At 43.9% G+C, this 72,089-nt stretch overlaps 1 protein-coding gene across 1 annotated transcript; it reads left to right on the forward strand.

Moving 5' to 3' along the window:
• Window positions 1-21,741: 21,741 nt before the first annotated feature.
• Window positions 21,742-52,883, forward strand: LOC120946036 (thioredoxin-like). Its single transcript, XM_040360729.1, has 5 exons — window positions 21,742-21,926; window positions 36,737-36,841; window positions 45,357-45,416; window positions 47,043-47,108; window positions 52,627-52,883. Exons 1-5 carry the CDS (start codon window positions 21,903-21,905, stop codon window positions 52,687-52,689), a joined length of 318 nt encoding a protein of 105 aa, XP_040216663.1. The 5' UTR covers window positions 21,742-21,902; the 3' UTR covers window positions 52,690-52,883.
• Window positions 52,884-72,089: the final 19,206 nt, after the last annotated feature.

Consider the following 72,089-nt stretch of genomic DNA (forward strand, 5'->3'; position numbering starts at 1 on the left):
CTGCTTTAACAAATGTTCTAGCTATCTATGGCCAGCTTGAGATTCCAGTACAAGCAGCTGTCTAGATTGAAGAAGTTCTCTTATTCTGCTGCTGAGAATGGGGCTTACTGCAAATACTTTGTGGCTTTTTCCAAATCAGGAGCTGGAATCAATTCTCAGCCCCTCACCTCTTACCTCTGTGAGAAAAAAAATGTAATTGGAAAATAGTAATTGAATATTGTGAAAAACATTCTGCGAAATTGTGAAAAACATTCTGCCAACCAATATCATCAAAATTGTATTCATGATGCAGATTGATTTTTTTCTGTCCAAAAAAAAAAAAAAAAACCCCATAGAAAAACAGCTATTGACAGAAAACCTGAGAAAAGCAGCAGAGAACAGAAAAAAAAATGAATACATATAATTGAAACCATTATTTTGTGTGGAAGACAAGAACTTAAAAGGAAATGGGGATCATGGTAAGATTGATTGCTCAGACCTGACAGACTTTAATTATTAAAGCGATTATTAGGACCAGGTTAATGTACATACTGAGTTGAAAATAGTTTTAGAAGATTCTGGTAAAAGGGATAAATGCACAAGCCACTATACAGAATAAAATTATTGAAGCATGTAACACAATATTTCTCAGCAAACTTGCAATAAAAGTTAACAAATTAGTGTTTCCCTATATTACTTGATGAGACTGGGGATATCAGTGGGATAAAGCAGGCCTCCTTTTTGTGTTTGGTATGTTGACTTTGATTCCAAAGTTAAAGCGGGGGTTCACCCTAAAAAAAAAAAAAAAAATGTTTGTCTACCATGCCATCCAGCATACTAGCGTGAGCTACAGTATGCCTTTATTTTTTTATGTTAAGCTGTACTCACAGTTTAATCCGTTAGTTAAGTTTCAGACTCCCCGTGGGGAGTAGGCGTTCCTATGAAGAGGGGAACATGATTGACGGCCGGCTATGGCGTATCACGCTTCCCCAAAATAGCCGAAATAGGACTTGGCTCTTCACGGCGCCTGCGCAGTCAGCTCCTAGTCTGTGCGCAGGCGCCGTATAGCGCCGTGAAGAGCCGAGTCCTACTCCGGCTATTTTCGGGAAGCGTGACGCGCCATAGCCGGCCGTCAATCATGTTCCCCTCTTCATAGGAACGCCTACTCCCCGCGGGGAGTCTGAAACAAAACTAATGGATTAAAATGTGAGTACAGCGCAAAAAATAAAAAATAAAGGCATACTGTAGCTCACGCTAGTATGCTGAATGGCATGGTAGAAAGTTGTATTTTAGGGTGAACCCCCGCTTTAAGAGAGGACTTTCTGCAATTTCTTCCAATTACTGATTTGACAGGGAAAGGGTTAACTTCCTAACCTAAAGTTTAACAACATCACACTCCTTTAACACACATACCACCATACACTTCACATTCTCTCCTACACATACCACCTACTGTCATTCACTACACGCACCTTTCCCAGCCCATACTACCTGTCATCAATTCCACACTCCTCTCCATGCACATACTACCTGTCATCAATTCCACACTCCTCTCCATGCACATACTACCTGTCATCAATTCCACACTCCTCTCCATGCACATACTACCTGTCATCAATTCCACACTCCTCTCCATGCACATACTACCTGTCATCAATTCCACACTCCTCTCCATGCACATACTACCTGTCATCAATTCCACACTCCTCTCCATGCACATACTACCTGTCATCAATTCCACACTACTCTCCATGCACATACTACCTGTCATCAATTCCACACTCCTCTCCATGCACATACTACCTGTCATCAATTCCACACTACTCTCCATGCACATACTACCTGTCATCAATTCCACACTCCTCTCCATGCACATACTACCTGTCATCAATTCCACACTCCTCTCCATGCACATACTACCTGTCATCAATTCCACACTACTCTCCATGCACATACTACCTGTCATCAATTCCACACTCCTCTCCATGCACATACTACCTGTCATCAATTCCACACTACTCTCCATGCACATACTACCTGTCATCAATTCCAATCACACACTCCACATTCCTTTCCTACACATACTATCACATATTCCAGATTCCCTTCCTACACATACCATTACACATCCACGTTTCCTTCATACACTCCACGCTCTCTTGCACATGCTACCCACCATCATATATTATTTTCATTTATTACAGGTACTTACCGTATTTATCGGCGTATATCGCGCACTTTTTTGCCCTGAATATACGCCGATACCCGATTTCCCGTGCCGAGTTTTGAATACTGCGCCAACATATACCGAGCGCAGTACACTCGGGTATAGTTGGCCAGTCTCAGCTTCTTCCACGGTCACGTCCTGGACGTACAGGACGTGAGCGCGACAGTTGCCGAGCCTGCCCGAGTGTACTGCGCTCGGTATATGCTGGCACAGTATTCAAAACTCGGCGCGGGAAATGAGCGGGGAGGACGCGAGGACGCCGCAGAAGGACGCCGGACCCGCCGAAGAGGACACCGGACCCGCCGAAGAGGACACCGGACCCGCCGCAGAAGGACACCTGAAGCCGCAGAAGGACACCCGAACCAGCAGAAGGATGCCGGACCTGCCGAAGAGGACACCCGAAGCCGCAGAAGGACGCCGGACCCGACGAGGCCGCCGATGGACCAATGGATGCCGCGCAAGACACCAAAACTGTAAGTACAAAAAGTACAGGATTGGGGGTCACTTTGGGGGTGCGCGGTATACGCGGGAGCGCGTTATACCGCCGATAAATACGGTATATAGCAAGGTCAAATTACACAGCTCTTTACATATGTATTATACATTCACATCAGTCCCTGCCCTCAAGGAACTAACAATGTAATGTCCCTTACTCACATTTATACTAGGGCCAATGTAGACAGGAGCCAACTAACCCACCAACATGTCTTTGGAGTGTGGGAGGAAACCTACTCAGGCACAAGGAGAACATGCAAACTCCAAGCAGGTAGTGCCATTGTAGGGGATTCAAACGAATGATCCCAGTCCTGCCAGGCGGAAGTGCTAACCACTTAGCCACTGTACACACCATATTTATTTTCTGGGGATACTACTTGCTGTCACACCCTCTGCATGTCACAATAGCACCGGCTTTATATGGTTTGAAAATTATAATTCATATTCATATATGTGATGTGATTCTGTTGGATGCTTGTTGATCAAGCACATAGGAGACTTGTTTTAACTTAATTCACCACCCCGCCTCTCCACCTTATACAATGCCTTGTGTTCTCTGAATGCTGCGCATGCTAAGCAGCCAACCTCTTGTTTTCACAATGCATCAAGCGAGTGGCTGAATATGGGAACCTGAAGCAAGTAGAGGTGACAGGAGTAGCGGTATCTACTTCACTGATTTGTAGGTCCCAGGGGCACTGGCCAGATATAGTGTAATATATATATATATATATATATATATATATATATATATATATATATATATATATATATATATATACATATACACACACACACAGGGGGTTATCCACAAAGCCGCGGCGCAACGTAACTTTTCGGATTTAAGTTACTCCGCCGCAAAATTCCCAAGTTAGGTGCCGATCCACAAAGCACTTACCTGGAATTTTGCGGCGCTGTAACTTAAATCCGTCCGGCGCAAGGCGTTCCTATTCAAATGGGCGAGTCCCATTTAAATTAGGCGCGCTCCCGCGCCGGACGTACTGCGCATGCTCCGTCGGGTAAATTACCCGACGTGCATTGCGCTAACTGATGTCGCTCCGACGTCATTTGCTTAGCGCCATTCACGGACGTCTTACGCAAACGACGTAGAATTTAAAATTCGACGCGGGAACGACGGCCATACTTAACATGGCTTAAGACTACTAGGGCTTAGCCCTAGTTTTACGCGGCGGAACTCAACGTAAACGACGTAGATTTAGAGCGACGGGCCCGTCGGAACGTTCGTGGATCGCCGTAACTGGTCATTTGCATATTCTACGCCGGCCGGAATGGCCTCGCCACCTAGCGGCCGGCCTAGAATTGCATCCTTAAGATCCGACAGTGTAATTCAATTACACATGTCGGATCTTCGTCCTAACTATGGGAAACTGAGTCTGTGGATCAGTTCCATAGTTAGGACCAGGGATACGACGGAGTAACAGCAGTTACTCCGCCGTATCTCTTTTGAGGATCTGGCCCACAGTGTGTAAAATAAGTATTGAACACGTCACCATTTTTCTGGGTAAATATTTCTATTAGTGCTATTGACATTAAATTTTCACTACATGTTGGTAAAAACCCATGCCATCCATACATACAAAAGATACCAAAACAAATAAGTTCTGAAATGAAGTTGTGTGTAATAAAATGGAATGACACAGGTAAAAAGTATTTAACACATGAAGAAAGGGGGGTGCAAAGATGCATTGAAAGCCAAGACACCAGCTGAATTCTATCAGTAATTAGAAAGCAATCCTGCCCCTTGTCAGTGCAAATTAATATCAGCTTGTTCAGTCTCAACTGATGGCCTATAAAAAAAAAGTGTCTCATTACCAAGGTGTCACACAAGAAACATCTCATGATGGGCAAAAGAGAAAAACTCTCTTAGGACCTTCTAAACCTTATTGTAGCAAAACATACTGATGACATTGGTTACAGAAGGATTTCTAAACTTCTGAATGATCCAGTGAGCACTATTGGGACCATAATTTCACTATAAACCGTCCACGACCAGGTGCTCCTCACAAGATTTTGACAGAGGAGTGAAAAGAATTATCAGAAGAGCTGTCCAAAAGCCAAGGGCCACTTGTGGAGAGCTGGAATTAGCAGGTACAATTCTTTCAAAGAAAACCGGTAAAGCACTCAACCTCCTTGGCTTGTATGCACGCTCACCACGCAAGACTCCATTGCTGGAGAAAAAACATGCCAAAGCTTGTTTAAAGTTTGCTACACAACATTTAAACAAGCCTCTGAAATACTTGGAGAATATACAGTGCCTTGAAAAATTATTCATACCCCTTGAATTTTTCCACATTTTGTCATGTTACAACCAAAAACATAAAAGTATTTTATTGGGATTTTATGTGATAGACCAATAAAGGCCAATGGCACATAACTGTGAAGTGGAAAGAAAATGATTAATGGTTTTCAACATTTTTTACAAATAAATATGTGAAAAGTGTGGCGTGCATTTGTATTCAGCCCCCCTAAGTCAATACTTTGTAGAACCTCCTTTTGCTGCAATTACAGCTTCAAGTCTTTTTGAGTATGTCTCTACCAGCTTTGCACATCTAGAGAGTGAAAGTTTTATCCATTCTTCTTTGCAAAATAGCTCAAGCTCTGTCAGATTGGATGGAGAGCATCTGTGAACAGCAATTTTCAAGTCTTGCCACAGATTCTCAATTGGATTTAGGTCTGGACATTGACTAGGCCATTCTACTACATGAATATGCTTTGATGTAAACCATTCTATTGTAGCTCTGGCTGTATGTTTAGGGTCCTTGTCCTGCTGGAAGGTGTATCTCTGCCCCAGTATCCAGTCTTTTGCAGACTAACAGGCCTTCTTCTAAGATTCTTCTAAGATTGCCCTGTATTTGGATCTATCCATCTTCCCATCAACTCTGACCAGCTTCCCTGTCCCTACTGAAGAAAAGTAACACCACAACACAATGCTGCCACAACCATGTTTCTAGGTGGAGATGGTGTGTTCAGGGTGATATGCAGTGTTAGTTTTCTGCCACACATAGCGTTTTGCTTTTATGCCACAAAGTTCAATTTTGGTCTCATCTGACCAGATCACCTTCTTCCACATGTTTTCTGTGTCCCCCACATGGCTTCTCACAAACTGCAAATGAGACTTCCAATGGCTTTCTTTCGACAACAGCTTTCTTCTTTTCCTTAAATGCCAAATTTGTGGAGTGCACGACTAATAGTTGTCCTGTGGACAGATTCTCCCACCTGAACTGTGGTTCTCTGCAGCTCCTCAATAAAAAAAAAAAATCCATAAAAATATCCCATAGTTTGTAGACGCGATAACTTTTGCGCTAACCAATCAATATATGCTTATTGGGATTTTTTACCAAAAACATGTAGCAAAATACATATTGGCCTAACTTGATGAAGAAATTAGATTTAACAAAATAAAAAATATCGGGTTGTTTTTTTTCAAAACTGTCTGCCTTTTTTGTTTATAGCACAAAAATTTAAGATTTTATTTGGGTACAATATCATTGCACAATCGCGCAATTGTCAGTTTGAAGTAATGCAGTGCTGTATCGCAAAAAATGGCCTGGTCTTGAAGGGGGGTAACCCTTCCAGAGCTGAAGTGGTTATGCCTGTTTGCAGGTTACATTGGTTTCTTACATGCTGTGTACATACAGTATAAAATACAAATTCTTGCATTACTGGAGAACAGAATGAGGGGAAGGAGATAAATATGTAAATTGGGTACATATATTTATTTCAAATATTGCAATTTTTCCAGATAGACAGAGAGCTCATGTCCCATATATGAAAGATTTTTTTTTGCTACCGAATACCGTAATCTAAATTTATGGTAAATGTTCTTGGCCAAACTTCAGATCAGAGATTGTCAATCATTAGCCTGATTTGAACTTGGCAGGATACAGACATAATGCATTTGTCTGCTCTAGCAGTTACAATCAATAAGAAAGTACAGGTAAGGACAATAATTCATAGAGCATTATATAATATCTGTGCTAACTGTTCCCAAACAAATAGCCAAAAGGTATTTTCCAGTCATGGGTCATGTTGTTCTTACTACACAATTAAACAAGTGTTTTAAACCACCGTTGCTGCACTGTTTAAATATATAAACATTTTAATAAACCCAAAATCAGCTTACCAGTTCTTTGATGTCATAGCTGTATTCGTTTTCTTTTTTTAGGCTTCCTTGTCCTTATTTTTACCTGGTGATCCAGCCAGTAAGTCTGCTATTTTTCAAAAGAATAAGCTATCTTGCAGATGTACAGAGTAGAAACAAACCGTTAACTTTTGTGAGATACTATGTATATATATACAGTACAGACCAAAAGTTTGAACACACCTTCTCATTCAAAGAGTTTTCTTTATTTTCATGACTATGAAAATTGTAGATTCACACTATGAATTAACATGTGTGGAATTATACATAACAAAAAAGTGTGAAACAACTGAAAATATATTTCATATTCTAGGTTCTTCAAAGTAGCCACCTTTTGCTTTGATTACTGCTTGGCACACTCTTGGCATTCTCTTGATGAGCTTCAAAAGGTAGTCACCTGGCGCAGCACCCCATCACTCTCATTCTTGGTCAAATAGCCCTTACACAGCCTGGAGGTGTGTTTGGGGTCATTGTCCTGGCCGGTGGTTGTGGGTGTCTGCGGGCGGGGGGCCTATCAGAATCTGGAAGAACTCTTTAACAAAGGGGACCCCCAGATCCTGGCCCCCCCTATGTGAATTGGTAATGAGGTACATTGTACCCCTACTATTTCACGAAGGAAGTGTAAATAGTTGTAAAAAAAATACACACACACACTGTGGAAAAAAGTCCTTTATTAAAAATAAAAAATAAATCCAGCGGTGGTAATCCACTCTCGGTCCCGCCTCCCCGCTCCAACGTTGTCGGTATCCAGTGGCGGGTGATCTCCTCTCTGGTTCAGCGATGAGAAGATTATCCGGGATCCAAAGCGCAGCATCGCCGGCCGCCTGTCTCCACTGCCGGAGACAGACCGGCGAATGACGCTGCTGAAGCTGTGACATTTCTTTTATAGGTGAGGCGGGGCCACCCGTCATGTGACCCCACCCCTTCTGATGCAAGGGGGAAGCCTGGGCTTCCCCAGTGATGTAGCAGAGGGTGCGTCAGAGGGGGCGGGGTCACGTGACGGGTGGCCCCGCCTCACCTATATAAGAAATGTCACAGCTTCAGCAGCGTCATTCGCCAGGCTGTCTCCGGTGGAGACAGGCGGCCGGCGATGCTGCGCTCTGGATCCCAGACGATCTTCTCATCGCTGGACCGGAGAGGAGATCACCCGCCACTGGATACCGACAACGTTGGAGCGGGGAGCCGGGACCGAGTGGATTACCACCGCTGGAATTTTTTTAATAAAGGACCTTTTTCCAAGGTGTGTGTGTGTGTGTTTTTTTACAACTATTTACACTTCCTTCGTGTAATGGTAGGGGTACAATGTACCCCATTACCAATTCACATGGGGGGGGGCAGGATATGGGGGTCCCCTGGTGGAGTTCCCCTTAAAATCCACACCAGACCTGAAGGGTCTGGAATGGATATTTGGGGGGAACCCCACGTCATTTGTTTTTCTAAATTGACGGCAGGGTTCCCCTTAATATCCATACTGGACCTGAAGGGCCTGGTAATTGAATTTGGGGGACCCCACGCTTTTTTTTTTTATGAATGAATTCTCTCTGAATTGTCGGGAGCCGACAATTCATTATAGCCGCGAGTCCGGTTTTAAATGACTTTTTTTCCTTCGGAAATTACACTTTGTGCAGAGACAGTTCTAAGTGGGAAACATGCGCTATTTCACATGCTTACTTTACACCCCCCCTAGGTATGAAATTTAAAGGAATATTTCACTTTTATTGTTTCACTTTAAGCATTATTAAATTCACTGCTCCCCGAAAAAACTGACGTTTTTGAAACTTTTTTTTGCATTGATACATGTCCCCTGGTGCAGGACCCAGGTCCCCAAACACTTTTTAGGACAATAACTTGCATATTAGCCTTTAAAATCAACACTTTAGATTTCTCCCATAGACTTTAACAGGGTGTTCCACGGCTTTTCGAATTTAACGCGCACACCCCAAATTGTTTGTTGTTCGCCGAACAGGCAATGTTTGAGTCGAACAGGAGTTGGACTCGAACACGAAGCTCATGCCTTCCCCTATCCCATTATAGCTAGCGTGCCTTGAAAAAGTATTAATACCCCTTGACATTTTCCACATTTTGTCATGTAACAACCAAAAATGTAAATGTATTTTATTGGGATTTTTTTTTTTTGTCTTTTATTCCATGCATGGTTAGTTTTTTTGATTGATGCCTGTCTGTCACCCGGCTGGACTCCATTCATCATACATCATCTCCCCTTTGGTGGGAACAAGCGTACCTGACCATTTGTTCACTCAATGGTCCACCTCATCCGGTAAGGGTGTTTATTTCTTATGGTGGAGGATATGTCACTCTGAACAACTGTATTCGCTACCACACGGGGTGTCTCTCTCCGTCTAAATAACTATTTTTAGTGTATGGACTCTTTAATTTGTTTCATATTTGCTATTGATTTTTTTTGTGTGATTGACCATTTTGTGTTCAGATTACATACTTATTCCATTTTAGTATTGTGTGCGTGCTGATTGTCCTTTATATCTTATATGTGATAGACGAGGGATCCTCAAACAACGGCCCTCCAGCTGTTGTGGAACTACACATCCCATGAGGCATTGTAAAACTCTGACATTCACAGACATGACTAGGCATGATGGGAATTGTAGTTCCTGAACAGCTGGAGGGCCGTAGTTTGAAGACCACTGTGATAGACCAACGCAAAGTGGCGGAAAATGATAAATGGTTTTTAATTTTTTTTTACAAATAAATATCTGAAAAGTTCTGGTGTGCATTTGTATTCAGCCCTCTTTAATCTGATACCCCCAACTAAAATCTAGTGGAACCAATTGCCTTCAGAAGTCTCAGAGGGGTGGCCACAGGTGGGGGCTATTTAGGAAGCCAGCATTGTTGAATAAACTACATTGTGTGATGTCATTGGTGCGTGGCTTCATTCTCTGTGTTTACAATGACTTTCAGTAATGTTAAAATAGTATAAAACTTTTTTTTTTAAAAGACATAAAAAATAAATAAAAAAATATATATTTCATTAAAAAAAAAGCCCCAGGCATGCAACTACGCCTAGGCTGAGATGATGTCATCAGTCTCCATCAGGCATCCCTCAGACTCCTACTCCATAATGATCAGACTGAAAATTTTCAGGAAGTCACAGGGTGAGAGGCAGCGAGGGGGGTGACATTTAAACAAAGATAAGAATTTCATAGGCAACAGGATTTATAATATTGGGTCTCTGAGCCAGCATCCCAGTACAAAAAAAGTAGTGCCTGGAAAATGCCTGAATGAAAATGGCGTCATGGACAAAGAAAAAGCAGAGGGCCTTGTCAGAGGGTGCACAGTGACATCCTAGAAAAGTAATTACCTATGAATTTTACACTTAACCAACCAGTCCACTGGGCAAAAGAAGAAAGGTCTGAGAATAAAGCATGAAAATACAGTATGACCCTTTTCCCTCTACAAAAAGACGCAGCGATGCCTCAAAATCAATGGTTAAATGCCCATTACACCTAAATTCAACTGGTACAGCTTTCAGAGCGATGCTCAATAAGGAGTATAGCATTATCTGGATGTACTTGGCTTGGGTGAGGGATCTTTCATTAAAACAATGACTATCTAGTCTGTGACACGTTATATGATGGTCTGTCTGTGCTGTGAGCACTTATTTTACAGATGTACTGTACAGTCTACCATTTTAAACATTAAGGGTTTATTAAAAGTGACCTTGGAGGCTTATCAAAGCTTCCAACATTATTACTCTCTGTATGAATGTAACCACTCTAAGCTACGGTAGTGGTTATATGATTAAAGTGTACCTCTTTTAGCTAGACACACAGTAGAATCAGGATGTACTAGTAGAATAATAAAAAAAAAGTTATGCTAATTTAAGACATAAGAGAGTGACTGAAAAGTACAATTACATTACAAAACACTGGCCTTTTTACACAATAATCAAACCCAATGCATAAACAAAACATTTTTTTTAAATTAAATGTGTTTGAAAAGTGATCATAAATCCAAAGAGCGCTACACACACCTTGAAGACAAGAACTTACCTTACATAGACTTTTCAAAATAGAAATTGTTCAGGGTTACAATGCTGATGTATAATGATAACCATCTACCATATTAAAGTGGAGTTCCACCCAAAAATGGAACTTCCACTTTTTGGTGTCACATTTGGCACCTTTAAAAATGAACAAACTTTATTTTCCTAAGAATTTTCATTTGAAATGACTCATTGGCCCACAGCTATCACATGGTACAGGGTTTTCTGATTGGCTCAGGTACCATTTGATCACTGGTAAACCGATCACACACACAGTAGTAAACAATGATGTCATGAATAGATTTAATACATGACTCTTGTTTACTACTGGACATTTGATCACACAATGATCACGTGGTATCTGGGCTGCTCATAGTGGCCTAATATCAAGCACCGAAATCTGCTGTGTTCTGGGGACACAGCAATTGCAGAGCATGCTGTTGCATGCCCCAGGGAAGGCAAGCAAGGCCTGGGGGAGCTGTAAAATGTAGTGCTGGAAGTCGGCAAGTGGTTAAAAGGATGTTCTATGTAATGCATGTCCACCTCCATTACTCACATGCCTCATGTATGAGTTTTATTATTTCTAATGGGCTTCTAACACATATGCATGCAGCTAAAAATGCCCTGACATACAGCAATATATACACACGAAGAGGCACCTGGGCTGCATATCGATATGATGGAGAAGAAAATTAGCTGTGTTAATTTTTGGATGCTTGAATATGAGGTAAATATGAGAAAATGGTTGTGCACCAACAAGCATCCGCATCTAAAGAAACACATTACAAGGTGCACATTTATGCTCTTACAGACAGTAGTGTTAATGTGCACTGTAAAGTATTTATTTATTTTTTTTACTGAAAAATGACTTAAGTACATTTTTAACAGATTATTTTGTTCAAATTTATGTTCATATAACATAAAACAAACAGCATAAATCTCTGAAGCGAGCCGAGTCCGACACCATCTGTCCATCATATTATATTCCTGAATCTAATATGATGGACATATGCTATGCATTTCCTCTATATTTGCACATTCTTGGCGTACAGTGGCAAATCAGCAGGCTCCCCTGTTATCATCATTGACAGTCTCTAACCAAGCACATAGAACTTTTCTGCTGAGTTTCCGGAGAGGCGTTTTAGCTTATACATAAATCTTGTAAACTAAGCCAGCACTCCATCATGTTAAACCAGGGTAAAATATCACAAGTGCACGACGCTTACACTTCATATGATCATACGATTAAGGCCCTTTGTGGATAGAAACACATAATGCCGCGTACACACCATCACTTTATGTGATGAAAAAAAATGACGTTTTTAAAAACGTCACTTTAAATGACCGTGTGTTGTGGTGGAAAACGGCGTTTTATGTCTTCTGAAAAACAACAAAAAACTTCGTTTTTTACTTCACAGAAATTGACCGTGTGTAGCAAAAAACTACTACGTTTTTACACCCGCGCATGCCCAGAAGCTAGTTATGAAGCGAGCTTCAATGGAAAAACGTGGTGAACGTAACCTCGCTTTGCTAGAACATTGTGAGAAAAACGATGGTGTGTAGGCAACTTCGTCTTTGAAAATTTAAGTTTCAAAAACGTCGTTTTTTACTTCACAGAAAATGTCGTTTTTTTTCATCACATAAAGTGATGGTGTGTATGCGGCATTAGTTGACTGCACTTGCAATGTTTTACCCTGGTTTGCAATAAAGTGTTCTGTAAAGTTCCATGGTGGAGTGCCGGCTTAGTGTGCAAGATGTGTCAGGCTTAAAGTATGGGACTGCCAGCTGTAGCACTATACATACCTGGGTAGAGTGTGGTACTTTTTGTTTGGTTGTGATGCCTCGTACACACGACCAGTTTTCCAGTCAGGAAAACTGCCATGACAGCTTTTGGGCGGGAAAACTGGCCATGTCTATGCTCCATGGCAGTTTTCCCGACAGGAAAACTGCCGGGAATCCCGGCGGGAAGAACGACAGCATGTTTTTATTTTTTCCTGCTGGTATTCCCGACGGTCTTTTTCCCAGCATTTTTCCTATGGGAAACACTGTGGTGGAGCATACACATGGCCGAGATTCCCGGATAAAGCTCTCATGGCAGTTTTCCAGCTAGGAAAACCGCCCGTGTGTAGGGGGAAAAAAGCTGCCGAGCAGGTTCTCAGGTTTCCCCGCGGTTTTCCCGGCGGACTTTTTTATACCGCTGGGAAAACCCATCGTGTGTACGGGGCATTAGCATGTATAAAGGTAGGGAAGGAGTTAATTAATTAAACAGATGCAGTCCCTTTCTGGGTGGACAATCATATCTGGTTCCATTTCAAAGATATATATTTTTTAAATCCGAGTGTAATGTCGCGTACACACGAACGGATTTTCGGTTGGAAAAAATCGGATGTTTTTTTTTCGACGGAATTCTGCTCAAGCTTGGCTTGCATACACACGGTCACACCAAATTCCGGCCGCCAAGAACGCGGTGATGTACAACACTACGACGAGCCGAGAAAAATGAAGTTCAATGCTTTTGAGCATGCATGTTTTTTTCCCGTGGAATTCCATACAAACAGATTTTTTTCCGTCGGAAAAATAGAGAACATGTTCTCTATCTAAGTCTGTCAGAATTTCCGATGGAAAAAGTCGGAATATCCGATGAAAAGCTCCCATCTGACTTTTTCCATCGGAAATTCTGATCGTGTGTACAGGGCATAAGTATCTTATAATGTCCAGGGTGAACTTCAAGGAATTCCAGGAACATAGTTAAGCAATTTAGGGCCAATTCATACATGGTTGTGTTTTGGTATGCCATTCTGAATGCACCCTGAAAACATTTTTTGGGGATAATGATGCCCTTTAACCCCTTCCATACAGGGCATTTTCACCCCCGTCCTGCCCAGACCAATTTTTAGTTTTCAGCGCTGTTGCACTTTGAATGACAATTGCACGGTCATGCAACACTGTACCCAAATTAAATCTTTATGTTTTTCCCCCCTACAAATAGAGCTTTCGTTTGGTGGTATTTGATCATCTCTGCGTTTTTTATTTTTTGCGCTTAAAAGAGCGACAATTTTTAAAAAAAAAACACACAATGGGCTAGATTTAGAAAGATAAGCGTATCTTTCTGCGGGCGTAACGTATCTCAGATACGTTACACTGCCGTAAATTAGGGCGCAAGTTCTGTATTCAGAAAGAACTTGCGCCCTAAGTTACGGCGGCGTAACGTATGTGGGCCGGCGTAAGCCCGCCTAATTCAAATGGGGATGATGTGGGCGTGTTTTATTAAAATTAATGGTGACCCTGCGTGCGCCGTTCATAAAAGAATCCCAGTGCGCATGCTCGAAATTCCGCCGCAAATCGTCAATGCTTTAGACGTGAACGTAACTTACGTACAGCCCTATTCGTGAACGACTTACGCAAACGACGTAGAAATTTCAAAATTTGACGCGGGAACGACGTCCATACTTAACATTGCGTACGCCTCATAATAGCAGGAGCAACCTTACGCCGAAAAAGCCTAACGTAAACGACGTAAAAAAATAGCGCCGGGCGTACGTACGTTTGTGAATCGGCGTATCTACCTAATTAGCATATTCCTTGCGTAAATCTACGGAAGCGCCACCTAGCGGCCAGCGTAAATATGCAGCCTAAGATACGACGGTGTAAGACACTTACGCCAGTCGGATCTTAGGGAAATCTATGCGTAACTGATTCTATGAATCAGGCGCATAGATACGACGCCGAAACTCAGAGATACGACGGCGTATCTGGAGAAACGCCGTCGTATCTCCTACATGAATCTAGCCCAATATTTTTTACTTTTTTATTTAAGATATTTAAGAAATATCACAATTTAAAAAACAAACAAAAAAACGTTTTTTTTTTCCCTCAGTTTGGACCGATACATATTTTTCTACATATTGTTGGTAAAAAAAATTGCACCCTAGATTGCCGGGAAGAAAGGACATCATATGACGTCCACCCGGATTGAGGGAAGGTTCCTGCCGGCGTCATTTTCTAATGGCCCGGTAAGGAAGAGGTTAAGTTATCAAAGTACTAGGACTTCTCATAAGCAGCATGCTTTATCCTTAAGCCCCGTACACACGATCCGAAAATTGTATGAAAAATGCAGCATTCGAATCGATCGTACGATAATCGTATCGTTAGTACAGAGCTTTCGAGAGCCGATCAGGACAGTTCATCTGATATTATTCTATCGGACATGCACGGAATTTTTTTTCATACGATGCCAGATCGTACGATTTTCGTTTAATCAGTACAGCTGTCGTTCGAAAATGCAATACAAATGCATTACAACACATGACATCACTTCCGATTTTTTATTCTGTCATACGAGAATTTGACTTTAGTAAACTCATCATATTCGATGTGCGATTAGCATGCAAAAAAAAAAAACGGACGATCATTCGTCCGATAATTGGATTGTGTGTACCGGGGATTACTTTCATTGGCTTATTTAAATATTTTCTTTGTCATTTGCATTTGTAAAGGAAGCAGGTTCATAGAAAGATGAGCTTGCTGTTAATGCTGAGTCATTCTGAACCAGCAGCTGCAATACTTTAGGGACAGGGACACCATGTATGTGCATCAGATCTACCAACCCTATTTGTTTTATGCTTGTTTCAGTGACTCAAGGAAATACAGTAAGTTTCTTCAGAAAGCAACACTAAACTAGCCCTATGGGACAACCGTACACAAGAAAAAATAAATAAAAATACAAGCTCTTTAAATTTATTTTCAGATAATTCTAAAATATTAGTGTACCCAGGATAATATAAAAAAATACTGTATATAAACCTTTTTTGGAAAAGAAAATATTTTGTATATGTAGCATGTCTGATGAAAAAAAAAAATTATCATGTTTCAAAAGCTTGCGATTTTTACCTTTTTGTTGATGGACCAATTTTTTTTCCATACACATTGAAAAATACTAATAACCTCCATAATATCATACATTTTCTGAAAGCAGAGAGCTTGTACAACAAAAAGATTGTAGCTGCAATATTTGCACATTCTTGATTATGAAACCTATATTTTCAGATACTCTGAATTTTACAAGCGATGCTTTTAAAACCTATACAGCTCATCAATTTAATTAACAATAAATAGTGTCTCTAAAATTGTTTCAACCACTCTGGGGTGTACGACAATACCTAGTATGCGTTGCACAGTCATTGTTTACATACACATGTGCATCCTAGATGTGAATTTTTTTACTAATGTGTATGGGCCAGATCCACAGACGAAGTACGCCGGCGTATCTACTGATACGCCGGCGTACTTTCAAATTTCCTGTGTCGTATCTTTAGTTTGAATCCTCAAACCAAGATACGACGGCTTCTGACTTCGATCCGACAGGTGTACGGCTTCGTACGCCTTTGAATCGTAGGTGCAATACTTTTGGCGCCCGCTGGGTGGAGTTTGCGTCGTTTTCCGCGTCAGGTATGCAAATTAGCGAATTACGACGATCCACGAACGTACGCGCGGCCGTCGCATTTTCTAACGTCGTCTGTAGTCGGCTTTTTCCGGCGTATAGTTAAAGATGGTATTTTGCGGCGTATAGATAGACTTGCCATGTTAAGTATGGCCGTCGTTCCCGTGTCGAAATTAGAATTTTTTTTATTTTTTGCGTAAGTTGTCCGTGAATAGGGATGAAATAGGGATGGTAACTCACGTCTAAGTTAAAAAAATTACGTCCTAGCGACGTCATTTAGCGCAATGCACGTCGGGAAATTTCTGGACGACGCATGCGCAGTTCATTCGGGGGGGGGACGCGCTTCATTTAAATGAAACCCGCCCCCAACCCGCCCAATTTGAAATCCGCCGCCAGAAATACACTACGCCGCCGTAACTTACGGCGCAAAATCTTTGTGGATTCGAATATACGCCAGGTACGGTACGGTGGCGTAGTGTATCTCTGATACGCTGCGCCGATCGAAATGTATGTGGATCTGGCCCTATATGTGCAGGGTGGGGGGGAGGGGGTGGTTTTGGATTTTTGTGGGATTATGGGGGACCCTATTTGTCTCTTCTGTCTGTGATCTCCTGAAGAATTTAAAGCGATACTAAAGTCTTGTTTTGTTTTTTTGTATATAAAATAATAATAATAAATTACAATAATATAACAATATAATATAATATAATATAAATTATATATAAAATAACAAACATGTTATACTTACTTGCTCTGTGCAGCGGTTTTACACAGAGCAGCCCAGAAGTCTCTAAACTTAAAAACCCAATCTAGTTTAGTGCTCACCCCCGAAGGAGCCGCTGGATAGAATAGGGATTGCGTGTTACCTTTTGTGAGTGTCTAGGGGTAATGATGATGATGATGAGAGTAGCAATGTAAAAAGTTTTAAAAACTGACATTTTTTCAGGAGTCCTTAAAAAAACAACAGTTTTTACAACTTTTTTTTCCATTGATACATGTTCCCTGGGGCAAGACCCGGGTTCTCAAAGACGTTTTCACAGGCATACTATAGACACCCAGCAGGTACAATATTTAAATGAATTTTTCATTATTTTTTTATTTTTTTATTTAAGCATCATTAAAATCACTGCTCCTGAAAAAACAACCGTTTTTAAAACTTTTTTTCCATTGATACATGTTCCCTGGGGCAAGACCCGGGTTCTCAAAGACGTTTTACAACAATAACTTCCATATTAGGCTTTAAAATAAGCAATTTTGAATCCAAACGTTCGAGTCCGATAGACGTCAATGGGGTTCTAAATGTTCGCGCGAACGTTCGGTTCCGTTCGAAGGTTCTGGTGCGAACCGAACGGGGGGGGGGGGTGTTCGGCTCATCCCTATTATGGAGGGATAGTTTATAAAGAATATAACCTTGGTACTTTAAAGCCAATAAAGTGTACCTACCGCAAAGCCCACTAACGCCAGCTCCCACACACCGATCGCATACACAGCCCACCGCTCTCTGCACTCAAAGTGCCGTGAGAGCTGGAATATGTAGCGTCCTAACTCGACGTCCGACGTATCACGTCATTGAGCGGGCCAATCAAAGCCTTTGCGTCTGCCCGACACCCCCGGCAACCATCTGGACCACAAGATCCATCAGGCAACGGAGCCGGATGCTGTGCCGCCATAGGTAAACAGAGGGTAACCATGGCGAACATAGATGCCGATCATCCGTTGGGTACTTAAAAGAAAGAAAAAGGGGTTGCTATAGATCGATAATGAACCCAAAATGAGGAGGGGCAGAATGGAAAAGCCAAAAGAGTGATGCCAAATGGATAGTGTGGGAATGGGGCACAGCGGTGACTGGGACGACATGATAGGCAAGATGAGGGAGATGCCTGGAGGACAGAATACTCCCCGAGTGCCCTTGTGACCGAATCGGACACTAAGCGAGTGAAATCACAACCATGTCACAGAGAAGGGGCGAGCACAGGGCAACTACGGGGAAATAAAGGGAAGCAAAACAGGGGCTAGGCTGCCAGACCATTGGCAGCCAAAGAACAACCAGCTGGTCGGCTAAGGGACACTCGAGCCATTTACAAAACATATGTTATGTGCTATACATTATTATAATACAGTGACATAGGTCATACAATGAGAGTTATTAATTGTTGTTCTTATATCAATTTCTCAATTACAAAAATCAATTTATGACGTACGGTCAAATAAAAACCAAGTCACCGGTCTCCTAACATAAATGGAGACTATGGAAAATACACATGGACAGGGCATAGTCACAATCCCAGCATTTGGAAATGTTTCAAAGAAAAGGTTTAAAACTTAGGTTTTCATTGAAGCCCGGATGACAGGTCGCCTTTAAATTGTAGATCCACTGGGCTTCAAGTTGAAGCAAGGCTGAATCAACACTGCCCCCCTTGAATCCGGTGGAATATGGTCAAGAGCCACAAAAGAGATCACACTAGGGTCAAAGTTGTGGTAAGCGGCAAAATGCCTACTAACAGCCGTGACAATTTTCTTTTTGAGGATTGGTCTCACTAATCCTCCTAAAGAAACATTGTTTGGTTTTTCCGACATAGAAACATCCGCATATGCATTGAGCCAAATATATCACTCCTGTAGTTTGACAGGTAACCAATGTTTTAGTGGAGTGCCACTTACCATTGGGTAATTTGAATTTATCCTTGTTTTGAACAAACCTACAGATGTCACAATGGCCACAAGGGGAGGTGCCTCCCCTCATCGATATTTTTGTTACTGAAGCCATATTATAATGGCTGCGTACCAGACGATCTCTAAGTGACGGTACTCGTCGAAGCGTGATCTCTGGGTACTCTTTTACATACTTTTTCACTATAGGGTCTGCAGCTAGCAGAGGCCAGAATTTTTTAAGGATCTCTCTCATTTCCCTGTGATTGTACCATATTACTGAAAGCACTGAGAGGCTGATGGCACATGCAGCTATGTGCAGCTGCTTGCATGTAATCACTCATGGAGCATTTACCTGCAAATGGTCGGCCCTGGACCCAGACTGTCTGCATACAGGGTCAATCATTTGCAAGTAATCGTTCAATGAGTGCCGATAACTGGCATATCCTTGTTCATACGTGATCAGCTGTAATTGGACACAGCTGATTACATTGGTAAAGAGCTTCATCATCGGCTCTTTGGTGATGCGCCATGTCGCAGGGACAGAGCGCATCCCCAAGCACGGCGAGAATGGAAAGACGTCATGTGACATTGTCCCAGAAGGAGAGAGACCTGCCGCCCGATCATCAATGATGAACAATATGGCGGGTGGGAGGTGCTTAAAGTGTCGCCTATGAAGATTTTTAAATACTTTAGTTTAGTGCCATTCTGTGAGCATGCATAATTATAAAGCATGACATGTTAGGTATCCAAGTCTCCCGCATTCCAAGTGCTGGGCGATCTCCCGGCTGTGCCGGTCACTCAGCCACAGACAGAAGACTCTATTTGGCCGGCGTTCGGGCTGCTTGCGGGTGGGGAAAAAGGGGGTTACAGTGGTGGGGCAGATGTGCAGGGGGTTACAGTGGTGGGGCAGATGTGCAGGGTGGTACAGTGGTGGGGCAGATGTGCAGGGGGTTACAGTGGTGGGGCAGATGTGCAGGGGGATTACAGTGGTGGGGCAGATGTGCAGGGGGTTGCAGTGGTGGGGCAGATGTGCAGGGGGTTACAGTGGTGGGGCAGATGTGCAGGGGGTTACAGTGGTGGGGCAGATGTGCAGGGTGGTACAGTGGTGGGGCAGATGTGCAGGGGGTTACAGTGGTGGGGCAGATGTGCAGGGGGTTACAGTGGTGGGGCAGATGTGCAGGGGGTTACAGTGGTGGGGCAGATGTGCAGGGGGTTACAGTGGTGGGGCAGATGTACAGGGGGTTACAGTGGGGGGGCAGATGTGCAGGGGGTTACAGTGGTGGGGCAGATGTGCAGGGGGTTACAGTGGTGGGGCAGATGTGCAGGGGGTTACAGTGGTGGGGCAGATGTGCAGGGGGTTACAGTGGTGGGGCAGATGTGCAGGGGGTTACAGTGGGGGGGCAGATGTGCAGGGGGTTACAGTGGTGGGGCAGATGTGCAGGGGGTTACAGTGGTGGGGCAGATGTGCAGGGGGTTACAGTGGTGGGGCAGATGTGCAGGGGGTTACAGTGGTGGGGCAGATGTGCAGGGTGGTACAGTGGTGGGGCAGATGTGCAGGGGTTACAGTGGTGGGGCAGATGTGCAGGGTGGTACAGTGGTGGGGCAGATGTGCAGGGGGTTACAGTGGTGGGGCAGTAACTGGGGCTGATCTGAGGCATGAGAGTGCAGGATGTTAAAGAGGGGGTTCACCCTATAAAAAAAAAATGTTTTCTAGCATTAAATTAAGCATAGTAGCGCGAGCTACAGTATGCCTTTATTTATTTTTTTTGCCCCGTACTCACTGTGCAATCCTATAGTGAAGATTCCGACTCCCCGCGGGGAATGGACGTTCCTATCCAGAGGGAAGATGATTGACGGCCGGCTCTGGCGCGTCATGCTTCTCCGGAAATAGCCGAAATAGGACTTGGCTCTTCACGGCGCCTGCGCATAGTCTGTGCGCAGGCGCCGTATAGCGCTGAGACCTACTCCGGCTATCTTCGGGGAGCGTGATGTGCCAGAGCCGGCCGTCAATCATCTTCCCTCTGGATAGGAACGTCCATTCCCCGCGGGGAGTCGGAACCTTCACTATAGGATTGCACAGTGAGTACGGGGCAAAAAAAATAAATAAAGGCATACTGTAGCTCGCGCTACTATGCTTAATTTAATGCTAGAATGTTGTTATTGTGGGTGAACCACCGCTTTAATTTCTCACTACTACTCAAGTAGTTTACAGCATTTACTTTATAAAAAAAGCCTTTTGGTGATTGAGAGTGCGAAGTTGACATGTTTTTGTTATAAAATCGGCACGCTCAATTTCTTTGCAAACCTTTCCCACCTACCCCTGATCCAGGGTCCCCGCTAAAAATATATATTTAACGTTTGGGGGGGTTCTAAGTGATTTTCTAGAAAAGCCTGGTGTTAAAGTGGTTAAACATTGAATGTGTGATGTCAGGGGTTACATTGTAGCTCAGAAGTTGACAACCCCATTTATTATGGAGTGAGACCTATTCAGGCGCCATTGCCATCACAAAGAACCTGTTGTGGGAGCATTAGGCTGTGTACCGGGAAGCAGTATAAAGCGATAACACCGACATAGGCGCTGTGCTCTGAGGCCGCGCCCGCCTACACACACAGACCGTTATCCGCACCCTCTGGCAGCCGTCCACACGGCGCACCTTCTACTGGGATTTCCTGTAAACGAGAAGAGGCATAGCCCCGCCCCACGTCCCCGTCCTGTTCTCCGCAACGCCACGCCCCTTTTCGCATTCCTGGCACTGGCGCTCGTGGTCAGCGGCCCATCCAGCTCCACCTCGTCCCTTTTCTCATCTCTTCCATTCTCAGCCACGCCCCATCCCCGCGAACCCGCCCACTCTCGTTACATAGTGTCGCCGAGGCCAGTTACTGCCACTTCTTTTCTTGCGCCTCACAGCTGCTCCCAGTAACCGGCACTATGGTTCGACATGTCGAGACTCTGGTAAGAAAAGGGAGGCGCCTTCTATGACTGTTATCTGGGAGGTATAGAGGAGAGAATTCTGGAAGGGGGGGTCCTCCTATTTTCTGTACCCCGCGTGTGTGTGTGAGAGAGAGAGTGTCTCCCTCCATGGCCCAGTGTGTGTCACGTGACGAGTCTTTGCACTTAGTTGTGTGTGTGTGATACAAATGAATGTACTTGTAGCTGAGTGTCCTTTTCTTCTCTCCTGGGTGACACATTGTAACATATGTGTGATACAAAGAGTCTTCTAGTGCTTAGCAGTTCATTTATCATGTGAGTGATAGCAATCTATAGGAACAGCACATGGTTAGATATACAGTGACAAGGGCATGTATCAAAACTGGATCAGGTCTAGCAACCAATCAGCTTCTAACTTCAACTTGTTAAAGAGGGGGTTCTCCCATAAATGTTTTTTTTAACCTTTGATACCCTTAGATGCATGCTCATTTAGTCTAGGGGAATCGGCTAGTTGTTTTAAAATCCGAGCATTACTTACCGTTGTAGAGGATGATCTTCTCCGTCGCTTCCGGGTATGGGTCTTTGGGAGCGGGCGTTCCTTCTTGATTGACAGGCTTCCGACGGTCGCATCTATCGGGTCACGAGAAGCCGAACGTCGGCGCGGCTCTATACTGCGCCTGCGCACCGACGTTCGGCTACTTTTGGAAAATCGTGACGCGATGGATGCGACCGTCGGAAGACTGTCAATCAAGAAGGAACGCCCACTCGCTCCTGAAGACCCATACCCGGAAGCGGCGGAGAAGATCGCCCTCTACAACGGTAAGTAATACTCGGATTTTAAAACAACTAGCCGATTCCACCTAGACTAAATGAGCATACATCTAAGGGTAAAAGAGCATATTACCGGCGAACCTCCGCTTTAAGTTCATCTTTGAAAATGAAAGCTAGCAGCTGATTGGTTGTTATGCGCAACTGCTCCAGGATTAGTAAATCCCCCCTCAATGTATAAAGTAAAAGTGTCCAGTGGGGTGCGTTTATAAGTGTGTGTGTGTATAATATATATATATATATAAAATCTCACACACACACACACACACCCCTTAACAATGCAATCAATTTTCTTCCCCCTTTTTCTATTGTTATTCAGAATCCTCAGAGGCGTCTCCATTTCCCTTAGGACATTGGTTTATTCCATAATGGACACCTGTGTTGCAGAGTCCTTCATGACTTAGCATTTCTCAACGTCCATGGATCACGCTAAGTGCTTTCTTAACCCCTACCCTCCCTGACAGCATATTGTTATGTCACTGCTGAGCAGATCAAGTCACGGAAGAGTAATAGGATGCAGGAATATCTAATCTTCACTAAAAGTGAACCTGCTGTATAGAGAGTTGCCTGGCTCTAAAGCTAGCTACTTTTTATTTATTACAGGTACTTCTATAGTGCCATCAATTTACGCAGTGTCTCTCTCTATCAAAATATATATATATATATATATATATATATATATATATATATATATATATATATATATATATATATATATATATATATATATATATATATATATATATATATATATTATATTTTAGAATCTGTCATTCATACTAGTCCCTGGCCTCAAGGAGCTTACAGTCTGAGGTCCCTGAGTGACATACATACATAGCCCAATTTAGACAGGAGCCTGTTCACCTACCAGCACGTCTTGTAAGTCTAGGAGGAAACTGGAGTACCCGGAGGAAACCCTCACAGGGAGAACATGCAAACTCGAGGAAGGTAGTCAAATCCACAGCTGTACACTGTTTCCTGTCGAGTTTCACAGAATCCAGCAGGAGCAGTGTATAGCCGTGGGTTCCCAACCATGGCACTATCTGCCCAGAGTTTGCATGGTCTCCCTGTGCCTACGTGAGTTTCCTCCGGGTACTCCAGTTTCCTCCCACCCTTGCAAGACATTCTGGTAGGTGAATTGGCCCGTGTATGGCCCCACAGACACGGCTTAGTTTGGAAAGTCAGTAGTTCAATTGACTTTGGGCTCAGCCACTGTTTGGCTAACTATTTTCTTACAGGCTCCTTCGCCAAATCTAATTCAGGCACTGTTCAGGTATTCTGACAGCCAGACAGCCTGGTTGTCAGAATACAAAAGCCTGGCAGGGGGAATTCAGTTGTCTTAGCTGTTAGAAAATTAACCCAGCCTATCTATGTATGAATTAGGCTGGGTTCACACTGATACTACACAACAGTCATACGACTTTCATCTAGCTATGACTAAGCACTGAAGCTACAGTGCGAAACGTTAGCTTTTGTTCCAATCTTTTTGCTGTGGCAGGTTTATTTTGTGATCGATTTTAATTAAAAGAACATTTTTGGAGTGCGGCTGTCCAAGTTTCCTTCGTATTTTTGCTTCACTATTGCATTGCCAGCACCCATGGTTTGGTTCCAGTGAGGAGGTTCTTTGAAGACTACTGAGCGGTTATTTTCTCTCTCGACTTTCATCCTACTTTGCACTGCGACATCCGTCCTACATCGATCCTACATTGGTCAGACATCCATCCTACTTGAATGAACAGGATACTACTTTGATCCGACTTTGATAGTCGGACTTGTCCTTTGACCAATCCCAGAGTGAGATAAATTCCTTTTACTGCTGCTGTAATCACCATGTCAGATGCCACAAGTCTGATGGTAAGGACAAGGCTCCTACTTTGATCTGACTTCAATGGGCTGAAGTAGGATCAATGTCGGACCAAAGTAGTACAGGGAGCGTTTTCAAAGTCGGATCGACTTGTGTCGGACCAGTTAAGACGGCTCCCATAGGGAATCATTGATTTTCACACGTCATGCAACATGAGCTCCCTGTACTACTTTGGTCCGACATTGATCTTACCAGACATCCGACATGTGATTACAGCAGCAGTAAAAGGAATTTATCTCTCTGGGATTGTTTTGATTGGTCAAAGAACAAGTCAGACGGATGGATGTAGGACAGATGTCGCAGAGCAAAGTAGGATGAAAGTTGTACTGCTGTCGTGTAGTATAGTGTGAACCCAGCCTCAGGCTGGGTTCACACTATACTACACAACTTTCATCCTACATTGATCCTACATCCATCCGACTTTCATGAACAGGATACTACTTTGATCTGACTTTGCCCTGCGACTTGAAGTCTGACTTTCAATGAGCGGGGATCCGACTTGGATCCCTGCCAATATCAGGCACTGTGTTTGATATGAATCTTGAGGGGGAACTCCATGCCAAATTTTAACAGAAAACCGGCATGGGTTCCCCGCCAAGAGCATACCAGGCCCATGGGTCTGGTGCGGATTTAAAGGGAAACCCCCTATGCTGAAAAACGGCGTGGGGGTTCCCCCAAAATCCATACCAGACCCGTATCTGAGCAGCAGCCTGGCCAGTCAGGAAAGGGGGTGGGAGCGAGCGCCCCCCCTCCTTAACCGTCCCAGGCCGCATGCCCTTAACATGGGGAGGTAGGTGCTCTGGGGCAGGGGGGCGCCCTGCGGCCCCCCACCCCAAAGCACCCTGCCCCCATGTTGATGAGGACAGGGCCTCTTCCCGACAACCCTGGCCGTTGGCTGTCGGGGTCTGCGGGCGGGGGGCTTATCGGAATCTGGGAGCCCCTTTAACAAGGGGGGGGCCCCAGATACCGGCCCCCCGCCCTAGGTGAATGAGTATGGGGTACATCGTATCCCCTACCCATTCACCTGGAGGAAAAGTGTCAAAAAAAAATAAACACACTACACAGGTTTTTAAAATGTTATTAGTCAGCTCCGGGAGGCTTCTCCGCTCTCCGGAGGTCTTCTTCTGACTTCGGGGGTCTTCTTCCGTCTTCTCCGCTCTCTTCTTCTGTGCTCCCCGGTTCTTCTTCCGCTCGCTCTCCAGTGCCTTCTGCCAGGCTGCGCCGCCTCTATCTTCTTTTTAGCTCTCTTACTAGCTGTGGCCAGCCCGGTCTTCTTTCCGTCGCCTTCTCTCTTTTCTTCCGGTGTTGACGCGATGCTCCCTCTCCCGCTGTCGGGTGCGCAGCGATTTATATAGGCCTCTTATGACGTCACAGTCCCAGAATGCTCCGGGTGGTGACGTCAAAGGGGGCTCCCAGATTCCGATAAGCCCCCCCCCGCCCACAGACCCCAACGGCCAGGGTTGTCGGGAAGAGTCCCTGTCCTCATCAACATGGGTGCCCCCCTGCCCCAGAGCACCTACCTCCCCCATGTTGAGGGCATGCGGCCTGGCACAGTTGAGGAGGGGGGGCGCTCGCTCATCCCCCACCCCCTTTCCTGACCGGCCGGGCTGCTGCTCAGATACGACCCATGGGCCTGGTATGCTCCTGGAGGGGAACCCATGCCGTTTTTTTTTTGTTAAAATTTGGCGTGGAGTTCCCCCTCAAGATCAGCAGAGTACAAGTCGCATGCCAAAGTCGGAGCGTGCAAGATTGCGTTCCGACTTCAATGATATTCAATGGAGTGAAGTAGGATCAAAGTCGGACCAAAGTAGTGCAGGGGGCATTTGCAAAGTCGCTCCGACATGTGTCGGACCAGTTAAGACATCTCCCATAGGGAAACATTGATTTTCATGCGACATAAGCTCCCAATGTCGGAGCGTTTGTCGGAATAAGTGTGAACCCGGTCTTAGATGTGGGTTCCCTCCCATCCAATTTGCATTACAGGTGAGTGACCAGCTCTTAAAGTGATACTAAAGCTTTGTTTTTTTTATTAAACAAAATAACAACCATGTCATACTTGCCTCCACTGTGCAGCTAGTTTTGCACAGAGTGGCCCCAATCGTCCTCTTCTGGGGTCCCACGGCAGCTCTTACAGCTCCTCCCCATATTAAGATAATCCCCTAGGAGAAGCGCTCTCTAGAGGGGTCTACCTTGCGGGCGCGCTTCTGAGTCATACATTCGGCGTCCATAGACACTGTGTATATGACTCGGCCCCGGCGCCCACATCATTGGATTTGATTAACAGCAGCGGGAGCCAATGGCTGTGCTGCTATCAATCTATCCAATCAAAGCCGGGACTCCGTGGAGAGAAGGGCAGCGGGGACGCGCCCACAATAATATGGGGCTCGGGAAAGTAAAACACGGGGGGGGGGGGCCTTCAAGGTGTTTTTTCAGCTTCATGAATAGGATGCATTAAAGGGGTTGTAAAGGTACAATTGTGTGTGTGTGTGTGTGTGTGTGTGTGTTTTTTTTTTTTTTCCCTAAATACCTTCTTTTACCTTGGTGCATTCCTCCTTTACTTACCTCCTCCTTCCATTTTGCTTACAGTAATGTGAGGATTTCTCCCTGGTGTGGAGTGTCGTGCTCACCCCCCTCCCTTGAGGGGGCGAGCAGGAGAGTCAGGACGCTCTCTACGTTGCAGATGGAGAAAGGAGCTGTGTGTTAGTGGGCATCCTGACTCTCCAGTAGTCCAAGGGAGGGGGCGAGCACGACAGGTAAAGGAAGCTATTTAGGGATTTTTTTTTTTTTTTTTTTTTACCTTTTTCAACCCCTTTAAGGTGAAAAAACATAAAGGTTTACAATCCCTTTCATGTAGCCAGTTCACACAGGTCCAGGGCGGCTACAGTCCAGATTGGGTCCGGTTCAGGTGCAAATTCAGGCAAAAATTCAGACCTGAACCAGTGAACAGACAGACACTGGTCCCCAGGCACAAACCCGTGGCCACACATGTGAACCTGAAATCTGTTAGATTTCTTTAGTCCAGCCCACACGAAGGGAATCTTTACATTACCAGCTTTATGCTGACCCCCTGCTTTTTGTACTCTGAACATTAATGTAGATACAGATTTATGACGTTTCTGTAACATTTTAGATCTGCAAGTAAGGAGGCAGTGCTTTCCACCCTTTGAAAAGTCATATGCAGTGGACTACTTTTCAGAGGGCAATTTAGCGAGGGTTCACAGGTTTTTTTTCAATCCCAAGGGGGATCACGTAGTAAAAATTTGTACCATATTCTAAGCGTTTGGCTCACATTCAACTCAGTGGATAAATTTGACAAGCAATGTTGCATTTGTACAGCCCTGTCAGGTTGTAATGTTGGCATTTGGGTGGGCAGCTGGGGGTCTTGTAAAACTGCGGCTAGAACCCCAAGACCTGGGCTACACCTGTGCGTTTTCAGTTTTGCAGAAACACACTACAGTCCCTTAAAAAAAAAAAAATGGGTTTCCTATGGGTCACATTCACATCTGTGCATTTTTCAATGGTGCCATTTTTTTATTAGAAAAGGTCGGGACTTTTATTTTATTTTTTCCCCGGCAGCAGGTTGCATTTTTTTGATTCCATAGACTTTAATGTAAACACAGCAGAAACTCAGTGCTTGCGTTTTTGATGCCTGGAAAACGCATGAACCACAACCTTCATAGGTGTGGTTCATGGGCTTCATAGGCCTAAAAAAAAAAAAAAAAATCAGGAAGTATTATAGCTGAACTTCAAACGACAGAAACAAAAAAATCCCTCCTTTGCGGGGAGGCTGCACCCACACTGCAAGAGATAAATGCTCATTTATGTCTAGGAGACCTGCTAAATCGCTTTTACTTATTTGATCCTCTGTTCCCAGCAACCTCATCTTGCCCATGCTCTGGCATTTTTGGGGCCTCTGATGCCATCAAAACCAATGCAAAATCCATAGCCCTGCATTGGACGCTGACAAACAGTCCACCATCATAGGAGGGCTGTCTGCTGGGGGAACAGAGGGTTAGGTAAGTCAAATTATTTTCCATCCCCTAGAGAACTTTAGAAGCTGTTAACCCTCGCAGTGCAGGCATAGCCCCGCTGCAAGGGAGGATTTTTAGGTTTCCTGGAGAGAAAGGGGATCTGCAATGGCAGCACATAGCTAGTCAGCTTACAGCAAAGTATCCAACACTGAACACTTCTGAGACTATTCCCCCTCCCATTGAAAACAGATTGTGGCCCTCAATTGCAACAGTCGTTCAGGAAATCCTTTTATTTCAGAAAAGACAATATTTTGAAGTGGGCAGACCGCTGAATGCATCGTTCACGGATGAGAAGCAGTTGCAGCTTGAAGCAAGATTTTGGCTGGGAGACACTGTCAATCAACAAGTCTGGGATGGGCAGGGGGTATGACCAGTAATCAGCCTATGGAATCCGGTACAGCTCTGCATAGAAACCAATTTTCTTCCAAGTTTTATTGTCAAAGCTTAAAGCGGAGGTTCACCCTAAAACAATTATATACCATTCTATCCAGCATACTGCCGACATGTACAGTATGCTCCTTTTTTTTTTTCGCTGTACATACCGTTTTTTTCTTTTCTGACTCCCGCGGGGAATAGGCGTTCCTATGAAGAGGCGTAGATGATTGACATGTGGCTAAGGCGCGTCACGCGTTCCGAAAATGGCCAAACTGGGACTCGGCTATATACGGCGCCTGCGCAGTCATCTCCTAGTCTGTGCGCAGGCGCTGTATAGAGCCGAGTCCCAGTCTGGCTGTTTTCAGAACGCGTGATGCGCCTTAGCCGCACGTCAATCATCTACGCCTCTTCATAGGAAGGCCTATTCCCCGCGGGAGTCAGAAAAGAAAAAGAACGATAAAACAGTATGTACAGCAAAAAAAAAACGTATACTGTACATGTCGGCCGGTTGGAATGGTATATCATTGTTTTAGGGTGAACCTCCGATTTAAGGTTCCATGCACACTGAAGCTGTTAAAAGCTATAAAAAAACGCCAGTATCTTTGCAGGGAGCCTTTCAACGTTTTTTTAGCGTTTTTGCAATAGCTTTAATCAGCGTTTTTTCAGTGTAGCTTTTTTTTTTTTTTTTTCTTCAATGGATAAAAAAACGCTGGCGTTGGCGTTATTGATCGTTTTTCGGCGTTCTGCAATTTTTTTTGCATTTTTCCCGCAGAAAAACGGCACTTTGAACGCAAATTTCGGGCGTTCAGAAAAAAGCCAATAAACTCCAAAGCCGCAGTGGCAGTATAACGCCGCTAAAAATAGCGGCGATTGCTGCGGGAATCAGCCGATAGCGGTGCGGTATTAACCCCCGCTAGCGGCTGATAAAGGGTTAATGCCGCCCGCAATGCGCCTCTATAGAGGCGCATTGCCGCGGTTTCCCATTGTTTTCAATGGGAAGGAGCGGTATACATACCGCTCCTCTCACCGCTCCAAAGATGCTGCTGACAGGAGATTTTTTTTGTCTCCCGCCAGCGCATTGCCTCAGTGTGAAAGCCCTCGGGCTTTCACATTGAGTCTGCAGTGAAGGCGTTTTTCAGGCGGGATAGCAGCGCTATTTTTAGCGCTGTACTGCCTGAAAAGCCCCTCAATGTGAAAGGGGTCTTATTGAGCAAGCTGCAGTAAAAAGCTGATTGGCAACCATGCACAGCTGCACAAGATTCTGAATGAACTAGTTTTAGGCTGCCCATACATTATACAATTTTCTTCTATAAATTTACCAAAACCATATAATGAGGTCAAAACGAAACACTTTCAATTTGTGTGCAATCAGGGAGGCCCTTCAACTACACAGTTTTGAAGGTAAATCTAAAGGAAATTGAATAAGAAAATTGTATGGTGTATGGCCAGCTTTAGTAAATCTCCCCCACCGTGCATTGGCAAGGCATCCTGTGGTTCCAAAGAACAAGCCCTGGGATATAAAAAGACTATGCAAGTACCAGTTTACTTCTGTGTTTTGAGTGAGCAGTTTACAATAAGAAAGGGGTGCTGGCAGGATCAACCAGGTATTTGTTGTGACTGTAATGATTGATAAAGAGATTAAATGGATTACTGTTACATATGTATACAGCCTTTGTCACAAATTCCAGCTTGCACTGCAAAGGGTTATGTCCGTGCAATCACCCTGGAATGTTCTAAGCTAAGCATTGTCAGAAGATGTAATATAAAATGGCTTCTATAAAATATACATTAATTAAGTGTACCTAGTTCTAAAAACAAGCTGTTTGAGGGAGTTACTAAAAGCAGAGCTCAACCCAAAAGGGGAAGCTCCGCTTATGGGACTGACCCAGCCCTGTTTATTGGCATTTTTCAGAGGGGGAGGGAATGGGTACTTGATTTACACAGGTACCCGCTCCCACTTCCAAGTGATCTCGCCACAATTTACGCCACATTTGGAACCTTTCGGGGGGGGGGGGAGCGGGTACCTGTTTTTTGACAGGTACCTGTTCCCGCTTCTGGGAGATCGCACTTCTGCGCAATCACTCGGAAGTTGAGACTCCCCTCCCCCCCCACCCTGCTAGCGGCCCGAAGAAGGGGTTTATACTACCTGTGTAGCACCGCTGACAAAGTGCTTTGCAGGCGCTTCGGCAGTGGTGCCCATTCATTTTAATGTGCAGGGGTGTTTTAGGAGAGGTGTATACACCACTCCTAAACCGCCCCCAAAGATGCTCCTTGCAGGACTTCTTTAATGTCCCGCCACTGCACGGCTTTCACACTGCAGTGACAGTAGAGGTGCTTTACAGGTGCTATTTTTAGCACTAAAATGCCTGCAAAGCGCCTCAGTGTGAAAGTAGCCTAATGCCCCGTACAACGATCGTACGATAATCGGATCGTTGGTACAGAGCTTCCGAGAGCCGATCAGGACAGTTCATCCGATTTTATCCTATTGGACATGCACGGAATTTTTTTCCGGACGATTTTCGTTTAATCAGTACAGCTGTCGTTCGAAAATGCATTACAACACACATTTTTTATTCTGCCGTACGCAAATTTTCGTGACTTTAGTAAACCAGATTCGAGGTGAGATTAGCAAACAAAAAAAACGGACGATCATTCGTCCGATAATCGGATCGTGTGTACCGGGCATTGGTTGCTTAGCAGTTAAGTCAACCATGCTTGTGTGAGCAAAGTACAGGTTCTCTTTAAGTGCAATGTTGGTAGGACTTTGTTTAGTTTTATTTATAGGTGTGGTTGTGGAGTATTTAAATTTTAAAATGGTTTAGAAGGGCCCTTTAATCTGACCGTTTTACAGGCCATGAGTCATCTTTTCTCTTTGTTAACATGACTAAAAGCATTCTGTAAGAAAGTGACTAACTCACTGTCCGTTTTCATCAGATCTCACCCGATCCGCATATATATACATACTGTGTTTCCCCGAAAATAAGCCGGGGTCTTATATTAATTTTTGGCAACCTAAAACACACTAGGGCTTATTTTCGGGGGTGTCTTATTTAACTATGGTATGTACAATGATCCTTAAGTGGTTATCCTAAAGAAAATAAATAAATAAATCCTTTTCCTTTAAAGCATGATAGATCTCCTGTGTCCCCTGTCTTCTCCCCTCCCTGTCAGGTCAGGGGTCAGTATTTTGGTAAAAAGCATCTTAAAATACGGTACATTTCTTGCAGCTTCCCTGGCTTTCACATGGTCTGCCTGGGCTCTTCTCCAGGATCCCCGCTGTCATCGGACTGCTCCGTGCACTGGGGAGGGGGCTTCGGACAGGAGGAGAGTAGAGGAGGGGGAAGGCAGTGTCCTGCTGGCGTCGGCCTGCTCCGTGCACTGGGGAGGGGGCTGCGGGAGGAGAGCAGACGAGGGGGGGAGCCGGTGTCCTGCTGGCGTCGGCCTGCTCCGTGCGCTGGGGAGGGGGCGTCGGGCGGGAGGAGAGCAGAGGAAGGGGGATCCGGTGTCCTGCTGGCGTCTGCCTGCTCCATGTGCTGAGGGGGAAGGGGCATCGGTCGAGAGGAGAGGGGGAGCCGCTGCAATCATTCTGCAAAGTGGATTAAAAAAAATGTTAAACTAATTTTACTAGGGCTTATTTTCGGGGTAGGGCTTATATTGCAGCCCTCCCCAAGAATCATGCTAGGTCTTATTATCGGGGTAGGTCTTATTTTCGGGGTAAAAAGATGGATAGATATATTACAGCCCTCAAGTTTTCCACTCGCATTTTGCAAGTGGAAAATGAGGGCGGGTGTGTGTGTGTGTGTGTGTGTGTGTGTGTGTGGGGGGGGGGGGGCGAGCACCGGCAGCAGGCGGGGTTCATTGGGAGCCGTTCTCCCAGTGATCGCGTAGGGGAAGAGAGAAGAGAACCGGCTAGATCATAAGAGCACAGAGGAACAAGTACCTGGGCCAGCATTTCTTTCACTCACGGTTAGTGTTTGGCTGAAACCATTTATTTTCAATCCGTAGGGATGAGCCGAATGCCCCCATGCCCCCCCCCCCCCTTTTGGTTCAGTTTGCACCAAAACTTGCCAACCAGCAAAAAATGTGTGTGAACATCATTAAAGTCTATGGGACACGGAACATAAAAAATCAAAAATGCAAATTTTAAAGGCATGTTATTGCCATAAAAAGTGTTTGGGGACCTGGGTCCTGCCCCAGGGGACATGTATTGATGCAAAAAAGTTTTAAAAAACAATTTTTTTTTCAGAAGCAGTGATTTTAATAATGCCTAAAGTGAAACAATAAAAATGAAATATTCCTTTTAAATATTGTGCCTGGGGGTGTCCTTAGTCTGCATGTAAAGTAGTGCATCTTTCCCATTTTTAGAACGGTACCACAGCAAAATGACAATTCTAAAGGACAAAATGTCATTTAAAACTGCTCGTGGCTGTAATGACTTGTCGGATCCCGGCACTATAGATAAAAATCATTTAAAAAAAAATGACATGTGTCTCTCCCCCCCCCCCCCCCAGTCTATTACCAGGCCCCTTGGGTCTGGTATGAATATTAAGGGTAACCCCACACCAAAATAAAAAAAATTGTGTGGGGGGGGGGGGGTCCACCACAAAATCCATATCAGGCCCTCCAGGTCTGGTATGGATATTAAAGGGAACCCTGCGCCAAAATTGTAATAAAATGGTGTGGTGGTCCCCCAAAATCCATACCAGAACCTTCAGGTCTGGTATGGCTTTCAAGGGGAACCCCGCGCCAAAATTGTAATAAAATGGTGTGGGGGCCCTCCCAAAATACATACCAGACCCTTATCTGAGCACGCAACATGGCAGGCTGCAGGAAAAGGGGAAGGAGATGAGAGAGCACCCCCTCCTCCTGAAACGTACCCGGCCACATGCCCTCAACATGGGGAGGGTTTTTTTTTTTGGTCCTCGGGTCGTTGACGATGTCATCAAAGATGGAGTTACATCCGGGACACTTTTTTTATTTTTTAAAATAAGACTGGTCCCAAACTGTCTCCTGTAATTTTTACACTTTTTTTTTTTTGGTGAATGTGTAGGGGTACAGTGTACCCGATTACCCATTCACATAGGGGGACGGGATCTGGGGGTCCACTTGTTAAAGGGGGCTTCCAGATTCCGATAAGCCCACAACCACCGGGCAAGGGTTGTGGGGAAAAGGCCCTGGTCTCCATCAACATGGGGCAAGGCATTTTTGGGGGCCTCCAAAATACCCTCCGATGTTGATGGCATGTGGCCTGCTACGGTTCAGGAGAGGGGCGCTCTCGCCCCTTTTCCTGCGGCCTGCCAGGTTGTGTGCGCGGATAAGGGTCTGGTATGGATTTTGGGGGGGACCCCCACGCCATTTTTAAAAATTGGCGCGGGTTCCCCTTAAGATCCATACCCACAATCATGAACAGCTTTCTTACTGTTGTGATCTGTGATCGGCCCAAAGCAATCGCATGGTACCTGGCCACTTGTACCATGTTATTAGCTTAGCCAATTACTGATCACAATCGTAAGCAAACTTTTCATGAATGGTTAACCCATTCATAACAGCTAAAACTATTGCTTATACAGTGATCACCATATAAGCAATAACGGTGTATAAAAATCAAAAAAATAATCCATGATCCTCCCCCTCCCCCCTGATTAGTGTAGCTTGTTTATTTACACAATAGTTGGCAACTTACAAGACAATGCAGTGATATCAGCCTTATAGAGCCTTATAAAATACGTCTCTTCCTCCTCAAGTGGGTCCGATTGTCTGTTAATCATCCAGATGTAGAGCCTGGTGGGTTTAAAGCGGAGGTTCACCCCTACAGTATACTTTTTCCCCTTAGATTGATGCTCGTTTTGTCTAGGGGAATCGGCTAGTTGTTTTAAAATATGAGCAGTACTTACGGTTTACGAGATGCATCCTCTCCGTCGCTTCCGGGTATGGACTGGGCGTTCCTATTTTGATTGACAGTCTTCCGAGAGGCTTCCGACGGTCGCATTCATCGCGCCACGATTTTCCGAAAGAAAGAAGCCGAACGTCGGTGCGCAGTATAGAGCCGCACCGACGTTCGGCTTCTTTCGGCTACTAGTGACGCGATGGATGCGACCGTCGGAAGCCTCTCGGAAGACTGTCAATCAAGAAGGAACGCCCGCTCCCGAAGACCCATACCCGGAAGCGACGGAGAAGATGCATCTCGAAAACGGGTAAGTACGGATCATATTTTAAAACAACTAGCCGATTCCCCTAGACAAAACGAGCAGGAATCTAAGGGGGAAAAGAGAAAAAAATAAATAAATGGGTGAACTCCCGCTTTAAGCTGTCACTGGAGCCTAAGCATGAGGATGGGAGCCCTGGAGCACAGTGAGAGACCACAAGATTGAGAAAGAGCAGCCCCGCACATAACACATAACCACACTGCTCCCGGTGGGGTCTCCTTTGCATTACAGGTGCTGCAATCCCTCTCATGGAAGCTCACCCTGTTCTGCAAAGCTCCATCCCTGGAAGCTGACCCTGAATGATATTTTCTACATGTATATGCCAGATATCACTACAGTACGTTATCTTGTAAGTTGCTAACTGTCATCTGCTTCACTCAGATGAGCCCTGTCACTATTGGAGGGTAAGAGCACCGGGAACAGTAACTTAAGATCTAAAGACCAATGCAACAACTAAACAGGTGTACCCGGGTACGGGTCCTCAAGGTGCAGGAATAGTGTGATCGCATGCAAACAAAGGTGTGCCAGAGTTGCAGGGTCTAAGGAGCCACCTGGTCTTCACCAGAGCCACTGGAGGTGTGGAAGTTGCACTGCGTGGCAGCTCCCAGGTTGCAGCTCTTTAGCACACACGCAGGCACAGTGCAGCCAAATGGCATGGTGGAAGGACACGGGGTACACAATGACTAAGTGGCTTACAAAGGGGCAATTGCCAAGGGGTGGCCCAGAGCGCTGGCATTGGAGTCAAGAAGAGGCGGATAGGGGCTGCTCTGTGCAAAACTATTGCACAGAGCAGGTGAGTATGACATGTTTGGTATTTATTTTTAATACTTTTTTTTTTTCCTTTACAATCACTTTAACAGTCCTTTCTGTCAATTTTGCGATCTTTCTGTGTGATTATTTATATATATATATATATATATATATATATATATATATATATATATATATATATATATATATATATATATATATATATATATATATATATATATATATATATATATATATATATAGTTTTTTTTTTTTTTGGACTTTTCTGCAGGATTGAGGCATGAGTCGGTTATAGTGACTATGCACCACTTACTGATACTACTGTGCTTATACCCTTACAAAAAAATGTGCTCATGTGAAATGAGCCCTTAGCAAGGCAGCCTATCTAGTGATGTTAGGCTTTAAAGAAGGACTCCAGGGAAAAAATAAGTACATTTCTAGCAATAAAATTGGGATTTTGCAGTGGGTGTGTGAAAATATAAAACGTTGCTGTGGAGGTGAAGTTGTAATATCAATGGACCTGCCTTCATATTACATTGTTACTGTAAAATATATAATATTTGGATTTTTTACATAAAGGAGAATAAGGACCGTTATAAGGGTAGCACAGAATGTTTCCTTCATTAGTAAGTACTCTGCAAATATGTCTAACGCTTGTTAAATGGTGACCGGTATATGTACATGAAGATAATCCCCCAAAAAACGGTCAACCTCTTGATATTCTCAATTCATTTATTTTTTATTTTTTGTTCTCTCTAGGATGAGTTTAAACAAGTCTTGGAGGAAGCTGGATCCAAACTTGTTGTCATAGATTTTACTGCTACATGGTGCGGACCATGCAAAATGATTGCACCTTTCTTTGAGGTAAGTTGCTCTGTGTGGGTTTTTCATTTCATATCTTTCCACTTAAACGTGAACCTGTTATTCATTTTAACCTGCAGCCAGTACATGCTTGCTGCTAGTTGGAAAAGCTTTTTTCGTGTCTGTCTGATACGTTCCACATCCTTGCCGATGGCTAACTTATCCTGACCTTAAGGCTAAACATTACCAAATGCCATCCTCCTAATTAATAGCACATTGATGGAAAAACATAGTTCAGTGGGGAAATTGGGAATCCTTTTTTCTTTTCTCCATATTAATTTTCTTTTGGTTGCCATTGCAGACACCTTGTGATATCTGTTTGGTACATTTAGGGACATATTTATAAAGCAGAGGATGTGGCATTCATGGTACCCTTTACTGCAGGTGAATCATTTAAGTGTTATTAAAAATCCACAACAGTAAACAGTAAAATATTCAAAAAAATGATTTTTTCCCCAAAAGTGCGCTTGTAAGACCGCTGCGCAAATACGGTGTGACAAAAAGTATTGCAACGACCGACATTTTATTTTCTAGGGTGTTATATTTATTATTTTTTCTATAATGTTTGGGGGTTCTAAGTAATTTTCTGGTAAAAAAAACACAAAACAAAAAAAAAAACTGTTTAACTCTCAGAAAGAGGCTCGGTCCTTAACTAGTTACCGACCGCCCACCGCCGTTATACGTCATCACTTTAAAGATGAATATCTCGGTAACGGCAGCAGCTGCTGCCACAATCGAGATATTCATCTCTTCAGTGGGCGGTCCGGTACACGATAACGGCGGTCTCCGCGGCGGATTCGCCGCGAGATCGCCGTTATCGGTGGCGGGAGAGGGGCCCCCCCGCCGCTCTCCCGCGCCCTCCGCCGCTTACCGTAGCCATCGGTAGCGGCGGAGGCGATCGGGACCGTTTGGCTGGGGACGAGACTGAAGGAAAAATCTCCTTCACCCGTCCCCATAGCTCTGCTGGGCGGAAGTGACGTCAAAACGTCAGTCCCGCCCAGCGTCTTAAAGCAACATTTTTTTTTTTTTTTTTTTTTTTTTTTTTTTTTGTCATTTGAAAAAATGACATTTCCAAATTTTTTTTTTTTTTTGCATTTAAGCCTAAATATGAGATCTGAGGTCTTTTTGACCCCAGATCTCATATTTAAGAGGACCTGTCATGCTTTTTTCTATTACAAGGGATGTTTACATTCCTTTTAATAGGAATAAAAGTGATAATTTTTTTTATTTCAGTGTTAAAAATTGTAAAATAAATAAAAATAAATGCGAAAACCCCCAAAAAATTTTTTAAAGCGCCCCGTCGAGCTCGCGCGTAGAAGCGAACGTATACGCGAGTAGCGCCCGCATATGAAAACGGTGTTCAAACCACACAAGTGAGGTATCGCCGCGATCTTTAGAGCGAGAGCAATAATTTTAGCCTTAGGCCTACTCTGTAACTCAAAAAATGCAACTTGTAGAATTTTTTAAACGTCGCCTATCGAGATTTTTATGGGTAAAAGTTTGACGCCATGCCACGAGCGGGCGCAATTTTTAAGCGTGACATGTTGGGTATCATTTTACTCGGCGTAACATTATCTTTCACAATATATAAAAAAATTGGGCCAAATTTATTGTCTTATTTTTTAATTTAAAAAAGTGTTTTTTTTCCAAAAAAAGTGCGCTTGTAAGACCGCTGCGCAAATACGGTGTGACAAAAAGTATTGCAATGACTGACATTTTATTCTCTATGGTGTTAGAGAAAAAAAAAAAAAAAAAAAATATATATATATATATATATATATATATATATATATATATATATATATATATATATATAATATATATATATATATATATATATATATAATGTTTGGGGGTTTTAAGTAATTTTCTAGCAAAAAAAAATGTTTTAGTCTCGTAAACACCGAATCTGAAAAACAGGCCCAGGGCTAAACTGGTTAAGTGGTTAAAAATTACCTTTTTCAATCTGTAGCCGATCTAATTTGCTGAAAATGCAATGCAATATGTCTACCTAGAAGATTTCTAGTGTTCTAGAAGAGAAAAGCTGCAGTGTCTGCATTCATTTAGAAATAATTAACCCTTAGGGAGTATCTCAAATGTGCCATTTTTGATGCAGAGGATGCTGAAGGCCTCGTTCACACAGGCATATTTCTGTGCAAAGGGCCAGGTTTGCCCACGCAAGATGCACAGGTGTACCATGTCTCCACAGCCACAGCTTCCAATTTTACATCTGAGTGGGTGTGTGTCCCCAAACTCACTGTGTCTACATTTGGACACATCAAATGACAAACTGAGAACTGAGGCTGTGTCTGCAGCCCTTGCAGTAATATTTAAATGTTGTCAATTTTTTGATTGACTGATTTTTCAGAATTGATTTTATTAATTGATTCTTAATTACATTTCTGAGGCTATTATGAGTATGGATTCTTAATTGGTTGGTCAACTAATTTCTGATTTGACTCATCAATTAACTTTTTGACAATCTTGGCTTTTAAATGACTTTTCTAACCTTTTTAATTTGATCAGTTGATTCTATGATTTTATAATTGATAATCATACAGAGGATTATCCCCATCAAAAGAACCATTTAAAGCGATTGTATACCCCCATGGTATACTTGCACATTCAGGTAAGCTTACATTAAGGCTCACCTGTAGGTGCTTGCAATATCTCCTTAACCTACACAACGGCGCAGGCGCATTGATTGCGGCAGCTCCTGAATGGGAGCCTGCCGGAAATGTGTGCATGCGCGGGGATCGTGCCATTCCTCGCGCATGCGCGGTTGTGACGTCTTCGCCGCTGCGGCCAGTCACAGCACCGGAGCGGCGATGCCCGGAAGTCATTCCGGGTATCATGACGGCGGACGTATCCGAGGACCGCTGTGGGGGCTTCGACCTAAGGTAAGTAATTGATAATGAGCTAGTATGCTAGTCATACTAGCTCATTATGCCTTTGCCTTGCAGTTTGTTTGTTTTTACGGGTATACAACCGCTTTAATTGCTGCCCCATACATCCTTTTCCATTGATTTCCTTGTGTCAATAATGCATTTTTAGACTGGCCCCTCCCCCGTGCACACTTTTTATAAGGCCGTTCCACTATCCAGCTTGAAAAAGGAGCGCGGCTACCGTGTTACCCACAGTGTGCATGCTCAGGAAATCCGTTTTCATGCCAGTGACATCATCCATCCCCGTCTCTGTACCACCAGAGTTCTAAGCCTCGTTCTGAGCCCTTCCCCACCACGGGCGGCTCTATACATCAGCAGTGAAGAGGACGGTGAGCGAGTGAACACATCGCTTCTCATCCAGGATTTGACAGTCTACTGAGGACATCCTCCCACTCCCCCTTATTTTGTTGGGACTTAGATGTCATTTTTATCTTCTAAAAATGACAGTTGCCTACCTTATGTGCTTAATAAACTTGTAATACTTCTACACCCAGAGGTGCCTCTCCCACTTTATTTTGAAATGCATTAACCAGGAAGATTTCCCCTGCAGTTTGGTGACTGTCATATTCACTGCTTTATATATGCTCTTTTTTAAGGCTTCATTTAGACTTGCGGTTGGAGGGAGTGGCAAAAAATGCGCAGTTGAACCACTTTTTATTTTTTGCCACCCGCCAACTGCGCCCCCTTAAGCCGCAATAGGCAGTGTACAGGGATATTTACACGCCACTTTGTTCCAGAAGAAAAATTTCCCAAATTGCCCTATCAAGTAGTGACCAGTAGGCGACAAGCCAGCCAGAGGCTACACAATTATGGAAATATAGAAGCACCACAAACTCTCTGCAACCGCATGCAGTGTACGTGGTTGCAGCGTGTTTGTCAGCAAAAATGGGGTTAACAAAGGTGGTGAGGAGGCATTGCATCACTTCCTCACCACTTGTCGGTAGTTTTTGGATGGCAATTTGAACATGGATCGAGCTTCAGAGGCAAGGGAGATTTAGCAGTATGGCAACGTGGAGGCATTCTGTACCCAGTTGATGTAGAGAACACCCCCAGAAATGTTATTTCCTGTTTGGGTGATGAACGATATACTGAGATGAAAGCCAAGTTTTAGGCCTTGTTCACAAGGGCGTACATCCGTATACATCTTTACGAAGGGCTGTGTTTGACCTCATGGGATGCAGAGGTGTTTCGTGCATCCGCTTGCAGGTAATCCCATTCATGTCTATTGGAATGCAAGGGCTGCAGACACAGCCTCAGTTCTCAGTTTGTCATTTGATGTGTCCAAATGTAGACACAGTGAGTTTGGGGACACACACCCACTCGGATGTAAACTTGGGAGCTGTGGCTGTGGAGACATGGTACACCTGTGCATCTTGCGTGGGCAAACCTGGCCCTTTGCACAGAAATATGCCTGTGTGAACGAGGCCTTCAGCATCCTCTGCATCAAAAATGGCACATTTGAGATACTCCCTAAGGGTTAATTATTTCTAAATGAATGCAGACACTGCAGCTTTTCTCTTCTAGAACACTAAAAATCTTCTAGGTAGACATATTGCATTGCATTTTCAGCAAATTAGATCGGCTGCAGATTGGAAAGGTAATTTTTAACCACTTAAGGACCGAGCCTCTTTCTGAGAGTTGAGAGTTTTTTTTTTTGTCTTTTTTTTTTTTTTTTTTACTAGAAAATTACTTAGAACCCCCAAACATTATAGAAAAAATAATAAATATAACACCCTAGAAAATAAAATGGTGGTCGTTGCAATACTTTTTGTCACACTGTATTTGCGCAGCGGTCTTACAAGCGCACTTTGGGGAAAAAATCAACAATAAAGTTAGCCCAATTAATTGATATTTTTTTTTATACTGTGAAAGATAATGTTACGCCGAGTAAATTTATAGCCGACATGTCACGCTTCACAATTGCGCCCGCTCATGGAATGGCGACAAACTTTTACCCTTCATCTCCATAGTGGCATTTAAATAATTCTACAGGTTGCATGTTTTGAGTTAGAGGAGGTCTAGGGCTAGAATTATTGCTCTCGCTGTAACGATTGTGGCGATACCTCACATGTGTGGTTTGAACACCGTTTTCATATGCAGGCGCTGGTCACGTATGTGTTCGCTTCTGCGCGCAAGCTTGTTGGATGGGGTGCTTTAAAAAAAAAAAAAATTTATTTGGATTTTAATATTCCTATTACAAAGAAGGTAAACATCCCTTGTAATAGAAAAGGGCATGACAGGACCTCTTAAATGGGTGGAAGTGACGTTTTGACATCTCTTCCGCCCTGCTGGAATGGAGACTGGTAGGGGCCAACTTCCCCTCACTCGTCTCCATACCCAGCCAGGGACAGCATCCAATCACCTTCGCTGCTGTCGACAGCTCCGGTAAGTGATCTCGCAGAGAACGCTTTTATCTGAAAGCGGACCGCCCGCTCTTAAAGAGGGTACCGGTAGCTAGCTGCTACCTTAACAACGGTATTCCTCTTCAAATTAGCAACGTATTTCTGCGGTGGGCGGTCCGTAAATGGTTAACATTCAATTACAATATGACTTGTGTTCCAATTGTATATGCTGTGGTGTGTGTTTTTTTTTTTTTTTTCTTTTCCATGAAAGTGGAGTTGCCCTTTAACTATTTAATAGATTGTGGAAGTAATAAAACGTGTGTGTGTGTGTGTGTGTGTGTGTGTGTGTGTGTGTATATATATTTATTGGCTTTCAAGAAAAGACCATGCAGAAAAAGAAAACACATACACCAACAATGGTCTTCTGTTTCATCATAAGCCCTTCTGCGCACTAGAAAGTTAACTACTGTAAAACCCCCCCGAACAAAAAACGCTTATTTTGGTGTTTTTTGCTGGCATGTAGCAGTACTTCACCTAGTGTGCAACCAATGTTTAGTAGCTTCAGTGTTAAACAAGCGAGTCCGCACCTAGTGACGAAGAGGCTGAGTTTTCGCCTCCAGCAACGAAAAAATTACAATCAAGTCCTAGATTAAAACCTCTTGATCAGACACTCGCGTCTACTTGGGATCGAGAACCGCTATCTATTCGACAAGCAAGTACTTCATTTATAGCAACTGCAAACAGCCTTGGCCATGATGTTTCAAAAATTTCCATATCTCCAGCTACTGTTTACCGAGCTCGGGCCATCAATAAAAGTAAAATGGCAAAGAAAATCGAGGAGTCACTCTTTGAAGTCCTCCTCATTTGGTCTTGCATTGGGTTAGTAAACTGTTGCCCATGGGAATGTCAAAACTTTGGAAGATAAAGTTGCAGTTGTAGTGACTGGCAAAGATTTTGAGCATTTGCTTCTTGGTGTACCTGTTGCCCTGAAAGGCACTGGTGAGCAGATGAAAATATGACAAAAAAAATTGAAACCAAGCCTGCAAAGAAAAGAAGTGAAACGATTAGAGGGTAAAAACATGGTTTTTGAAGGAAAAAACCTGAGCCATTTTGTTACTAATAAAACAAAGATGTTCTTTGAATTGTTTGGGACGTGATAGAATACTGCAGTGATTCTCTACGGACCGTTTTCATCGGACGAACCGATCGTGTGTGGGCCCCAATCGTTTTTTTTTATCCATCGTTGAAGAAAAAAATAGAACCTGTTTTAAATTGTTCTTTATGGTTAAATAAACGATGGGAAATCCATCGGTTAAAAATCCACGCATGCTCGAAAGCATTGAACTTCATTTTTCTCAGCACGTCATAGTCATAGTCACCGCGTTGGACACGATAGGATTTTTAACCGATGGTGTGTAGGCAAGACTGATGAAAGTCAGCTTCATCGGATATCTGATGAAAAAATCCATCGGATTAGATTCCATCAGATATCCGATCGTATGTACAGGGCTTAAGAAGCCATGTGAACGCTCCTTAAGGTTGTCATTGATACCTCAGAAAGTGGAATTGCTCCGACAAAATAAGGAGTAAGAATCAGTCAGGGATGAACAACCGAAACAATTCTTGTTGAGGGTAGGCGAGCATCACAAAAAAAAGTTGTCACCAAGCAAACAAAACAAGGGATTGCATCGTTGAAAGTTGATTTAATATAACACATGTTTTATCATATTACCTATTAATGTTAGTGTATCGTTTTAATAGTATTTTAAGTTTTTATTTTTTTTTATTTCTAGTTTTCCCAATAAAAGTAATTTAACATTGAAAAATCTTATTTTTTGGTTACTTTTAGCATATACAGTACAGACCAAAAGTTCTCATTCAAAGAGTTTTCTTTAAGGCAACAAGCAGAATAGACTTGTTTGGGCTAAAGAACACAAGGAATGGACATTAGACCAGTGGGAATCTGTGCTTTGGTCTGATGAGTCCAAACTTGAGATCTTTGGTTCCAACCCCCGTGTCTTTGTGCGACGGAGAAAAGGTGAACGGATGGACTCCACATGCCTGGTTCCCACCATGAAGCATGGAGGAGGAGGTGTGATGGTGCTTTGCTGGTGACACTGTTGGGGATTTAATCAAAATTTAAGGCATACTGAACCAGCATGGCTACCACAGCGTCTTGCAGCAGCATGCTATTCCATCCGGTTTGCGTTTAGTTGGACCATCGTTTATTTTTCATCAGGACAATGACCCCAAACACACCTCCAGGCTGTGTAAGGGCTATTTGACCAAGAAGGAGAGTGATGGGGTGCTGCGCCAGGTGACTACCTCTTGAAGCTCTTCAAGAGAATGCCAAGAGTGTGCCAAGCAGTAATCAAAGCAAAAGGTGGCTACTTTGAAGAACCAAGAAGATGAAATATATTTTCAGTTGTTTCACACTTATTTGTTATGTATAATTCCACACGTGTTAATTCGTAGTTTTGATGCCTTCAGTGTGAATTTACAATTTTCATAGTCATGAAAATAAAGAAAACTCTTTGAATGAGAAGGTGTGTCCAAACTTTTGGTCTGTACTGTATATCTTTTACATCACTGAGAATCGGGGCATAAGCAAAGTTTGCAAAAATTTTACAGTTTATTTTTTGCCTTTAGAAAATGAAACACCCTAGTATAGAGCCAAGTGATTCGAACCCTCTTGACCAGGGGTCTTAAACTGGTGGCCCTCCAGCTATTGCGAAACTACAAGTCCCATGAGGCATTGCAAGGCTGACAGTTACAAGCATGACTCCCACAGGTAAAGGCTTGATGGGACTTGTAGTTTTGCAACAGCTGGAGGGCCGCAAGTTTGAGACCCCTGCTCTTGACTATTGTCATGATACCATCTCTGTGATACTTATTTGGTTCATTAAACCCCCTACAGATATACTGCACACGCACCTACCCCTGATTAAGTGAGCATATTGCACGTTACATTCTATACCATGATACGTGTAATGACTTCTTCTTTTTTTTTTTTTTTTTTTTTTACTGTATGTTCATGTTTGCATGTCAATTTCATTCAAATGTATAGGCTGCCATGCCTGCCCAAAATGTGCGCCGCACAGATGTGAACCTAGCTTGCACCACGTTGCATACATACTGAGAGAATCAAACTAATGGGCAACCATTATTTTCTTTGTCTCTACTTTCTTTCTTTTTTTTCTTATAACTTTTTTTTTTTTTTTTTTTTTTTAGGAATTGAGTAAAAATCACCCAGAAGCTGTGTTCATTAAGGTGGATGTGGACGATGCACAGGTAAAACACCAACCCTGAGCCTCTGAAATGACTCTCTTCTGTAGTTATTGAATGATCAGCATGCATTTTATTGTATCAACTAGGGCCAAAAGAAATTAATTGATTTTTGAAAATAGTTGTCAACTATTTTCATAATCAATTAATCAGCCAGCCAAATTACATGTCAGTAAGTGCCTTTAGAACTTGTGAATGTGTGAGGAGCAATGCCTAATGGGACATGTAGTCCTGAGCAGGAAGTGAGTGGATCTAAAGGCAGAAAGTGTGTGTATGTGTTTGTTATATAGAATATATATATATATATATATATATATATATATATATATATATATATATATACACTCAATTTAATTTTTATTTAATTTTTTACCAAAAATATGTAGACTACATATTGGCCTAAACTGATTAGGAAATTTTGTTTATTTTTTTGCAGGATATTTATTATAGCAAAAAATAAAAAAAAATATTTGGGTTGATTTACTAAAAGCACATAGACTGTGCACTTTGCCAAGTGCACAGTCTTTGTTAGTAAATCAACCCCATTGTGTTTTTTTTTCCAAAATTGTCTGTCTTTTTGTTTATAGCGCAAAAAAAACAGAGGTGACCAAATACTACCAAAATAACCTCAATTTTGTTTGGTTACAGTTTTGCGGAATTGTCAGTTAAAACGATGCAGTGCCGTATTGCCAAAAAATAGCCTGGTCAGGAAGGGAGCAAATTCTTAAAATCCATATTTTTTTTTTTTTTTTAAAAGAAGACATTGTTTTTGTATGGCCAGCATAAGTGACTGCAGGCACGGGTAGCTTTTTTTCAAGCCGTCTGTCATAAATAATTTTTTACAGTTCTGTCTGAAAATCTACAAAACTGTCTGTCCTCTTTTTTTATTTAAAAAAAATAAATAAAACATTTTGATCTGAGCCTGATATTTACCAGGTTCAACCTCCCAATAGTGTATATACCGTATAGCTCTTCTGTCTCGTATACTCAGCGTGGATTAGAGATTTTTCTACTTGACCATATAGTTGGTTATTTTATATTTACCATTGCATATAGATAATTAAGAAGAAATTGCCTTTTATTTTAAACTTTACATAATAAATTATACATCACACTTTTTTTTTAAGGTTATTATCCAATTTAATCAAAACAATAATAGTTTATTTATTTTTTATTGGCAAGTATGTACTTAAAACGTCTTGCCTCAACATTTCATACTCCTGATATGTGCCTGTTTGTACCACTTCCTTTTGTTAATTATTCTGTACTCTTTGTATTACTTCCTTTGTGTGAGATACTTGGTGATCCTGCCAGTCCCCCATTTCAAACTGACCACACTAGGCAGAAATTTACATCCCTCCCACAGTGGTACATTTTCTGGCTGTGCTGGGAGCACAGCCTACCTGTCCTCCAGTGGTCACACCTGAGGTTGACAGGCCCCTGCCGCAGACAGCCATTCACTGTGTAGATTGGTGTAATGCCGTTTCTCCACCCCTACCTTTCCAATGCAGATGAGAAAAGTTTGTGGTCAGTTATAAAAGAAAAAAAAAAGTATTTGTGTGTGTTTTTTATTTTTTTGTTTCTGTTTGAATTATTTAAATCATTTATATATACTATTTTTTTGTTCTGTAGGATGTCGCTCAACACTGTAATGTCAAATGCATGCCAACATTTCAATTCTATAAAAATGGATCAAAGGTATGTAACTACGTAGCAGAAATCTATATAATCTGTTGGTGTTTTTTAGTATTTACAAAACTCTGTAAAACAGAACTGCTATCTGTCGGTTCTGAACTTGTTTGTGTAAACACCAATTTTAGACCACCTGAAACATTTCATCATTGGCAAAAAAAACATTGAATGGAATGTATCAAAACTAGTGCAACTGTGCATGGCAGTCAATCGACTTATTTCTTCTACTTTCAAAGCTTAAAGTGGTATTAAACCTTATTTATTTTTTTCTTAAACCTGTCTATACATACCTGCTCTGTCCAATGCTTTTGCACACAACAGCCCTGATCCTCTTGTGGGGTCCCCTGTCCGCACTCCAGGCTCCTCCTCTTCTGTGGGTGTCCCCACGGAAACACTTTCCCTGGGGGCACCCGTGCGTGCTCGCTTCCAACCCCCCGCTGCTGCGTCTATTGAAAGTGGGACTCGGCCCCCCTCCTTGTCATTTGATTGACAGCAGTGGGAGCCAATGGCTTCTGCTATCAATCTGCCCAATGAGAAGTGAGACAGCAGCAGCCGCTGCACTCGTGCACATCGCTGGATCAGATCGGTCTCAGGTGAGAAAAAAGGGAAGGGGGGGGGCGATCTTCGTGTGTCGCAGAGCTGTGAATTTAATTGCCTGGGCCGCAGTAACAATGTCCTGCCTCCTGTGATCACGTCGCGCTGATTCAATGTCCCACCGTTAGATCAGTGTGCCATCTGTCACAGGAGGCTGGGCATTGTTACTGCGGACCGAGCATATCAGATCCATGACACACGGAGATCGCCGCTCTGTGGGAGGACTGGGGCGAGCCAGGATGACACCCCCGCAATGGGCGGCAACAGGGGTGGGGCCCCGTCCAATTTTCAGCTCTATTATCGGTAATATATTCCTTTCGGCAATGTCCCGAAAACCCAATTTTCAGCCGCTGAAATTTCGGTGCATCCCTAGTTATGATGGTGGAAATGTTCTAGTTTGGGATTGTTTTGCTACTTTAGGGCCAAGCAACTTGCAGTAATTAAATCTGAACTTTTAGTGACATTTAAATAGTTGCAGTACTGTATGCCAAGCTGGTCCAAGCAAACTATTTACTTCATTAGGAGACGCAGCAGCTCTTAACCCTGGTTCACATTGCCGTGAAATGTCATACGAGTTCAAAGTGCGACTCAAGTCATTCCGACTTAGAAAAAGGTTCCCTCACTACTTTTGGTGCGACTTGTGTTGACGTCTGTTGAAGTTGTATGAAAGCCGCAAAGAAGTTGTACTGGGATGTCCGATTCAAAGTCGTGCAAAAGTCACGCAGCAGCAGTGTGAACAAGGGCTTGGTGCTGTATAATCTGTATGCACTCTCTGCAACATAAAGTACACAGCTCTGTGTTCCTGGAGTGGTATGGGAACTTCCACCCCACACCTGTAACAAAATCGACTCAGGCTGAGTGCTGCTCAGCCATTCACAGGGGGTTTTGTATTTTATGATGAATACAAAGCTTCCTCTGATTAGTTGTAGTGGAAATGTGAATTCCTCTGCCCAACTCCCTGCCTCAGACACATAGAAGAAGCCTTGTATTAAAAAAAAAAAAAAAAAAATTCAAAGCTTCTTATGAATCACAGACTGAGCAGCACTCAGCCTAACACTATTTATTCTGGGAACACAGAGGGAGATTTACTAACTCCTGAAGAGTGCAACATCTGGTGCAGATCTGCATAGAAACTGTAACGGTCACCACTGTTTACGATATTCCCATTCCATCAGCCACGACAGCTTATCCGACAAGCCAGCAGACACGATCCATAAGAAAGATGAGACATACGCTCGGTGTTCTGAGTCAAATGAGTGAACCAATGCTTTAATGGTTAGCTCTCTTATATACAGTACAGACATGTTACAGTAATCAAAGACACACTCCACCCACACATCACACAATGGGGCTTCAATCACATTCTTTTAGATAATGACATTCAGGTGAGTTAATTATCCCCCAGACGTCCTGTCTCCGACAAGTTCCCCTCACCTGTTACACAAAACCCATTCCTTTACTAAACATAATTGAAATGCTAATTTCCTACCCCTGAAAGACATCTGACCTTTCAGACTTAATCGGTACACTAGAGACAACACAGTATTGGCATCACACAATGGACAATGGAATGTCTTTCAGGAGCCTATTGACCTGTTGTGGGTCAGCATGAAATCACCTGTAATATGTCCAGATCTCCTGCAATACATGAATTTTCAGTTATAAGTCACCCTAGGCCCAAAAGGGGCACAGGGTGACCCAAGAGTCATTAGTGATGCTGGCACAGGAGTACCCCCCCATCCTTCAAAAGTCTCTGGGTGTCATGGGTCATTCCGTTACAGAAACCAATTCCAGGCTTTATTGTTAAAGCTTAATTGAGCAAACTGAAGTTGGATGCTGATTGGCTACCTTGCACAGCTACACCAGATTCTGAGTGCTCCAGTTTTAGTAAATCTCCCCACACTGCTATATACAGTATGTAGCTGAGACTTCATTCAGTGCTCATACGGGAGCTTTTGCTCCTTTTTTGGGTGACAAGCTTCACGCAATGTGATTTGTTGTGTGATAAATCATGTGGCAAACACACACTGTTTTAGGTGCCATTAAAAATAATGGCACCTTGACCTGAATTTTACAATTGTAGTGTTATTGAGATAGCAGGCAGAATTGCAGCGATCATGTTGCAATTCTAAACCGCCCAGGTGTAAATGGAGCCTTTGTCCCGGTTCACACTGATGTGACTCTGATGCGGATCAGAGGCGATCCGAAAAGCATATATTTGCATGGCGTCTGAAAAATACATTGTTTTCTTTGAAGGATGTTCACATCTATGTGGTGCAATTTTGAGTTAAAAATAGGGTCCTGTGCGAGTTTGGAGCAACACCTTCTTCTAAACTCGCATAGTATAGTGGCATTTTTAGATGACATGACACTGTTGACATAGGATGCGATTCATAGCCGGTTTTGCTTAGAAGAAACTAGAAGACCTGTCCCCTGCCTTGGACCATATGATTTTTAGCATCCCTGATCATATCAAAGTGTTCTTGATGAGAATGTGAGGTCATCTGTCCAAATGTTGAAGCTAAACCAGAAATGGATCTTTCAAAATAATGACCCAAAAGCACACAAGCAAATCCATGAAGGAATGGCTCAAAATAGACAAGGACAGTTTGGGGCTGGCCTAGTTAACGCCCTGATTATAAAACCATTAAATTATTTGGGGGGATTTGAAACGTGTAGTTAATGCAAGAAAGCCTATGTACATCTTTATACTCAAGGAATTTGGCGTGGAAGCGTAGAAAACGTTATCAAGTTGAGACTGGTGGGCGGTTACTAGTTATTTATACTAAATGGAGCAATGCCAGCTTCTGAGGCCAAGGATGACTTGTGCTTTCCATAGTACACCGTTACATCTTTTGATATTTTTATTTAGTTAAATATTTAACGACCAGCCGCTGCAGTTGTACTGCGGCAGGTTGGCTCTCCTGCGTGAATCGCTGTCATTGTACATCGGGCATGTACACGGCACGATCTGTGGGTGCATGCGTACCCATTCGCTAGCAAGGGAGCTAATCAGCGGGTCCGGCAGACTCTGTCCGCTGGCCTTCTTCGATCACTTCAGAGAGGCAGAATGGGGATCTTTTAGTGTAAACAAAAAGATCACCGTTCTGTCAGGGGTGTAGAGTGAAATTGTCTTTTCCTAGTGATTAGAAACAGCGTTTTCTCTACTCCCTGTCAGTCCCCTCCCCCCCCCACAGTTAGAAAGCACCCCCCTAGGGAACATTTAACCCTTTGATCACCCCTGGTGTTAACCCATTCCCTGCCAGTGTCCTTTATACAGTAATCAGTGTATTTTTTATAGCACCAATTGCTGTATAAATGTCACTGGTCCTAAAAAAGTGTCAACAGTGTCCGATCTGTCTGCCGAAATGTCGCAGTCCTGCAAAAAATTGCTCATCACCGCCATTACTAGTTTACCTTCCAACAACACAATGACCCTAAGCACGCAGCTAAAATAAGGAGTGGCTTCACAACAACTCTATGACTGTTCTTTCCCAAAAAGACTCATGGCTGTATTAGATCAAAAGGATGCTTCTACTAAATACTAAACAAAGGGTCTGAATACTTGGGACCATGTGATATTTCATTTTTTTTAATAAATTGGCAAAAATTGGATTGAGGGGGAAATTTGTGGGACTTTAAATGAAGCACACTGCTGGATGACTATAAAATTGCATTGATGTTTATTGATTCCTGGTACATAATAAAGTAATACGGTATAGCCTGCAATAACAATTACATTGGATAACAGGTAAACGATTTACATAAGTACACATATGTTCCAACGCAGTTGGAAATGATAAACAGCTATACATGACTATGGGTGGCAATAAATACTGTAAACGGTTGAATCTTAAACATGTTTCTGCAAGGGAGTGGCATGTAGCAGTCATTGAATAGCTCTACGCGTTTCATGGGTATTCCCAATCATCAGGAGCGATTAAAAACAAGTTGTCTATACAAAGATAAAAAATGATGAGGGTAAGTGCAAAAATAATTCCATGGACGGAACAAGGGGGAATAGGTTGGAAGAGGGGGAATAAGAAACTATCCCAAACACTCTTACCTGAGGGTAATATAGTAATACATAAATTTGGGTTGATAGCCGGAGAGGCCACGAATGTAACATCCCCCCGGAATTGAGGCAAACAAGATCCAGGGCTATGCTGGCCGACCAATGATACATTGTGCCCATATAGTAGTGGGTAGGAGGCCCACGGAGCAAGATACATAGTATGGGTAATTACTGTATTGGGTTCCCAGAAGAATTTCTGTGGAAAAGACAGGGTAAATATAAATAATACAGCTTTACAGTATTTATTGCCACCCATAGTCATGTATATCTGTTTATCATTTCCAACTGCGTTGGAACATATGTGTACTTATGTAAATCGTTTACCTGTTATCCAATGTAATTGTTATTGCAGGCTATACCGTATTACTTTATTATGTACCAGGAATCAATAAACATCAATGCAATTTTATAGTCATCCAGCAGTGTGCTTCATTTAAAGTCCCACAAATTTCCCCCTCAATCCAATATGTCAGGGATGGAGACACATGAAGTTACCCCTCATTGCCTCATATAAAGTCCCAATTTTAATCCCCCCCCTCTCTAACAAATTGGCAAAAATGTCAACAATTCTGTGTTTTTCTGTCAATATGTGGTGCTGTGTGTACATTAATGAGGGGAAAAAATGACTTGAATGATTTTAGGAAATGGCTGCAATATAACAAAGGGTGAAAAATTTAAGGGGGTCTGAATACTTTCCGTACCAACTGTATGTATACACATCTTTCAGTATATAGGATACCTACTAATTTGAAGAGAATTATGTATGTTGTATGCCAATTATAAGTTTAGTCACTTGTTTGTGCAGAAACTTGTATTTGAACAGGATTGACACATTATTTGATTCTTCCTTTACAGGTACATGAATTTAGTGGTGCTAATAAGGAGACTTTGGAGCAGAAGGTGGTGGAGCATAAGTAAAAAGTCAAGAACCTATTGCAATCTTAGCTACTTCTTTTATAACAATGTTTAAAAGTCTACTACCATATGAAGGAAATTCCTACCCTTTCAGATCATGTCTTATCAATTCCCGATGTTTTCCAGTAAATCTATATTGTACTGTTTATGAAATGGACCAGAATGGAGGATTTAAATAAAATGACTGCTAGAATCCACTTCTGTTTTATATTGCATTACTAATGGTTATTTTTATTTATGGATAATAATGCTTTTATTACCCAGAGGTACTGTACAAAGTAAGTGGTAAAAAGCAAGGGTATGCAATACAAATAACATTTTTAAATCATTATATGCAACTGTAAAGCAATACTACCATACATTTGGAGACCAAGTTCTGTCCATACAAACTCACAATGTAGAGCAGCTTTTTCCAACCTCCTATTATGGAAGAACTCATAAAGTATGCACGCCTATATTAACAGCTCTCAGTATGCCAGCATAATCTGTATAGGTTAGATAATTTAGAAAAATAAGGTGTATGTTTTTTTTTTTTTTTTTGCATGGGGCAGTGTCTGTGTTATAACATTAATATAAAAAGGTACCAATGTCCCCTGTAAGCAGTTAAAGAATACTGAAAAAACCTACCCAAAAATAATTAAGACTCTATGTCCCAAATGCAGATATACAATAAAACAATCATAGATTAAAAGTACATCAATATTTTATTCATCATTATAAAAAAGAAATGTCTACACACGTTAAAATATATATACTTTGTGCTGTTTACACTTTATACAACTTGCATGAGATTATACACCTCTCCTATATGTCCAAACCTTAACATATACAAAGATGTGTCAGTCTTTCTACTTGCCACATCTTGCTTTTGCAAGAGGATCTCTCAACAGGTTTCTCAGGTCAACAGGCCATCTTTGCATACCTCATGAAGAAGGGGAGCATCTCAATTCAACAGTGCACAACTTGTTGGAGAATAAACATAATGGCATTTTATTAAAAACAAGATGGCATACCCATCATGGATGTGAGAGCACTCGGACAATGCTGGCCAGCCATTTTTGGAACACTCATAACTTTGTGAGGAACCTCTGCTCATGCCAATTTCTTTTCATTCTCCTGCTTTGGTGGTATTTGATCAGCGTCACCATGATCCATGTTTAGGGTGCTGAAAATTAACACGTACAACAAATGCAGCAATTACAGCACAGCACATCAGGACCTGTAAGAGGAATGAAGATCTCTATCAATACATCATGTCTAAAAGTCAAGAAATAAGGTCATATAATAACTGGGCGGACCAAAAAGTCCTTCGTAATTTGAACAATCAGTTTCCGCATGCTGTGTGTTAAATATATATATATATATATATATATATATATATATATATATATATATATATATATAATATATATATATATTTATTAAATAATATAATCTATAGCTCACAAAAGTGAGTACACCCCTCACATTTTTGTAAATATATTAGTTTATTTTTTCATGTGACAACACTGAAGAAATTACACTTTGATACAATGTAAAGTAGTGAGTGTACAGCTTGTATAACAGTAAATTTGCTGTCCCCTCAAAATAACTCAACACGCATCCATTATTGTCTGAACCGCTGGCAACAAAAGTGAGTACACCCCTAAGTGAAAATGTCCAAATTGGGCCCAAAGTGTCAGAATTTTGTGTGGCCACCATTATTTTCCAGCACTGCCTTAACCCCCGAGCTTCACAGGTTGTCGCTGGAGTCCTCTTTCACTCCTCCATAACAACATCACAGAGCTGGTGGATGTTGGCAACCTGTTACACCCTTGGCTTCTTTAGCAAGTCAGTTGTAGTCTTGAAGGTGTGTTTGGGGTCATTATGTTGGAATACTGCCCTGTGGCCCAGTCTCTGAAGGGAGGGGATCATGCTCTGCTTCAGTATGTCACAGTACATGTTGGCATTTATGGTTCCCTCAATGAACTGTAGTTCCCCAGTGCCGGCAGCACTCATGCAGCCCCAGACATGACACTCCCACCAACATGCTTGACTGTAGGCAAGACACACTTGTCTTTGTACTCCTTACCTGGTTGCCCCCACACACACTTGACACCATCTGAAACAAATAAGTTTATCTTGGTCTCATCAGACCACAGGACATGGTTTCAGTAATCCATGTCCTTAGTCTGCTTGTCTTCAGCAAACTGTTTGCAGGCTTTCTTGTGCATCATCTTTAGAAGTGGCTTCCTTCTGGGACGCCAACCATGAAGACCAATTTGATGCACTGTGCGGCGTTTGGTCTGAGCACTGACAGGCTGACCCTTACCCCTTCAACCTCTGCAGCAATGCTGGCAGCACTCGTATGTCTATTTTCCAAAGACGGCCTCTGGATATTATGCTGAGCACGTGCTCTCAACTTCTTTGGTCGACCATGGAGAGGCCTGTTCTCTCTTTTTTTTTTTTTTTTTATTTCTTTGTTGGAAATTTTAATCAGATACAAAACCCACCAACATGGTGTGTAAAAGTTTAAAAAATATACATACAAACCTCATCTTTCCCAAATTTTTCTCTTACCCCTTTCCCATGTCCCTCCCTTCCCCCTCTCCTATCGTCTAATTGGGCCCAATTTGGACATTTTTACTTGGGGCTGTACTCACTTTTGTTGCCAGCAGTTTAGACATGGCTGTGTGAGGTATTTTGAGGGGACAGCAAATTTACACTGTTATACAAGCTGTACACTCACTACTTTACATTGTAGCAAAGTGTAAGTTCTTCAGTATTGTCACATGAAAAGTTATAAAAATTATGTACACAAATGTGAGAGGTGTACTCGCTTTGGGGAGATCCTGTGTGTGTGTGTGTATACATATACACATGATCTCACAAAAGCGAGTACACCCCTCACATTTGTGTGTGTGTGTGTGTGTATGTATATATATATATATATATATAATCAGCCCTCAAAATTTACACTCGCCTGCTCACAAAATGCGAGTACATTTTGAGGGCAGGCGAGTGTGGGCTGCCTGGGAGCAGGGGGGGCGAGCAAGGAAAGGAAAGTCCCTGCTGCCGCTGCTGTTTCCGCCGCCGCCTCCTGGTCCCCCCCACACTATTGTAGACAACCTTTGCTGGGTAGGAGAGGAGCCGCCGCGTTGTTGAAACCGCGGGGAACATGACAGCTTTCCATTCAATAGCTGCATTCCCTGCTGTGCGCGTCATATACAGCCCCTCCCCCCTTGTCTGGGAAACTTTGATGGACAAATCACCCATCCCATCCATTGGATGGGTGATCTGTCTATCAAAGTTTCCCGGACAAGGGGGAGGGGCTGTATGACGTGCACGGTGTCGGCAGGGAACGCAGCTATTGAATGGAAAGCTGTCATGTTCCCCGCGGTTTGAACAACGCGGCGGCTCCTCTCCTACCCAGCAAAGGTTGGCTACAATAGTGGTGTGGGGGGACTCTGGCTGCTACAATAGTGTGGAGGGGGGGGATGACTCTGGCTGCTGCAATAGTGGTGTGGGGGGACTCTGGTTGCTGCTATAGTGTGGGGGGAGGGCGACGACTCTGGCTGCTGCTGCAATAGTGTGGGGGGGGGACGGGACGACTCTGGCTGCTGCAATAGTGTGGGGGGACGGGACGACTCTGGCTGCTGCTGCAATAGTGTGGGGGGGATGGGACGACTGTGGCTGCTGCTGCAATAATGTGGGGGTGGGGGACGACTCTGGCTGCTGCTGCAATAGTGTGGGGGGGCACTCTGGCTGAAATAGTGTGGGGGGGGGGCACTCTGGCTGAAATAGTGTGGGGGGGGACTCTGGCTGCTACAATAGTGGTGTGGGGGGATTCTGGCTGCTGCTGCTGCAATAGTGTGGAGGGGGGACAACGACTCTGGCTGCTGCAATAGTGTGGAGGGACGACGACGACTCTGGCTGCTGCAATAGTGTGGAGGGACGACGACGACTCTGGCTGCTGCAATAGTGTGGAGGGGAGGGGACGACTCTGGCTGCTGCAATAGTGGTGTGGGGGGACCCTGGCTGCTGCAATAGTGTGGAGGGGGACGACGACTCTGGCTGCTGCAATAGTGTGGAGGGGGGGGATGACTCTGGCTGCTGCAATAGTGGTGTGGGGGGACTCTGGCTGCTGCTATAGTGTGGGGGGGGGGGGCGACGACTCTGGCTGCTGCTGCAATAGTGTGGGGACGACGACTCTGGCTGCTGCAATAGTGTGGGGGGGGGGGACGACTCTGGCTGCTGCTGCTATAGTGTGGGGGGAGATGGATGACTTTGGCTGCTGCTGCAATAGTGTGGGGGGGGGGGGACTCTGGCTGAAATAGTGTGGGGGGGATTCTGGCTGAAATAGTGTGGGGGGGATTCTGGCTGAAATAGTGTGGGGGGGGGGACTCTGGCTGAAATAGTGGTGTGGGGGGACTCTGGCTGCTACAATAGTGGTGTGGGGGGACTCTGGCTGCTACAATAGTGGTGTGGGGGGGACTCTGGCTGCTGCAATAGTGTGGAGGGGGGACGACGACTCTGGCTGCTGCAATAGTGTGGAGGGGGGGGGACGACTCTGGCTGCTGCAATAGTGTGGAGGGGAGGGGACGACTCTGGCTGCTGCAATAGTGGTGTGGGGGGACTCTGGCTGCTGCAATAGTGTGGAGGGGAGACGACGACTCTGGCTGCTGCAATAGTGTGGAGGGGGGGGACGACTCTGGCTGCTGCAATAGTGTGGAGGGGGATGACGACTGGCTGCTGCAATAGTGGTGTGGGGGGACTCTGGCTGCTGCTATAGTGTGGGGGGGGGGCGATGACTGGCTGCTGCTGCAATAGTGTGGGGGGGACGGGAAGACTGGCTGCTGTAATAGTGTGTGGGGGGGGACGACGACTCTGGCTGCTGCTGCAATAGTGTGGGGGGGGGACGACTCTGGCTGCTGCTGAAATAGTGTGTGGGGGGGACTCTGGCTGAAATAGTGTGAGGGGGGACTCTGGCTGAAATAGTGTGGGGGGGACTCTGGCTGAAATAGTGTGGGGGGGGGGGACTCTGGCTGAAATAGTGTGGGGGGGGACTCTGGCTGAAGTAGTGTGGGGGGGGACTCTGGCTGAAATAGTGTGGGGGGGGACTCTGGCTGCAATAGTGTGGGGGGGACTCTGGCTGCAATAGTGTGGGGGAGGGACTCTGGCTGCAAAGTGGGGGATATTTTGCTGCCCTGGGGACACATGCTGCATTGGTAGACATGGGCAGGCTGCATTTTTGGCCATGGATGAAGTTGTTAATATGTATTTTTATAGGTTAATTCTGCATAAAACATTTAAGTGTCATTTCATGAGATTTATGAGGGCGTGTCTAGGGGCGGGATTAGGGGTGGGGCAGGGTAGGGGTTGGGCGGGGCAACTGGTGGCGAGTACACCTTGAGGCCTGGCTAGTAGCTCAGGACTTGAAATTTTGAGCCCTGTGTGTGTATGTGTGTATATATATATATATATATATATATATATATATATATATATATATATATATATATATATAATGTTCTATAATTTGCTTTTAACCCAATCTAATTGAAAAAAAAAAAAAAATTATTTTTCATACACCATGGGACACACAGAGTTGGGCTAAGTATCATTACCTACTGGGTTATATGCCATTTCTAGGTGAATGGACAATGGTAGACAAAGTTTTAGACAGGAAGTGATCCCCTATATAACCCCTCCCATACAGGAAGTACTTCAGTTTTTTTTTTTTTTTTTTTTTTAAATACCAATGTCTGCAAGGTGGATGGGCATGTTTGCTTGAGCTCTCTGTGCTCCAGGTCTCTAGTCCCACAAACGGTTCTTAAATGAATCAGGGGGATTGACCGATCGGATCCATTTGACACAGGCTCTATATGCTTAGATAAATGGTAACCGAGCCTCGCAAAGAAGACTCAAGATCCTGCAAGGTTTTGCCTGTAATGCGACCTATGGGTGCTGGACCCTGCAAAGTGGAATCCTGGACACCACAGCGCTAAGACATTCCTGCAGGGTGCTATACAGGTCCGAGTGAGTGGACCTTAAAGGAACGCTAAAGGTTCGTTTTTTTATTAGATCAATTGATTGCTGTAAGCAAGAGCATTTAAATATCACTTACCCTGTTTTTCCTTTTGACCTCCAAAATACAGTAATCCAGGTTTGAAAATGCCATTTCCTGTCTCTACTCTTCTTGCTTTCCACCAGCATCTGAGCTGTTTTGCATGGTGGAAAGCAGAATGTGCTCACCCCCTCCCTATGACTACAGCCCTGCGTGAAGATGCTCTCTTATCCCTCACAGGCATGGAGGCTAAGCCTAATGGGAACTGTAGTGATGTAGCAAGAATAAATGCGCACCGCAAACCGGGAAGTCAGTGAGAATAATGATTCAGGAGCGCTGGAGGTGAATAAAACAGCTCGATTTCAACAGGTATCAAACTAGTTATAATGCAAAACATTACTTTTTACTTTATCAGCTACTGTTAGACTTTAATTTAAGAGGAAAATATTTTTGTCTTTACAACCCCTTTTAAACATAAAAAAGGTACCCAGTCCTTGAAGGTCCTCAAGTGTGATGGGTGAAGATTGGGCTCTTAGTTTCTAAGCTGCCCTGCGCCTGGACGGGTAAGTAATTTACTTTATGTGGTGTGTCCCAGTGATTGTAACAGCCAGTCAAGCTAGCTAGAGGCTGGACACCTGTGTGCGGTGACCATATGGGGGAGTTTTTGCCTAGCTGTGGGTGTTTGCAAAAAGTACCCTTTTTTGTTTTTTACCTGTATGATGGCGCATGACGGTGAACTATTTCATGTTGGTTCATTCGCAAGAGCACTGCTGTGCTCAGCAGTTTGGCAGCCATGGTGCACGCAGCGGAGCCGCACATGCCCCGTAGCCTTTGAGTGCACAAAGATTTGCGTCATACGTGCATACAGCCGTGCCCGTTCGCTGGGACTGCGCACATGCATGTGCATGCAGGTGCAGAACTTTCCAGTGCACAGCCAGCTTGTTTAAGCTGTGTATGCCAAGCATGCAGTGCTTCCAGAAGGCAGCTGTGGGATACAAAGCAGGCTCTGAAGCAGGCATTTGCAGTTGTTCATTTCTCCTTACCCAGGTCACGTGAGTCACCAGGTGTTGCTTGACAGCCTCCTAGTTTGGAGCAGGAATGGGTTGAGGATGGGGGAACAGCTAAAAGCTCAGGATTCTATGGAGGGCCTGGCGGATGAGTCTACTTTTGAGCAATCTGGACAAGAAGATATCCAGTGGATTGGAGTCATTATTAAAGGCTTCCTTTTCTTCGGCCAGTTCAGCTATTCAGTCAGCTGTTGCAGCAATTGGTATCTGCCAATCCATAAAGGATCAGGTCAGACGGCCTGACAGGCCTAACCAGGAGGATGATCTGACTTAAAAAAAAACAGATAGTCCTCGAGTGCTGTGTTTTCCTGTTGACACCTAAATTGATTCAATATGGTTAATATATTGATAATAAGGTTTCTCGTTTGGCTTTCTTGTCTGTACGTTAATGAAAATAACCTCTGTCCAACTGTTAAGCATGGGGGTGTATCAATCATGCTTTGGGGTTGTATTGCAGCCAGTGGCACAGGGAACATTTCACGAGTAGAAGGAAAAATGCATTCAATAAAATTTCAGCAAATTGTGGATGGTAACTTGATGCCATCTGTGAAAAAGCTGAAGTTAAAGAGAGGATGGCTTCTACAAATGGATAATGATCCTAAATGCACCTCTAAATCCACGGGGGATAACATCAAGAGGCGTAAACTGAAGGTTTTGCCATGGCCTTCACAATCTCCTGACCTCAACATAATTGAAAATCTATTGATAGACCTTAAAAGGGCAGTGCGCGACAGACAGCCCAGAAATCTCAAAGAACTGGAAGACTTTTGTAAGGAAGAATGGGCAAAGATACCTCAAACAAGAATTGAAAGACTCTTGGCTGGCTTCAAAAAGCGTTTACAAGCTGTGATACTTGCCAAAGGGGGCAGTACAAGATATTAACTCTGCAGGGTGCCCAAACTTTTGCAGACGCCATTTTTTTGTTTTCTGTAATTTTGAAAGTGTAAATGATGGAAATAAAATCTAACTTTTTTGACATATTATAAGAATGTCTAATCTGTAATTTGATGCCTTTTGGAGATTTTTCCATCTTTCCTTGGCTTCGTTATGCACATTAATACAAATTTTTACCTGGGGTGCCCAAACTTTCGATCCCCACTGTATATCCTGTGTTTACAAGCAGGAGTTGCGGGGGGTTCCCCCTCAGAGGTTTCTAAGATCCAGAGTTCCTTTTGCATCCTCCAAAAAAAAACATATTGTTTCAGGCACTACATCATTCAGTGCTTCAAGGGGTGATTGTACAGGTCCCTGTATCCGAAAGGGGCAAAAGGTTTTACTCTAACCTGTTTACGGTTCAAAAACCAAACGGGGACAGAAGACCCATTTCGGATCTAAGAACCCTGAACCCGTATTTACTAATCCAGTCTTTTCAGATGGAGTCTGTCCGCTCAGTAGTAGCCTCACTCCAGACAGGAGGCTTTCTCGCCTACTTTGATATAAAGGACGCGTATGTACCTGTCTTTCAGCCTCATCAGAGGTTCCTGCGATTTGCAGTAGAGGAACGTCATTCAGTTTGTGGCTCTAACCTTTGGGCTTGCCACAGCTCCCTGGGTGTTCACAAAGGTCCTAGCACCAGTACTGGATATTTTAAGGGCCCAAGGGATCTCGGTGCTCAGGTATCTGGATGACCTTCTGCTCAGAGATCACTCAATACTGGCTCTAGAACAGAGCATAATCTGCACAATGCAATATTTGAAAAACTTAGGCTGGATCATAAGTACTGAAAAGTCAGCCTTGAGACCAGCTCAAAGTCTGAAGTATTTAGGTCTGATCCCTGTATATGTGTCAGAGAAACACATTGTGAAGAGTCATGTTCTACTTCCATTTGAACGCTAGATGGCAGCAAAGTTGACAGTGAAACACTCACGCACCAAATAACTTCCTGGCTGTCTATAAAAGCTCAGGAAGTGCTCACAGGAATTGCTGGTTTGTCTTCAGCTTCCTGTTTCCTGTAACTTGTTCCTGTGTTTGACTATCTGCTGTGACCCGTTTTGCCTCTGACTCTGCTGATCTTCTCCTGGACCTGACCTCGGCGTGTACTACAGACTCCACTTGTCTCCTGTGTTTGACCCTCAGCCGGTGACCTGGACTTTGCCTCTTATCTCCTTGCCTTAACCTTTTTGCATGTGACTTGGACTTGCCTTGTGTGTTCCCTACACAGTACCTCCGGCTGTGTTGGGACTACCTTACCTGCCTGTGCTTGACCCTCAGCCTGGTTTTGGACTCTCTGGTTAAGTTCCTCAAGCACCTGCCAGTTTGACACAGCTGCCCGTCCACTTGAAAGCCCCTGATACAAGTCTACTTGAACCTGCTGGGTAGCCTGTGCCTCTTTGTGCCATTCCTCCCCTGTCTCACCTCCAGGGGTCGAAATGCGCTTAGTCGCAAGGGTGAACCGATCTCGACCTCGGTAAGTACTAGTCTGCCCGTGATAATATGGTCCAAGCAAGGGTATTTTTGCCCCCCATAAGAATCTGTGCCCTGAAGGATAAGGTGCATCAGGTAAGGGGCACCAGACAACCCACCATTCGACTCTGTATGAGTCTTCTAGGAAGGATGGCTTTCGAGGCAGTGCCCTATGCCCAGTTCCATTCCAGGCCTATACAACAAGATCTGCCTGGGGGAATGGTCCCTACACCCAGGGGTGTTCCAGGGAATTTGCCATTATTGGGGATGGCCAGAGGAATCCAGGTTCAACAACAATCTACAGCACAGTGTTTCTCAATTCCAGTCCTCAAGGCGCACCAACAGGTCATGTTTTCAGGATTTCCTTTAGATGAAACAGCTGTGGTAATTGATAAGGCAATGAAACTGATCAAATCACCCGTGCAAAAGAATGGAAAGCCTGAAAACATGACCTGTTGGTGCGCCTTGAGGACTGGAATTGAGAAACACTGCTATAGCAGTTTGTGTCCCAAACAAGGGATTCTCTAGCAATTGGAGCAGATGCTCTGGTAGCTCCATGAAGCCAGTACTCCCTGGTTTATGCTTTCCCTCTGATCCCTCTCCTTCCACATTTGTTGCACAGGATTCGGAGGGAGGGGTTCCAGTCATTATGGTGGCACCAGCCTGGCCCAGAAGGCCCTGGTTCCCAGAGATTGTGAGACTGACAATAGATGGGCCATGGACACTTCCATGTTGCCCTGATCTACTGTCTCAAAATCCTCAAACAATCCATGTTCATTCCAGGTTTTGAGGCAACAAAACACGAAAAATGCCAAGGGGGGTGAATACTTTTGCAAGGCACTGTATATTATATACACGACAAATAAAGTGAATAAAGTGCTACAGTGCATGTGACACAACCCAATAATATTATTCAAATAAAACTAAACTACATATTATATCATAAAGTCCATTTCAACATGATCCAAGTCTTGCAATGGTGTTCCAAACGTGTTCACGTGACAACACACTTATGCTTCCCCCCTCTGTGAATGTGCTCACCTCAGGGTGTGTGACCTCACAATTAAGTTTGGTCTATACACGCAAGCGAACCACCTCTGGGTTCTGTGAAGGTAGAACTAAGGGATCCTGAATAGAGTTGAGCGAACCCGAACTGTAAAGTTCGGGTTCGGTACGGACTTTGGGTTTTTCCCGAACTCGGACCCTAACCCGAATAATTGGAAAAAGTTTGGGTCCGGGTTCGGAGTTCGGAAAAAAAAAATGTGCGGAGGTCCCCGCAAATTCAATCACCAAACCCTTTAGGTCTGGTATGGATATTAAGGGGAACCCCGCTGTCAATTTAAAAAAATTCCGTGCGGTTCCCCCTAAATATCCATAACCAGACCCGTTATCCGAGCACGTTGACCTGGTCGGCCGCAGAAAAGAGGGGGGGGGGGGGGAGAGTGCGGCCCCCCCTCTCCTGAACCACACCAGGCCACATGCCCTCAACATTGGGAGGGTGCTTTGGGGTGCCAGGCAAATGAAAAAATGTATAAAGAGGCAGGAAAATTAGAGAAAGGGCTTAAAGGTAAGGGAATCGTTTAGCCCCGGATAATGGAGAGCCCCCAAATTTGAAATCCACTTGGCCTCTCGCTGTAGCAGAACCCTGTCATAGTCATCCCCTCGCTGAGTAGGTGGAACATGCTCCAGTGCATAAAAATGCATCATGGAGTCATTAAAAACATAACACAAGCCCATATGGCGACTTATTGGCGACTATGGGTGCAACGGATCAAAAAACTCACGGTTTGGATTGTCCCTCGGATCAGGAGTCATGGATCGGATCATTTTTCGGATCGGCAAAAAAAAAAAATCTCCCCCACTGTAATATCCACATCCCCTTACTCTAATATCCACCCCTCCCACTGTAATATCCACATCTCTCCCCCCACTGTATTATCCACAGATATCTCCCCCACTGTATTATCCACAGATATCTCCCCCACTGTAATATCCACAGACATCTCCCCCCCACTGTAATATCCACAGACATCTCCCCCCCACTGTAATATCCACAGACATCTCCCCCCCACTGTAATATCCACAGACATCTCCCCCCACTGTGATATCCACAGACACCTCCCCCCCACTGTAATATTATCCACGTCATCTCCCCCACTGCTGTAATATCCACGTCATCTCCCCACTAATAATATCCACCTTTTCCCCCACTCACTGTAATATATCCACCATTGCCCCCACTCATCACTGTAATATCCAGTCCAACATTGCCCCCACTCATCACTGTAATATCCAGTCCAACATTGCCAAAACTCACTGTAATATCCAGTCCAACATTGCCAACACTCACTGTAATATCCAGTCCAACATTGCCAAAACTCACTGTAATTTTGACACACCCTTGCAGAATAGAAGCCCGCTAGAAGATCCACGAGCAGTTGAGGGAGGGGTGCTGACGTCAGCGCGCACCTAGTCAGCCACCGCCGCCGGGTGTACCAAGATAGCCGACCACTCCGGAGCTAGGCCAAAGCCGTGGCCTTTTCTAAGGCCGAGGCAGCGGAGCACTCCGTGGAGCGCGTTGTGTGCCGATCCGAACAGGTCGACCCGTTCGGATCACGGATCGGTCACGATCCGTTGCACCACTATTGGCGACTCCATTTTTTTTTTTGGACCAAAGAGACATGATCCCTGATTCTGACAAAAAAGGAAGTTTGGTTTTGCCTGTGTAGTAGGCTTGACATTTACATGTCATAATATATGCAATGCCAATAGATTGGCAAGTGGCCAGGAACTTAGGTTTAAAAAGATGGCCATTGGGGAGGGTTATACTATGAGAAGCACCTATAGAGCAGCAGAAACCACATTTATGACAGGGTCTTGTCCCTTTTGTCTCAACATAATTGTTTATATTTGGAGTGTAGTGGCTATGAACCACACAGTCCTTCAGGGACTTTGATCTTCTGAAAGTGATTTCTGGGTACTGTTTGAGATGCTTGGACACCAAGGGATCACCAGTTAGGAGATACCAGTGTCATTGTAGTAAATCTCTCATCTGCTGGTGTTGCCCTGAGAATCGTGTGATTAGGTGGACACCTTCAATAGATTTAACTTTTCGGGAGTTGTGAATGAAAGAGGATCACTCCTGATTCTTAGCCGTAAGATAAGCTTTAAGGCATTTCCTACTGTAGCCTCGCAACAGAAGGCGGTTTTGTAGGGCTTTTGCCTCAGCTTTTTCATCGGACATGTCCGCTCTGGGATTTCGGTCTGATGGCTGTACACACCATCAACCTGAAATCCGCGCGGACAGACAGCGCGGTGACGTGGCGGTGACGTTGACGCCGCCACATCACCAAACCAGGAAGTAAAATACTTCCACGCAAGCGTCAAATCCATTCGACGCATGCAGGAGATATCTGTCCGCTGGTTAGGTGTACTGACCAGTGGACATGTCCGCCGGACAGCTTTCCAGCGGACATGTTTCTTAGCATGGAAATCTGCCCGCTAGCCTGTACACACAATCCGATCTGTCCGCTGAAACTGGTCGGCGGACCAGTTTCAGCGGACATGTCCGGTCGTGTGTACGAGGCCTTAGAGTTTTCACTACAGTTTCTATGTAGTCTAAGGTATTGCCCATAGGGCACACTCGCAACTAATGAAGCTGGATGGGAACTCAATGCATGCAAAAGCGAATTGCCTGCATAGGGCTTACGATATAGGGTGGTACCTATAAGACCTTGAGAGTCGATGTGAATCTAGATATCTAGTAAAGTTAAACTAGATTGACTACTCTTCATAGTGAAGCTGAGGTTATAATGATTAGGCTTCAAGCCATCAAAAAAATGGAGCAAAAACTCTCTTGTTCTTGTCCAAATAAAAAAGACGTCATTGATGTAACTTCGTTACATGGGTATCTGTCCCACAAATTCCTGCACGTCCTCCCGGAAAAAAAGATCCTGCTCCCACTCCCCCCAGGTACAGGTTGGCGTAGCTTGGGGCACATTTGGTCCCCATAGTCACCCCCTGTACCTGGAGTGAGTGGGAGTTTCCAAAGAGGAAAATGTTATTGAAAAGAATAAACCGTAAAAGGTTCAAAATAAATTGATTATAGGCAACAGGGGCATCTCTGCCCCTGAAAAGAAAGCCCTCCATAACTCCAACACTCAAGGTGTGTGGAATGGAGTTGTAGAGGGCTTCCACATCCAGCGCAAAAAGCCACGTTCCTTCTGGAACGGAAAGACCGTCCAATGCCCTGTATGGTGTTTTGAATAGGGTGCCAGCACACTACAGTACATGTACAAACATGAACCTTTTACCAACCAAGTGCACCACAACACACAGATGGCTACTGTTAGGATTAAGTTCACCTGCTGGTGGCACTATCCTGCTCCGGGCTGTTTGCTGCAGTTCCAGTGTCCACCAGCATCTGTGTCCTGATCAGCCACACCTGGCTTCAGCTGCCAGGTGGATATTTAAGGCTGCTCCTCCCTTCCCCCAGCGCGTCACGATTCTGGTCCCTTCCTTGCTGTGCCTGATCCAGTTTGTACCTCTCTGCCTGTACCCTTGTCCTTTAGATAGTTGTTGTATTTAGTTAGTAGTTAGGTTCTTTTGTTATTAGTCTTTTGGGGTTTGTTTATGTTCACGTTTACTGTGTGCTGTGTTTGGTGTTTCACTGTAAATAAATATCACTTCATTTATATATCCTTTGTTTGGTCTCAGTTCCCTTGTGTAGCATACGTGTCTGGTCACCTTAGACGCTGAACTTGACAGTTACCATGAAATGCACAGGCATTGAGGTGTGCTGGCATCTAAAATGAATGGTGCTGCAACTAACTCTGCTGTGGATTGTGAATTAACACAACAGGTAGGAAAAACTTTGTTTTTGGTTGTGGATAGAATAGGAAAGGATTAGTAACCTTGTCAGTTTTTTACTGCTCTCTAAGCGATTCACCAAACAAGAAGTGAGGAATTCTACTCTTCCCCTTATTTCTGCGTTGGAGAGTACTCCTAACTTCCTGAATGCTAAAACAACATTAAACGACAGGAAGTAAGGGGAAATCTCTCTAACAAAGCCATGGGTGGCTGTATAAACCCGACCAAGGTATAACCCTTCCACACTCTTTGAATGCTAAGTAAAAAGTTTGGGATGAACACACATTTTAAGTTTTCTGTTCCTTTGATTTTAATAAAGAAAACTTTATTCGGAAAGACAAACATTAAAATTTGCAAAAAAATATTTGTTAACAATAAAACAGTTTATAGGTTAATATGAATGCAGGATATGTATTGGTATGATTGTGATAAGTTATAAGGGGACTTTTAGCAAATAATTAGCTGTTATGTAACTAGATAAGATCAGATTTATACATGTATTAGAATGATAAATGGGTGGGTAATGGGTTATGTTAGATATTGTAATATTTGTATTGTTTTGTGCAGAGCTTTTTTTCTCAGAAAATAGGTGCAGGAACTCAACCATGACCCCGTTTAAATTTCACAAACAGTAGAAGGGTCTTAAAGGTGCATTAAATACCAGGATTGCATTACATACAGAGTGCAGAGTTCAGGGAGGTTGCACACAGAGTGCAGAGGTGTCACTTGTAAACAACAGAAACCAGACTTCTGTGTTTACAAGTGATTGTGGTGAGCAGGCCCCAAAGGGTCTGAGCCAGAGGTGGTGGAACTGAGTTCCCTCAAGTTCCCCCTGAAAAAAAGCCCTGGTTTTGTGTACAATGAAAAACTTATAAATAAAGGGCCTGATTCCCAAAAAAGCTGCCTAACTTAACTTTCAGCAGTTAAGTTACACTGACTTAAAATCTCTAGCTAAGTGCCTGATCCACAAAGCACTTACCTAGAAATTTCAGGCCGTGTAACTTAAGTGCCTCCGTCGCAAGGCGGTCCTCCTCTCCGGGGGGCGTTTCAAATTTAAATGAGGCGCGCTCCCGCACCGGCCGTACTGCGCATGCGTGTGACGTAATTTTCCCGACGTGCAGCGCGCGAACGTAATTGACGCCGGGCTTTGTGGATTGCGACGGGACACTAAAGTTGCGACGGGTGAAAAAAAATATACGCGTCGGGAAAACAAATAATTATTAAAAAAAATGACAGCGTCTCTCAGCATGCATTCCTGAGAGGGAGAACTCCATGCCAATTTTCAAAGAAAAAACCGGCATGGGTTCCCCCCCCCAGGAGCATACCAGGCCCTTAGGTCTGGTATGGGTTGTAAGGAGACCCCCCCACGCCGAAAAATCGACGTAGGGGGTCCCCCTACAATCCATACCAGACCCGTATCCAAAGCACGCTACCCGGCCGGTCAGGAATGGGAGTGGGGACGAGCGAGCGCCCCCCCTCCTGAGCCGTGCCAGGCCGCATGCCCTCAACATGGGGGGGTTGGGTACCACGTGGGTACCTGCCGGAGCATGATGGGACGGTGATGCCTATATAAATGGGATGCAAGGCGCGCTTCCATCATTGCAGTGACAAGAGGCGACGAGTCAACATCGGAAGAGGGGAGAAGAAGAACCTGACGTCACAGAAGACCGCGCTGGCTGCCTGTTAGTAATTGAGCTAACACACAAAGATAGCAGGCAGCCAGCGCTGAAGGAGAACCGGGGTGCGCCGAGTCAACAGCGGAGAGCGGCGAAGATAGAAGAAGACCCCCGGAGAGCGGAGAAGACCCCCCCGGAGAGCGGAAGAAGAAACCCCCCCGGAGAGTGGAAGAAGACCCCCGGAGAGCGGAAGAAGAAGCCCCCCCTGGTATTAGAGCTAATAAAGAAGACAGGGGGGTGCCTCCGGAGCAGAATAATAAATTATTTTAAAAACCCTTGTGTTGTGTGTTTAATAACTTTTACTTTTTGCCTACAGGTGAATGGGTAGGGGTATGATGTACCCCATATCCATTCACTTAGGGTGGGGGGCCGGTATCTGGGGGCCCCCTTATTTGAGGGGACTCCCAGATTCCGATAAGCCCCCGCCCGCAGACCCCGACAACCAACGGCAAGGGTTGTCGGGAAGAGGTCCTGTCCTCATCAACATGGGGACAGGGTGCTCTGGGGTGGGGGGGCCCGCAGTGCGCCCCCCTGCCCCAGAGCACCCAACCCCCCCATGTTGAGGGCATGCGGCCTGGCACGGCTCAGGAGGGGGGGGCGCTCGCTCGTCCCCACTCCCATTCCTGACCGGCCGGGTAGCGCGCTTTGGATACGGGTCTGGTATGGATTTTAGGGGGACCCCTACGTCGATTTTTTTCGGCGTAGGGGGGGTCTCCTTACAACCCATACCAGACCTAAGGGCCTGGTATGCTCCTGGGGGGGGGGGAACCCATGCCGGTTTTGAATTTAAAAATTGCCGTGGAGTTCTCCCTCAGGAATGCATACCAAATGCCGTCGCTTGAATGGGCCTTTACAAGGTGTGACTAACTTTCCACATTGTAAAACCAGCCCTAGTTTTGCGCAAGCAAATCGGAACTTACGCAGAAATCACAGTGCTGAAAAGCTGATGAAAAGCGTTGTGGATCTGCTTAAGTCCTCATTTGCATACTCAAAGCTGCATTTCCATGAGAAATGCCCCCAGCGGCGGATGCGGTACTGCATCCTAAGATCTGACCGTGTAAGTGTCTTACACATGTCAGATTTTCTGCCTAACTTTGGAAAAAGCCTTTTGAGGATCGTTTCCAAAGTTAGGCACAGACTGAACAGCAGTTCCGCCTGCGTATCTCTTTTGGGAATCAGGCCCAAAGATTTTAAAACAATAAAACAGTTTTTTCACGTTTAGTTAAAATTTTTGATGTTATATTGTATTTGTGCGCATTCAAAATCATTTTAGTTATAACTCTATATATATATATATACTGTAAGTAGAAGGTGAATCCATATGGTGGATGAGGGGACCCTGCTTTTTCTGTGGTAAGGAACTCTTTTGCAGTAAGCGGATCTATTCTGGTCTATTTCCCTGAACCTTTCAGCTATGTTCCAGTGTAACCATGGGTTTATATTTTGCTTTTGGTATATTTAATAACATTTGGTCAGGCAACGCATTAGCATCTTTGCTGCCATTGTGCAATGTGCTGAGTGTTTAGTGTGTTCCTGCTCCTTTAAGGAGGGTTGGGCTCCCTCAGGTCATCTGCCCTTCATCTGTCCATCAGCATACATGGGCTTCCACTGAGGAGACTCTTTAAATTTTAGAGTTAGGGTCTGCAGGTATACAGGGAGCCTTGATGGGGCCTGCAGCCTACGCATGTATTTGCAAATGCGTGCAACTAAACCCCTGTTTTTAATGCACTGTTAGATAGGTGAATTTGGTTGGTTGCTGACTGGTTGGTAAGTTGAGCTTGGAAATTCTGTGTTTTTTTTTTTTACATGCATCCACCTATCCAGTGTTCCTTGCTGTGAAGGCCAGTTATAGGTAGGGGCAGTGAAATTTTTTGGTATTGTTGTCATTGTGGTAAGGCAACACACTAGCACCTTTGCTGCCATTGTGCAATGTGCTGGGTTTTTAGTGTGTTCCTGCTCCTTTAAGAAGGATTGGGCTCCCTACAGGCATCTGCCCTTTGTCTATCCATTAGCATACATGTGCTTCCACTGAGGAGACTCTTTAAATTTTAGAGTTAGGGCCTGCAGTATACAGGGAGCCTTGACGGGGCCTGCAGCTTACGCATGTGTTTGCAAATGCGTGCAACTAAACCCCTGTTAGATAGGTGAATTTGGTTGGTTGCTGACTGGTTGGTAAGTTGAGCTTGGAAATTCTGTGTTTTTTTGACATGCGTACACCCTTCCAATGCTCCTTGCTGTGAAGACCAGTTATAGGTAGGGGCAGTGACATTTTTTGGTATTGTTGTCATTGTGGTAAGGCAACACACTAGCACCTTTGCTGCCATTGTGCAATGTGCTGGGTGTTTAGTGTGTTCCTGCTCCTTTAAGGAGGGTTGGGCTCACTTCAGTCATCTTCCCTTTATCTATCCATCAGCATACATGTGCTTCCACTGAGGAGACTCTTTAAATTTAAGAGTTAGGGTCTGCAGTATACAGGGAGCCTTAGGTAGGGGCAGTGAAATTTCTTTGTATTAATATCATTTGGGCAGAGGATTTACCCTGCAGAAGGATTGGCCCTGTTTGTATTACTATACTGTATTTTGTATTTTGCCAAAAACTTTAAATAAAGAACTAAAAAAATAATAATAATAATAATTGTAGTGTATTTTAATTAAATATATTTTGATAAACATTTGTGCATATGTCATGGGCATACAAAATCAGCAGCATCATATTTTAATTCTACAAGCCCTGTGGTTTGTATATCTTTTGGTGGGTCTTTTACTAACTTTCAAAGCAGTAAGTGAAAAAAAAAGTGAAACAATTGCAAAAAGTTTGTCACTAATGTGAAAAATGGGAGGCAGGGCCTGATAGCAAAAGGGTTGAGTGTAGTGGACAACTCGTATTAAAGGGGTTGTAAAGGTAATTTTTTTCCCTAAATAGCTTCCTTTACCTTAGTGCAGTCCTCCTTCACTTACCTCATCCTTCCATTTTGCTTTTAAATGTCCTTATTTCTTCTGAGAAATCCTCACTTCCTGTTTTTCTGTCTATAACTACACACCGTAATGTAAGGCTTTCTCCCTGGTGTGGAGAAAGCCTCTTGAGGGGGGAGGGGTTGAGCAGGAGTGTCAGAATGCTCTCTACTTTACAGATAGAGAAAGGAGCTGTGTGTTAGTGGGCGTCTTGACAAATAAAAAGAGGATGTGGAGGAAGAACAGATCCAAGGACCTTATCCTTCCTCAACACATCCCAATGTTTCCTTACTATTTTTTCAAACTGTTTGTGTTGGATATTAAAATTTTAAAATAAATGCCTATGTCCTTTTACCATATGGAGAGCACTCAGATTATTTCCTCTGTTTCA

This window comes from Rana temporaria, chromosome 1 (assembly GCF_905171775.1).
Source record: "Rana temporaria chromosome 1, aRanTem1.1, whole genome shotgun sequence".
NCBI lineage: Eukaryota > Metazoa > Chordata > Amphibia > Anura > Ranidae > Rana > Rana temporaria.

Excerpts from the sequence above, each read along its gene's own strand:
- LOC120946036 (XM_040360729.1), top strand. The coding sequence starts at position 21,903 with ATGGTTCGACATGTCGAGACTCTG. Across the intron at positions 21,927-36,736 it reads TTCGACATGTCGAGACTCTG|GATGAGTTTAAACAAGTCTT; the intron begins GTAAGAAAAGGG and ends TGTTCTCTCTAG. Across the intron at positions 47,109-52,626 it reads TCTATAAAAATGGATCAAAG|GTACATGAATTTAGTGGTGC; the intron begins GTATGTAACTAC and ends CTTCCTTTACAG.